Below are 72,089 nucleotides of genomic sequence, written 5' to 3'. Positions count from 1 at the left end.
ACTTTGCTACCAACCCCGGTGTCATCCTGGGGACTGTTAAGGATGGCATATTTTTGAATGTGCTTGATGCAAATCTAGCTGTGAAGGGTACAACTGGGGCACAAGTGCTGCCACTGAAGGGGTGTCTGTGTGGCCCAATTTGTGAAAAAAAAGGGAGACTCCGCTTGGAGTAACCCTTGCTTCCAGTGTTTCTAAAAATGATCCAAGATGAACAGATCTGGGATCAGAATAAACTTTGCTACCTACCCCGGTGTCATCCTGGGGACAGTTAAGCATGGCATATTTTTGAATGTGCTTGATGCAAATCTACTTGTGAAGTGTACAACTGGGGAACAAGTTCTGCCACTGAAGGGGTGTCTGTGTGGCCCAATTTTTGGAAAAAAGGGAGACTCTGCTTGGAGTAGCCCTTGCTGTGTTTTTAAAAAGGAGCCAAGATGAACAAGTCATGGTTCAGAAAAGACTTTGCTACATACCCGGTGTCATCCCGGGGGTGGTTAAGGATCGCGTATTTTTAATGTGCTTGATGCAAATCTACCTGTGAAGTGTACAACTGGGGCACAAGTGCTGCCACTGAAGGGGTGTCTGTGTGGCCCATTTTTTGGAAAAAAGGGAGACTCCGCTTGGAGTAACCCTTGCTTTCAGTGTTTCTAAAAATGATCCAAGATGAACAGATCTGAAATCAGAATAAACTTTGCTACCTACCACGGTGTCATCCTGGGGACGGTTAAAGATGGTGTATTTTTGAATGTGCTTGATGCAAATCTACCTGTGAAGTGTACAACTGGTGCACAAGTGCTGCCACTGAAGAAGTGTCTATGTGGCCCAATTTTTGGAAAAAAGGGAGACTCCGCTTGGAGTAACCCTTGCTGTGTTTTTAAAAAGGAGCCAAGATGAACAAGCTATGGTTCAGAAAAGACTTTTCTACCTACCCCGGTGTCATCCTGTGGACTGTTAAGAATGGCGTGTTTTTAAAAGTGCTTGATGCAAATCTAGCTGTGAAGTGTACAACTGGGGCACAAGTGCTGCCACTGAAGGGGTGGGTGTCTGTGTGTCCCAATTTTTGGAAAAAAAGGAGACTCCGCATGGCGTAACCCTTGCTGTGTTTTTAAAAAGGAGCCATGATGAACAAGTTATAGTTCAGCAAAGACTTTGCTACCAACCCCGGTGTCATCCTGGGGACGGTTAAGGATGGCATATTTTTGAATGTGCTTGATGCAAATCTACCTGTGAAGTGTACAACTGGGGCACAAGTGCTGCCACTGAAGGGGTGTCTGTGTGGCCCAATTTGTGAAAAAAAGGGAGACTACGCTTGGAGTAGCCCTTGCTGTGTTTTTAAAAAGGAGCCAAGATGAACAAGTCATGGTTCAGCAAAGACTTTTCTACCTACACCGGTGTCATCCTGGGGACGGTTAAGGATGGCGAATTTCTGAACGTGCTTGATGCAAATCTACCTGTGAGGTGTACAACTGGGGCACAAGTGCTGCAACTGAAGGGGTGTCTGTGTTGCCCAATTTTTGGAGAAAAGGGAGACTCCGCTTGGAGTAGCCCTTGCTGTGTTTTTAAAAAGGAGCCAAGATGAACAAGTCATGGTTCAGCAAAGACTTTTCTACCTACACCGGTGTCATCCTGGGGATGGGTAAGGATCGCGTATTTTTGAATGTGCTTGATGCAAATCTACCTGTGAAGTGTACAACTGGGGCACAAGTGCTGCCACTGAAGGGGTGTCTGTGTGGCCCAATTTTTTGAAAAAAGGGAGACTCCGCTTGGAGTAACCCTTGCTGTGTTTTTAAAAAGGAGCCAAGATGAACAAGTCATGGTTCAGCAAAGACTTTGCTACCTACACCGGTGTCATCCTGGGGACGGTTAAGGATGGCGTATTTTTGAATGTGCTTGATGCAAATCTACCTGTGAAGTGTACAACTGGGGCACAAGTGCTGCCACTGAAGGGGTGTCTGTGTGGCCCAATTTTTGGAAAAAAGGGAAACTCCGCTTGGAGTAACCCTTGCTTACAGTGTTTCTAAAAATGATCCAAGATGAACAGATCTGGGATCAGGAAAAACTTTGCTACCTACCCCAGTGTCATCCTGGGGATGGTTAAGGATGGAGTATTTTTGAATGTGCATGCTGCAAATCTACCTGTGAAGTGTACAACTGGGGCACAAGTGCTGCCACTGAAGGGGTGTCTGTGTGGCCCAATTTTTGGAAAAAAGGGAGACTCCGATTGGAGCGACCCTTGCATACAGTGTTTCTAAAAATGATCCAAAATGAACAGATCTGGAATCAGGAAAAACTTTGCTTTTTATCCCGGTTTCATCCTGGGGACGGTTAAGGATGGCGTATGTTTAAATGTGCTTGATGCAAATCTAGCTGTGAAGTGTACAACTGGGGCACAAGTGCTGCCACTGATGGGGTGTCTGTGTGTCCCAATTTTTGGAAAAAAAGGAGACTCCGCATGGCGTAACCCTTGCTGTGTTTTTAAAAAGGAGCCATGATGAACAAGTTATGGTTCAGCAAAGACTTTGCTACCAACCCCGGTGTCATCCTGGGGACGGTTAAGGATGGCGTATTTTTGAACGTGCTTGATGCAAATCTACCTGTGAAGTGTACAACTGGGGCACAAGTGCTGCCACTGAAGGGAAGTCTGTGTGGCCCAATTTGTGAAAAAAAGGGAGACTACGCTTGGAGTAACCCTTGCTTACAGTGTTTCTAAAAATGTTCCAAGATGAACAGATCTGGGTTCAGCAAAAACTTTGCTACCTACCCCGGTGTCATCCTGGGGATGGTTAAGGTTGGCGTATTTTTGAATGTGCTTGATGCAAATCTACATGTGAAGTGTACAACTGGGGAACAAGTGCTGCCATTGAAGGGGTGTCTGTGTGGCCCAATTTTTGGAAAAAAGGGAGACTCCGCTTTGAGTAACCCTTGCTGTGTTTTTAAAAAGGAGCCAAGATGAACAAGTCATGGTTCAGCAAAGACTTTGCTACCCACCTCGGTGTCATCCTGGGGACGGTTAAGGATGGTGTATTTTTGAATGTTCTTGATGCAAATCTACCTGTGAAGTGTACAACTGGGACACAAGTGCTGCCACTGAAGGGATGTATGTGTGGCCTAATTTTTGGAAAAAAGGGAGACTACGCTTGGAGTAACCCTTGCTGTGTTTTTAAAAAGGAGCCAAGATGAACAAGTCATAGCTCAGCAAAGACTTTGCTACCTACACCGGTGTCATCCTGGGGACGGTTAAGGATGGCGTACTTTTGAATGTGCTTGATGCAAATCTACCTGTGAAGTGTACAACTGGGGCACAAGTGCTGCCACTGAAGGGGTGTCTGTGTGGCCCAATTTTTGGAAAAAAGGGAGACTCCGCTTGGAGTAACCCTTGCTTCCAGTGTTTCTAAAAATGATCCAAGATGAACAGATCTGAAATCAGAATAAACTTTGCTACCTACCCCGGTGTCATCCTGGGGACGGTTAAGAATGGCGTATTTTTGAATGTGCTTGATGCAAATCTACCTGTGAAGTGTACAACTGGGGCACAAGTGCTGCCACTGAAGGGGTGTCTGTGTGTCCCAATTTTTGGAAAAAAGGGAGACTCCGCTTGGAGTAACCCTTGCAGTGTTTTTAAAAAGGAGCCAAGATGAACAAGTCATGGTTCAGCAAAGACTTTGCTACCTACCCCGGTGTCATCCTGGGGACGGTTAAGGATGGCGTATTTTTTAATGTGCTTGATGCAAATTTACTTGTGAAGTGTACAACTGGGGCACAAGTGCTGCCACTGAGAGGAATGTCTGTGTGGCCCAATTTTTGGAAAAAAGGGAGACTCCGATTGGAGTGACCCTTGCTTATAGTGTTTCTAAAAATGATCCAAGATGAACAGATCTGGAATCAGGAAAAACTTTGCTTTTTACCCCGGTTTCATCTTGGGGACGGTTAAGGATGGCGTATTTTTGAATGTGCTTGATGCAAAATCTACCTGTGAAGTGTACAACTGGGGCACAAGTGCTGCCACTGAAGGGGTATCTGTGTGTCCCAATTTTTGGAAAAAAAGGAGACTCCACATCGTGTAACCCTTGCTGTGTTTTTGAAAAGGAGCCAAGATGAACAAGTCATGGTTCAGCAAAGACTTTGCTACTTACTCCGGTGTCATCCTGAGGACTGTTAAGGATGGCGTATTTATTGAATGTGATTGATGCAAATCTACCTGTGAAGTGTACAACTGAGGCACAAGTGCTGCCACTGAAGGGGTGTCTGTGTGGCCCTATTTTTGGAAAAAAGGGAGACTCCACTTGGAGAAACCCGTTTTTTACAGTGTTTCTAAAAATGTACCAAGATAACCAGATCTGGGATCAGGAAAAACTTTGCTACCTACCCCGGTGTCATCCTGGGGACGGTTAAGGATGGCGTATTTTTGAATGTGCTTGATGCAAATCTACCTGTAAGACCCGCAACACACATCCCTTTAATTTGTACGTGTGCGGTACGTATTTGCACGTACCGGAGACATGTACACACGGAGACCATGTTAATCAACGGTAGATGGCACACACACGTAAAATCGCACGGAACGTGTGTCCATGAGGTAAGTACGTGTGTGCGCTTTTCTACACTGACAACATGTCCATTTTTGTCCGGCAGCACGTAGGCACGGACCCGCTTTAGTCTATGGGTCCGTGCCTGCATGTACCGCACACGGAGTATGTCCGTGTTTAGCTCGTTTCGTGCGTGTGCGTTTTTACACTAGCGATCTTATTTTTTTTTTTATTAAATTCAGTATACTTACCTTTTTTTCTACTGTTCTTAGTCATACTTACATTGGTCCTCGTTTTTTTTCTTCCCCCGGCTCATACCGCTCCCCGATCACCAGCGTGGCGAGGAACAGCTGTGCAGAGAATGCGTGGCAACAATTACTTTGAATATGCCGGCCTCTCATTAATCAATCTCGTATTCCCTGCTTTCTCCACCCACCGGCGCCTATGCTTGGTTGCAGTTTGACACGCCCCCCACGCTGAGTGACAGCTGTCTCACTGCACCCAATCACAGCAGCCGATGGGCGTGTCTATACTGTGCGGTAAAATAAATAAATAAATAATTAAAAAAACCGGCGTGCGGTCCCCCCACCATTTTAATACCAGCCAGATAAAGCCATACGGCTGAAGGCTGGTATTCTCAGGATGGGGAGCCCCACGTTATGGGGAGCCCTCCAGCCTAACAATATCAGTCAGCAGCCGCCCAGAATTGCCGCATACATTATATGCGACAGTTCTGGGACTGTACCCGGCTCTTCCCGATTTGCCCTGGTGCGTTGGCAAATCGGGGTAATAAGGAGTTATTGGCAGCCCATAGCTGCCAAGAACTCCTAGATTAATCATGTCAGGTGTCTCCCCGAGATTCCTTCCATGATTAATCTGTAAATTACAGTAAATAAACACACACTTCCGAAAAAATCCTTTATTAGAAATAAAAACCACAAACATATACCCTGGTTTACCACTTTAATAAGCCCGGAAAAGCCCTCCATGTTCGGCGTAGTCCACGGACCTCCAGCGTCGCATCCAGCTCTGCTGCACGGAGGTGACCGGAGCTGCAGCAGACACCGCCTCTCCTGTCACCTCCACAAAGCTAATGAAGGCAATAGCGCGATCAGCTGAGCTTTCACTGAGGCTACTCGCAGCCAACGCTGAATACAGCTGATCGCGCTATTCCCTTCATTAGCTGCGTGGAGCTGACAGGAGCGGCGGTGTCTTCTGCAGCATCGGTCACCTCCATGCAGCAGAGCTGGATGCGACGCTGGACCATCCTGGAGTACGCCGGACATGGAGGGCTTTTTCGGGCTTATTAAAGTGGTAAACCAGGGTATATGTTTGTGTTTTTTATTTATAATAAAGGATTTTTTCGGGTGTGTGTGTTTATTTACTGTAATTTACAGAATAATCATGGAAGGAATCTCGGGGAGACGCCTGACATGATTGATCTAGGACTTATTGGCAGCTATGGGCTGCCAATAACTCTTTATTACCCCGATTTGCCAACGCACCAGGGCAAATCGGGAAGAGCCGGGTACAGTCCCAGAACTGTCGCATATAATGTATGCGGCAATTCTGGGCGGCTGCTGACTGATATTGTTAGGCTGGAGGGCTCCCGATAACGTGGGGCTCCCCATCCTGAGAATACCAGCCTTCAGCCGTATGGCTTTATCTGGCTGGTATTAAAATGGGGGGGGACCGCACGCCGTTTTTTTTAAATATTTATTTATTCATTTTACTGCACAGTATAGACACGCCCACCGGCTGCTGTGATTGGGTGCAGTGAGAGCTTTTACTCAGCGTGGGGGGCGTGTCTGACTGCAACCAATCATAGGCGCCGGTGGGTGGGGAAAGCAGGGAATACGAGATTGATTAATGAGTGGCCGGCATATTCAAAGTAATTGTTGCCGCGTATTCTCTGCACAGCTGTTCCTCGCCGCGCTGGTGATCGGGGAGCGGTAAGTATGAGAGAGGGCTGCTCACTTCAGTCACTCGGGGTATTAGCGGTCACTGGTGAATCCTTCACAGGTGACCGCTAATCAGTACGCGGCACACAGACAGAGCCGCGGCATGACAATGAAGTCGGGTGAAGTTCACCCGAGTTCATTCTCATCGCGCAACTCTGTCTGCTGTCAGCCAACATGTATCAACAACATTGTGCAACACACAAATGGACATTCCACACGGACATTCCACGTACACATACACGGGCATTTTACACACAAACACGGACATTTTACACCTACACACGGCTCGCATACGTCATCACACGGATGCCATACATACCGGAGAAACGCCCCAAAAAAACGGAACACGGACCCGAAAAACGGACTGTGTCATACGGACGTTTTTTTTTGCGGAAGTGTGTTTTAGGCCTGAAGTGTACAACTGGGGCACAAGTGCTGCCACTGAAGGGGTGTCTGTGTGGCCCAATTTTTGGAAAAAAGGGAGACTCTGCTTGGAGTAACCCTTGCTGTGTTTTTAAAAAGGAGCCAAGATGAACAAGTCATGGTTCAGCAAAGACTTTACTACCTACCCGGTGTCATCCTGGGGACGGTTAAGGATGGCGTATTTTTGAATGTGCTTGATGCAAATCTACCTGTGAAGTGTACAACTGGGGCACAAGTGCTGCCACTGAAGGGGTGTCTGTGTGACCCAATTTTTGGAAAAAAGGGAGACTCCGCTTGGAGTCACCTTGCGGTCTTTTACATGATTTTCGAAGGGCATGCCATGCCTATATCTGTGTCTCGTCCTCTTTTTCTTCGTAACACTGTTTTGTTTTCACATGAGAATTTGTTCTTGTCACTTTCCCATGTGTTTGTGTTGTGTTGTGAGTTGTTTGTCACCTTTTGGACACCTTTGAGTGTGTTTTTTAGGTGTTTTTATGTGTTTGTGATTGCCTCCCATTGTTTCCTATGGGTTCGAGTGGTTCACCTAACCGGTTCGCCGAACCGAACTCGAACGAGACCTCCGTTCGGCGAACCAAGCTCGAGCCGAACCGCGACCGGTTCGCTCATCTCTAATAATGACATGTTATGTTTAAGGGCACTGTGTCGTGATGTGCTGCAGAAGAGCAGAGAAGATGGAGGTCTGCAGAGATGAGCTGTGGATGTGAAGTCATCATGGCGCCAGGACCTGTGAGGTACCGAGGTTTGAGGCTGGATAAATGCAAGTGATGGCTAAACACATTGGCTAAATGCAGGTTTTAAGTGATCGCTGATCTATATCCAGCAGATGGTCAATGGTTTAATAGCTGCTGAGCCTGTGACCGCACTTTCATGTGCACAGTACGATCTTTACCATGATCGTCCTGTGCACATAGAATAGCATTGTTCTTGGCAGCATGTGTTCACAGGACAATGTGCAGCCAAGAAAGATATTTAAAGGCGTCTGTCACCCCCCCAAATGCCAATTAAACTGTACAAACATTTTTTAGGGAACATAGCCCATATAAAAATCATGCCAGGTAGAAACAGTGTAACCTAACAATAAAAAAATCTTCTAATTTTTTTTTTTTTTTTTTGCATTGAGGGGGCATTGTGCACTTTGGAGTGGCCTATGCCATAAACAAAAGTGAATCTTTATCAAATGTTAAGTTGAGCTGTATACACCTGGTGTGATTTCTGTATGGGCTATATACACCTGGTATGATTTCTGTATGGGCTGTGTACACCTGTTGTGATTTCTGTATGGCCTGTATACACCTTGTGTCATTTCTGTATGGGCTGTATACACCTTGTGTCATTTCTGTATGGGCTGTATACACCTTGTGTCATTTCTGTATGGGCTGTATACACCTGGTGTCATTTCTGTATTGGGCTGTATACACCTGGTGTCATTTCTGTATGGGCTGTATACACCTGGTGTCATCTCTGTATGGGCTATATACACCTGGTGTCATTTCTGTATGGGCTATATACACCTGGTGTCATTTCTGTATGGGCTATAAACACCTGGTGTCATTTCTGTATGAGCTATATACACCTAGTATGATTTTTCTATGGGCGACGTTCCCTATTATGAAAATTTGTGCTGGGTGATCGGCATTTTGTGGGTGACAGATATTTTGCTCCTACATCAGGTGATTGACAGTTTGTTGAGGTAGACCAATAATCCGCAGCAGTGTAAACGCACCTTAAAGAGTGACTTAATGTTTTAGAAATTATTTTATATGTTTTAGGGTAATTAATTTTGAACAGATCTGAGGGGAACCCGGTCTCGAGTCCCCCACAATTGCTCCAAAGACCTATTAGGAAAGTGCAGGAGTGCAGACAGAGCAGCGTCAGTAGTAGAGTTGAGCGTGGTTTGCGGCTCTCCAGTTCACGGTTCGAGTGATTTTGGGGGCTGTTCTAGATCGAACTAGAACTCGAGCTTTTTGCTAAAGTTCGATAGTTCTAGATACGTTCGAGAACGGTTCTAGCAGCAAAAAGCAGGGCTTTTTACAGCTACAGTGTGCAGGAGCCATCGCTGGCAGCCTGCCAGAAGCTGGTAACCAAGATAAACATCGGGTATCCAACCAAAGCGCTTTGGTTAGTAACCCGATGTTTATCCTAGTTACGTGCAGGAAGCCCACACTTCCCCGCTCAGCTCACTCCGCCCCCTCCTGCACGCGGCATGTACGTGTACACACACACACACACACTGCACTCTGCACACATAGTCCCACTCGGCTTACCTGCGGTGATGAAGTCCCGCCATCCCGACCTCAGCGCTGTCACTGTCCTCCATGGCCGCCGCTTGTCACATCACCTTCTCTCGCTTCCGACCCGAGACTGACTAGCGGTGACGTCACGGGCCTCTCGCGATACTTGGCTGTGAAGGCGGCGGTCATTGAACTCAGTGACAGGTGCTGTCAGTGTGCAGGAGATCAGCGCAGGTAATGTACCTCGCTGACAGCAGCACTTGTCATGCCCTGCAGTGACCTGGGCTGACCCACTGATGTTAGCTCAGGTCACTGCATTGCTCTCCCAGCCAATGGGGAACATTCTGCTCTTCATTGACTGGGACAGTGTGGATCGTCATGGCAACCCCTTGGATTACACCAGACCTGGATTTGTTTTTTTTTCTAATAAATTGGTTAAAGAGGGAATGTTTTGGGGAGTGTGTTTTCAAATAAAAATGTGTTTGTCGTCTATTTTTTTTTTTTATTACTGACTGGGTTGGTGATGTTGGGTATCTGATAGACGCCTGACCTCACCAACCCAAGGGCTTGATGCCAGGTGACATTACACATCTGGTATTAACCCCATATATTACCCCATTTGCCACCGCACCAGGGCGCGGGATGAGCTGGGGGGAAGCACCAGGATTGGCGCATCTAATGGATGCGCCACTTCTGGGGCGGCTGCGGCCTGCTATTTTTAGGCTGGGGAGAGTCAAATAACCATGGACCTCCCTAGTCTGAGAATATCAGACCCCAGCTGTCTGCTTTACCTTGGCTGGTGATCCAATTTTGGGGGACCCCTACGTGTTTTTTTTTTAATTATTTATTTAATTTAAAATAACAGCGTGGGGTGCCCTCAGTTTTGGATTACCAGCCAAGGTGAGGATGCCAGCTGTGGTCTGCAGGCTGCAGCCGTCTGCTTTACCCTAGCTGGCTACAAAACTAGGGGGAAACCTACGTAATTTCTTTTTCATTTTTTTGGCTAAATACAAAGCTAAGCACCTCTTAGTGCCACATGAAAGGCACCAAAGGGTGCAAAATTACAAAATGCAGGAGAGTGGGACATTATGTGTCTTTCTGTCATTATAATCAGAAAGACTGATATGAAGTGCACAAGCACAAGAAAATCACCAGAGCGCTCTACGCTGTGAAAAGCAGTAGAAAATGGCACTGGAGTGAACATGTGACCGCCTCATGTAGGATGAAGCTATGGATCCTGGGTAAATTTATGCATTTACCCTCCTTCAGTTTTTTTGCAGTACACAAAAAAAACGGAAGGCACAAGGATGAAAAACAGATGACATACGGACCGTCTACGGAACGGAAACGGATGCCACACGGATGCACCCGTGAAAAAAAACGGACTGTTTTTTGCAGACAACAAAAATGGATCGGTCATGTTAATGTAGCCTTATTCTTGACCATTGAGGAAGGATTCTCCAGTCGTGCTGTATGTGTGTTACCCACCAATACCATCTGTAAATAATACACGAACTGCATGTGACTTGGTTTAAAATTGGCCACAGCAGCCTTTATTACCTATTATTTACATACTAACACAAGGGGGCGCCGTCCAACGGGCGACCCCAACAAATAACAATAGGTAACACAGTAACCAATACAGTAAATATACAACCCTGAGTAGGCCCAGTCCAGGAACCACTTCTCACCCCAGTATCCCTGGCCGCAACACACCGACCCAGAGATGAGGTATTAATCACCTACGGATTAACCCCCCAACTTTGCAGAACCCCGTGCCTGCAACATCCCGGAACCTGGAGCCACCATACCAAGATGGTGTCTCTCTGTCCAGTTACCATTGCCTTCAACCGCCTCTGGACCAGACCTACCCCCCGCTGCTGTGACAAAGAAACAACCCAGACCAAATTCCCCTCGGCATTAAACACAAGGGAGGGTGGGCGGGGATCGTTCCATATCCGGAAGTCAAGAGAGAGGGGGTAAGTCAAAGTCCTTTACTTACACCCCTCAACTGTCCCACCTCTTCCTCCAGGGAACTCCTCCTACCCACCAATCCCTTTACTCTGCCTTATAAACAAACCATTCCTGTTTCCATTAACCCCATCACTCCTTCCCTTCCCTCTAGTCATGTCGCCCCTCCACCCTATGGGTTCCATGGCTTTCTTGACCATTGAGGAAGGATTCTCCAGTCGTGCTGTATGTGTGTTACCCACCAATACCATCTGTAAATAATACACGAACTGCATGTGACTTGGTTTAAAATTGGCCACAGCAGCCTTTATTACCTATTATTTACATACTAACACAAGGGGGCGCCGTCCAACGGGCGACCCCAACAAATAACAATAGGTAACACAGTAACCAATACAGTAAATATACAACCCTGAGTAGGCCCAGTCCAGGAACCACTTCTCACCCCAGTATCCCTGGCCGCAACACACCGACCCAGAGATGAGGTATTAATCACCTACGGATTAACCCCCCAACTTTGCAGAACCCCGTGCCTGCAACATCCCGGAACCTGGAGCCACCATACCAAGATGGTGTCTCTCTGTCCAGTTACCATTGCCTTCAACCGCCTCTGGACCAGACCTACCCCCCGCCACAGGACAGGGCACGTGACTCCTTACGTGGCCTGGACCCGCCACACACCAAAAGCTTGTACCACACCTCCACGCAATCCCAGCGTCCACAAAACAGCACCAAGCACGTGAAGATGCACCCCCATCGCATCCCCAAAACCACCAGTTCAGCGCCACCAACTTTTGGCGCCGCCCCCCCAATAAGGCTCGATTGATACTGCCTATCGCACGAGCCACACGCCATTCCAACCTGGTCACACTATCAAAACTACCCCACGATTAAGCTCAGGTATGTCTTACACAATGCAACAACCAACTTTTTTTTTTTTTTTTTTTTTTTTAAAACATTCATAAATAACTTCTCGAGATACCAAATCGCTGCCTCCAATTTACTGGACCAGTACCATCGACCCATCCAGACCCAATTGGCAACATTCAGGCGAGCCTCAGACCGTCGAGGCCCCGAGAACCAACGAATGCCCAAATATCCAAATGAGGCACACCCTCACCACAAAAACCCAGGGGTTATAAACCCACAGATAACACCAACCTGTTACGCCAACCCATTCCACTCCCAAAAGACTCAAATGCCCCCATTGCCTTAACCCGATAACAACTGAGGCCAAACGTAACACCGAAACAAGAGGACTCCCACCTCCCAATACTTCTCACAACCCCTTTTCTGAGCCCACCGAGGGGCCTCCGTGGCAGCCCAATCCAGAAGGAATACGACCCATAGTATTCCGGGCGCCCACCCCCGCCACCTGCAATCAAGTCTGCAGCACTGCCACAAAATGGTACCTTAACAAACGCAACACAATAATGAGCCTGGGCGCCCTCACAACATAATTCCGCACCCGGGACCGCGTATAACAACACCAACCTTCACCACCCGCCTAATCTAATTCGGTGAGCGACAAAGCCGGCGCTCAACCCACTGCACCACCTCGGACACATCCTCCAACATCCAACCTCCGCTCTTGACCGTAGATGGGCTGACCAACCCCACAATCTCAAAGCCCCCCAAAAGGCTAACACAAACCGTTTTGGACAAGGGAAACAAAAACCCGCTCGTGCTCAGAGGAACATAGCCGCCACAAACCACTCACCAAACGCTGCCACAAAACAACGGAGACGGACCCTTGTATCCCGCTCCCTCACACCCTTACGACCAAACCCTTCAAGGCCTGCCGCGCCCTAAGATCCTGCGAAAACATCTCTCCACATCTAATCCTTAACAAGACAGCCACAGCCGCCACCCTCTGCTCCACTGCGGACGCCGGCCTAGCAGCCTGAAAACCGTTACTCACCACTGCCAACGCCACCATCAAATACTCCACCGGGCCTTCCTCACACATTGTCCCAAACGTTATCCGCGCCACCCATACTTCTGAATATCAGCCCCAAATAACCTCAGTCACTGGGCACCGAGCCGCTCCCCAACACAGCCACACCAGACTCCACAAGCCCTCCGGACACACCGTGCCCACCTCGTCTGCTACCCGGCCTCAACTCCCGAGACCTGCAGAACTGGAAGGAAACACAGCAGCTGCTATTCCCTTGGCGAACCCCAGTACTGGTTGCGCCACGCATAACTTTTTTTTTTTTTTTTTTTAAAAACACATCCAATTGAGAAACCAACTGTCGCAAGTACGCCACCCTTGGCCCCAGGATTAGCAAACCAACTATTAATCGAATTCTCCACCAACTGATAGCCAGAATGACAGCACACCTTCCTCTTGGAAAAAACTGCCAACCTCCACCACCCGACCACTACCACCGATTGGAAGCGCTACCCCACAATGCCCAACCAGAAAACAACTGGACCCGCTGCCTCCGAGTACCGCAGCTACGTTCCATCAGGTAGCACCTTACCCAGCCACAATCCGCGGCCACTAAATCGCCGTAAGAAAAAACCTCCTACACCATCAGATCATCATTGATCTCCCTCGTGACCACACACAAAGGATCCGATGGCTGCACCCTTGGCGCAGCCATCGCCAGCCGTCCAGCAGACACGCACCCCAGCGGCGTAACTCTGCACCCGTGGTTCGACCGCCCCTGCAAAGACTGCACCGCCTGAAACCGCACCGTCTTAGCTGACCTAACTGCCTCTATCGCAGCCCATAGGACCACACCATTACCCACGAATCCTACCCCTCTGACCATAACATCAAACTTTATCCCCACAAACCGTATCACTGGCGTTGGACCCTCAGTCTTCGCCTGCACCAACAGGCCCAAAAGAGTATCCACCACCATCTGTAATAAAACAATCAACCTCAACGAATCATCAACCCGCCAACCCGATGTAAAGAGAATCAACCTATAATGAATAAGAGGTGTAAGCTGGGACACACCACGCACAAACCACTCCACCAAGAAATAACCGCCTCCAAAGGAACATAAAATGGGACAACAACCCATTAGCACCCACCGATCAACATAATAATAACTCCCCTCCCCACCGCAGCACCAGAACTGCTAGCTAGCAGGGTGGACCAGTAACAACCTAAATGCCGCCTCCAAATTCGCCTTTGCCATCAATGCTCCCCGGCTCACCGCCTTTACCAAATCCCACCCTCTGTCAAACGACACATAATAAACCGCCGACAATTCTGGAGCCAAGCAGGCATACCCCGATGACTCCTCCAGATAAGATACGTTTTGAACAAGCCGAAATATATACATCTATATACGGCTCATTTCCGGCACTACCCCCCAACAGAGAAACCCAATCGTGACAAGGAGGGCCCCGAATGGCCCACCCATCCTGCCCAACACCACTTCCTGACCCCTCTTTCCACTGACAACCACCAGGTGTCCCCTAGCCCAGCGCAAACTTCCAATAAGGAGGCAAAGATCCACCAATATAAATAGAATGACGCAGAATTACTATGTTCCTTACCACAACCCAACACTTATGCTTAAGACAACCGTCCTCGCCAAATCTGCACCACCCATCCTTCTATTCCCCCCAAAAAACCCTCATCGTCCGTGTCGCCGGGGTTCCAAGCCCCGAACAGCCAACTACCCCCCAAAAAGGGGGGGGGGCTGACTAGGAGCCGCCATCCACTGCAGCCATAAGGATGTGCCCGTATGATCCTACCGCATACTGGCACGCAACACCTTCCCTTGCTGAAATTACTCGGCGTACTGAAGCCAGACTAAACCGCCATATGACCTAACAAGCCACCCCAAATGGATCCATATAACCGAACCATGCCGAACCAATTACCCAATTCCTTCCCCCGATACCCTTGCCAAAAAACGCAAATGCCCGCAGCCACGTTGCAAATGTACGAGGGTGAGCCTCCACCGGCGCTCCCCTCCCTCTACTTATCCTTCCTGGAATCACTTGGCTTAACCTAATCCAGGTGAAACTGTTCCCGGGGGAGCAGCGAAACTATTGCTACACGTTCCCCATTCAAATCTTATCCCTCACATCCTCCAGCAAGTGAGCCCCCCCAGCGGGCCTTTGAAGCACCCATACCTCTCACACTTGGCCACTGTCAGCCAGACGCACCACCTCATCCCCCTCTTCGTTCCTCACCACTCACTCTGTCACAGCCCTTGCCGCCTCTGCCTGAAAATGCTCCCCTGCCGCCTCATGCGCCCTCACTCTGCCTGCCGCACCTGCGCCTACTAACCACCGATCCCGTCCATGCCGCCGGCGGTGCATGCGCACTCTCCACAACCGTATACACCACTTCAGTAAACCCCATACCTGGTCAAAACACCAACCCACTCGGCGCTGCCGTGTCCGCAGCCGCCCCCCCCCAGCCCTGCCAAATCCACGGCCGTCTCACCCGACCGCGACCCGGCATATCCTGGAATAAAAATCACGCCATCCGGACGTCTGATTCATCCGTCGCTGCTTTCTCCTCCTCCTCGCTGGAGCCGACCGCCTCTGGCTCATGTAATGCAGACGCCGCCGAAGCGCTGCCACCACCACGGCCGTCCTCCTGGTACGCCGCGTGGGCACCATCCTCCAAGCTCCATCTTCTGTCCCGCGGCGACAACCCCGGAAACCGTCCCGTCCTACGGGCTGCCACCGCGGGCCTTATCTTCTGGCCTGACCCCCCCTTGCTACCTGCAAGGACAGGGGGTACCTGTGGCCCGACCCGCTGCCAGCAGACTCCCATCCAGAGCCGCCAGCCTCCTGCCCTCCTGGGCCCAGAAGGCATCCGTCCGCCGGGCCCTCCCCCCCTTGGGGGAGACCGCCGCTGCCGGGAGCTGCACGCCTGCTCTGGGTGACCAGGCGGGGACCGCAGGGCCCCCGCCGTCACCCCCACGTACCGACGCCTCCCGGGCATCTGTCGCACCATGCTCGCCTGCCCTGGTGCCGGACCCCTTGCTGGCTGCAGCCCCCCGGCCCCCCCCCCCCCCTCCACCCGCGAGGGGGGGGGGGGGTGGGTAACGCTGGCCTCCGTCCTCGCCGGGCGCTCTCCTGGCCAGGAGCCGCCGCATACAGCCCTCCTGGGCCCCATGAAAGCCTCTGTCCGCTGGGCCCTCCCCCTCCTGGGGGAGACCGCCGCAGCCGGGAGCTGCAACCTGATCTGGGTGACCAAGCAGGAACTGCAGGGCCCCTGCCGTCACCCCCACTCACCGACGCTTCCTGGGCACCCGTCGCCCCAGGCCCGCCTGCCCTGGTGCCGGACCCACCACTGGCTGCAGCTCCGCGGCCCCCCCCCGCCTTCCGCGAGGGGTAAAGCTGGCCTCTGTCACCGCCGGGCGCTCTCCCCGTCCGGGAGCCGCAGCATCCAGCAATCCAGGCCGCGGCTCGGACCGGAAGTAGGCCGCAGCCAAGCCACGCCCCCCTCCCGGCTGCCGCGGCCCGGACGGAGATTCCTCCCGCGGCCGGAGCAGCAGCTGAGTACTGCCCTGCCCACGTCCTACCGCGGAGGGTCCCCGAAGGGGCTCTCGCATCTCCTCCTCGCTCCCCCCGCACACGGCAAGTACCTGAGATATGAGGGAGGGGGGACGCCGCCCGCAGCTGACAGGGGAGCGAGGGGAAAGTGCCAACGGGTTAACCCCCAGCAGCCAAGACGTGGGACCGCGCTGCCAGGGGCCCGTGCACTGCCATGATGAATCCGCTGCTCCCGGGTAGCAGCCATCCTGTCGCACGTCCGGATCGTTCCATATCCGGAAGTCTGGTGATGTGAGGGGCTGGGGAACCTCCATCATGACGTCCTTGTACAGATCTTTGTGTCCTTCTAAATACTCCCACTCCTCCATGGAGAAATAGAAGGTGACGTCCTGACACCTTATAGGAACCTCTCCAGTCAGATCGTTCCATATCCGGAAGTCAAGAGAGAGGGGGTAAGTCAAAGTCCTTTACTTACACCCCTCAACTGTCCCACCTCTTCCTCCAGGGAACTCCTCCTACCCACCAATCCCTTTACTCTGCCTTATAAACAAACCATTCCTGTTTCCATTAACCCCATCACTCCTTCCCTTCCCTCTAGTCATGTCGCCCCTCCACCCTATGGGTTCCATGGCTTTCTGATCTGCCATTTATAAACAGCAAGCAGAAATAAGTGAATAGCGCCCCCCAGCATCAGAAAATCTCCGAGGTTTCAGGGCTAGCTGAGACCCTGGAGATCATGATTCAGGACGTTTTTTCTGGTCCCCGCTCACGTGATCACAGGTATACACCGTACACCGATGATCACGTTACAGTAAATGACAGCGCCGGTAAAAAATTATTTATCTCCCATCTGGCATGAACAAACATGATAAATCTCCTCCCCGGTCCCCTCCGGTCCCCCGGTGTCGTCAAAGTGCCCCACCCGACCCCTCCCAGAAATCCAAGATGGCCGTGTGCACACCAGCGCGCCGGCCGCATTCACCTTACTCCTCTGATTTCTGTCGCATGTGCCATGACACATGCGACAGAAAACTCCTCCCCAGGCCCTGCCAGGTCACCCCCTATAACCCCACCGGTGTTCCCCGGTGTCCCACGGTACCTGTGCAGCGTTGATCCCCCGCGGCCCTCTCCTTCACAATAGACGCTGCCGCATGCACAGAGCGGCTGTCAGCTCAGCTTCCTGTGTTCAGACACAGTGAGTGGTGGTTATGCATCTGTAAGCTAAATGGGCGGCATGGTGGCTCAGTGGTTAGCACTACAGTCTTGCAGCGCTGAGGTCCTGGGTTCAATTCTCACCAAGGACACCATCTGCAAGGAGTTTGTATGTTCTCCCCGTGTTTGCGTGGGTTTCCTCCGGGTACTCCAGTTTTCTCCCACACTCCAAAGACATACAGCGCTATGGAATTAATAACGCTATATAAATAAATAAATTATTATTATTACTGCAATGCCCTGCTCATGAGGTAAGGAACATAATTGATCAGGAGAGCTATACTACATTTCCAAATGGAGGGATTTGCTTTTATAGTTGCCCTGCTGAATGACTACCAAACATGAGAGTCCGTTATACGCCACAAGAAAACACATCTAAATAGCGAGCTCTGTTGTTAAGTATTCATTCAGCTGGATAACTGGACTTAAAGGGGTATTCCATCTCCAAGATCCTATCCCCAATATATAGTAGGTGGAATAGCAATAATATCAGCAAATACCAATATTTGGAAATGTAGAATAGTTCTCCTGATTAGGCATGCCCTTACCTCATGAGCAGGGCATTGCAGCTTTGGTAGCAACCATTACGACATGGACTCTGCTGCTGTGGACCCGGGGAGAGTGAGTGCAGATTCATTGCACCCACACTCCTCACATGAAGGGTCCGCACTCCTAGAAAATGGGGGATACGTTCCCTGAGTGTCTCCCCCCCCATATTCTAGACGGTCCAGAGTCGTCGTGGGACCCCTTTATTTTTTTCTTACAATAAATTGGTGAAAGAGGGAATGTTTTGGGGACTGTTTTTTCAAATAAATTTCTTTTGTCGATTTTTTTTTTTTTGTTAGTACTGACAATTTATGATGTTGGGTATCTAATAGACGCCATGACATCACAAACTGCTGGGCTTGATGTCAGGTGACCTTACAGCTAGTATCAACCCGATTTATTACCCCGTTTGCCACTGCACCAGGGCACGGGATGAGCTGGGGTGAAGCGCCAGGATTGGCGCATCTAGTGGATGTGCCATGTCTGGGGTGCCTGCGGCCTGCTATTTTTAGGCTGTGAAGGCCCAATAACTATGGACCTTCCCACCCTGAGAATACCAGACCACAGCTGTCCGCTTTACCTTGGCTGGTGATCCAATTTGGGGGGGACCCTATTTTTTTTGTGTAATTATTAATATTTATAAAATAATTATAAAAAAAGAGCCTGAGGGGACCTCCACATTGGATCCCCAAGCACGGTAAAGCTGCCAGCTGTGGTTTTCAGGCTACAGCCGTCTGCTTTACCCTAGCTGGCTATCAAAAATGGGGGGACCCAACGTCATTTTTTTTTTAACTATTTTTTAAATAGAAAAAATTAATGGGCTTTGATTGCCAACCAAGGTAACGGCAGGCAGATGGGGGTGGCAACCCATAGCTGTCTGCTTTATCTGCGCTGAGAATCAAAAATACCGCGGAGCACTACGTCATTTTTTTTAAAGATTTATTTTTACAGCACTGTGATGTCCAGCAATCAAAATACAGGGAAGCCCATTTTGTTTTTAGTTATTTAAATAAATAATTAAAAAAAATATATATGGGCTCCCGCTGCATTTTTTTGTATTGCTAGCTAAGGGTAATCCAAGCAGCTACTGGCTGCTAACCCCCACTGCTTGGTTTTACCTTCACTGGCAATGGAAAATCCAGGGAAGCATTTTTTATTTTTTTTGCCAGAAAACTACAAAAAAAGGACGTGAGCTTCGCCATATTTTTGTATGCTAGCCAGGTATAGCAGGCAGGTGCTGGAAGAGTTGGATACAGCGCCAGAAGATGGCGCTTCTATGAAAGTGCCATTATCTGAGGCGGCTGCAGACTGCAATTCGCAGCAGTGGGGCCCAGAAAGCTCAGGCCAACCTGTGCTGCGGATTCCAATCCCCAGCTGCCTAGCTGTACCTGGCTGGACACAAAAATGGGGCGAAGCCTACGTCATTTGTTTTATAATTATTTCATGAAATTCATGAAATAATAAGAAAAGGGCTTCCCTTTATTTTTGGTTCCCAGCCGGGTACAAATAGGCAACTGGGGGTTGGGGGCAGCCGTACCTGCCTGATGTACCTGGCTAGCATACAAATATATGGCGAAGCCCACATAATTTTTTCAGGGGGCAAAAAACTTCTGCATACAGTCCTGGATGGAGTATGCTGAGCCTTGTAGTTCTGCAGCTGCTGTCTGTCTGTATGGAGAAGAGCAGACAGCAGCTGCAGAACTACAAGGCTCAGCATACTCCATCCAGGACTGTATGTAGAAGTTTTTTGCCCACCAAAAAAATGACGTGGGCTTCGCCATATTTTTGTATGCTAGCCAGGTACAGCAGGCAGCCACGGGCTGCCTCCAACCCCCAGTTGCCTATTTGTACCCGGCTGGGAACCAAAAATATAGGGAAGCCCGTTTTTTTTAATTATTTCACTTATATCATGAAATAATTTAAAAAAAAAGACGTGAGCTTTGCTCCATTTTTGTGTCCAGCCGGGTACAACTAGGCAGCTGGGGATTGGAATCCACAACACAGGTTAGCCCGAGGTTTCTGGACGCCTCTGCTGTGAATTGCAGTCCTCATCCGCCCCAGAAAATGGCGCTCTCATAGAAGCGCCATCATCTGGCGCTGTATCCAACTCCTCCAACAGCCCTGGTGACGGTGGCTTTGCTGGGTAATAATGAGTTAATACTGGCTTTGTTTTACTAGCTAGTATTAAGCCAGAGATTTTTAATGTCAGGCACGTTTGACCCGGCCATTAAGAATCTCCAATAAAGGGTTAAAAAAAAGACACCACACAGAGAAAAAAAACTTTAATAGAAATAAATACACAGACTCATTAGAGACTCCATGTTTATTACTCACTGTCAGCCCTTCATGATCTATGGTCTTCTGTCTTTCTCCTTCAACAAATGCAGCTCTGCTCCATCACTGCTGCATGGGGGAAGACGCTGCTTCCCGTGCAGCCGTCACTCCGTGAGTGATTAGTGCTGCTGGCTGTTAGCGGTAACAGCGGAAACGCTGACAGACGCGTTACCATAGCAACGGTGCTCCGATCATGTGATTCCCGGAGCCGCGGTTAGCGGTGACATCACCGCTAACTGCGTTGCTATGGCAACGATGATCTCTGTTAATGACCGGCTGTGTCAGCCGGTCCCTAACGGAACGGGGAGTCGACCGTGTGCTACAGCATGTCGCTGGTACACGGCGATACACAAATGTGCACCGTGTATCGGAGAGATGAACTCGCAGGTCCTACATGACGCGTCATAGTCATGTGACCAGTCTGTAGCCAATGAGATAATAGCCACGTGACTGGTCACATGGCTATTTTGATGTCACGATAGGTCCTGCATCACTGCTGGAAGTGCCGGTCACCGGGATGATTCAGTGATCATCGGATGGAATAGCGGCAGGAGACAGAATGCAGGCGCGATCGCGGGGACCGGTAAGTGTTATGGCAATGTTTATTAACTGTATGTGTACATTTATAATGCGTTTTTATGTGTTTGTGATTGCCTCCCATTATAGCCTATTGGTTCGAGTTCGGTTCGTCGAACGTTCGATGAACCGAACTCGAACGAGACCTCCGTTCGGCGAACCGAACTTGAGCCGAACCACGGCCAGTTCGCTCATCTCTAGTCAGTAGAAAATCAGAGTCCTGTCTCCTGAGCCGTGCACTTCATCTATGGGGGTCTCAGGACACATTACTGCACCAGTCTAAGAATTAATGGACCTTTTTGATGACCCTTCTTTTGAGAATCCTAGAGCATGGTGCATGCTGGGATACTCGAAAGAAGCGTTATCATGGTGCGGAGGCTGCAGTCACTGCCACAGCCTCTGCCCTTCCTGAAATGAAGCATCATCAAGGGACAGGATAGGATATTATTAATGCAAGTATATTAAAAAAAATATATATTTTGGCACTAAATAGATAGGGATTTAGAATGAAAATTACTTTGCCTTCGGACCAAACCTTTAAGTTACTCTTTAAATGTTTACTAGTGCAACTAATAGCAAGTAATCAGTACTGTGGTACCTAGTTTTATGATAGTTTTTAACAACAATTTCAATCATCTCCTTACCATTGTTAAGGTATACAAGTTTATATGATAGGGGCTAACCTGACATTGAAAGTGATCGCTGTATAACGCTGGTGATGTGTCATGTATTGACGGTTGTTCTCAGGTTGTATTTCTGACAATTGTTCTGGTGATGCAGTTGTCGCGGGCGGCGAGGCACTGCGCTCACCACGCTCGGGTCCGGCGCTGCTGCTGCTCGGTGACTCGACCGGTGGGCCGGATCCGGGGACTCGAGCGGCGCTCCTCGCCCGTGAGTGAAAGGGGGTAGTTCAGTTTGGGGATTTGGTCCGTGACGCCACCCACGGATTGTGGTGAGGTTGGGCACCACCGCTGCTATTGACGGGGATCCCGGGAGCGATGGTAGGGAGCAGCTGGGATGTTTCTCTCCCCTCCGTGGGTAGGGGGTTGGTGGTCCCGGGGCCCGGTGAGGTGACGGGGAGGCAGGGTTGGCAAGGTGCAAGGTCGCTTGGACTGCGAAGAGCGGCGCCGGATGGCACGGCAGCACTCACCCAGCCACAAATGGATGCAAAGTCTCTGGTAAAACAAACGGCTGGATGGACGGGTCCCGCAGGCGGCTGCTATGGTTTCTCCCGGACGGTTGGTGGTGGCTGCCTTCCCCTACACCTTTTGTGTATGTTTGGTCCCGATGGCTTCCCACCGGTAACCCGCTCCCCAGCGTGTATATGTGCCGGAGGAGCCCTTTTGCCCGCAGGCTCTGGCCCTGGGAACTCTAACCGTGGCGGTAGCTGTATTTCCCTTTTGCTGGTTGGACGGTTGCCTTCAATCGGGTCTTGGCTGTTAGGAAACCCCTGGGGTTCCGGTCACTAACGGATTTGACCTGTTTAACGGCGACTCCAAGCCTGGTCGGGGTCCGCAGGCCCTGCCGGTTTGTGCTGGCTTCACTTCGCTCCCCGGTTCGGTACCAGCGGGCCTGTCCCTGGTACTACGGTTCCGCGTTGATCTGCCTCTCCTGCAGACGGCCACCACCATCTGCCAACCTTGCTCTCGGTGCCCGGGCCACGTACCCGGACACAGTCAGTTTGCTCCTCTACTACCACTTCCCTAACTGCACTCGAGCTCTGCCCGAGCTGAACTAACTTCCTTACCCCCGCCTCCAGAACTGTGAACTCCTCAGTGGGTGGGGCCAACCGCCTGGCTCCACCCCACCTGGTGTGGACATCAGCCCCTGGAGGGGGGCAACAAGGATTTGTGTCTGACTGATGTGCCTATCTCGGGGTGGGGGTGTCGTGTTGTAGTCCCTGTGACGACCTGGCTAGTCCAGGGCGCCACATTAACCCTTGATTAAATGCAGACCGTCCGCGGGCTGCCTGTCCATCACCGGTTTTATTTTTTTCAACTGTAAAAGGTAGAAAACATATGAAAACATTCAACAAAAGCATATTTATGAATCTTCCCTTAGCGGGAGGCACGGTATTTTAACATTACAAACACATTTTTATTAATAACGGTCGGCTTCCGCTCTCCCACCCAAACAACCTGGCCCTGATGCTGCCCCTAAGAAGTGGGCAGCACCCCTTGACCCCAGTCCAGATCCAGGCTGCCCGAGCGGGAATGGGTACGGTGTCTCGCACCAGACTGTCACTTCAGGGGACCCCACGTCCATGGGGGACCCCTGACCCCCGGAGGATTGCCACCGGTTGCGGTAGTGGCGGGCCTGGGCCAACACTTTCCTCCAGGCCCATCCTCCAAATCAGCCTCTCCGGAGGCGGCAACGGAACATGCCCAACATATTTACATTTCCACTAGTTTGTGGGTGCCCTTCTAGTTCTCAGTCATGTCCATAAGCAGTTTCTTATGCAATGGTACAAAGGGTCCCTACGGGGACTACTTGCCGGCAACGGCCGGATCAATCACAGTCGACAATCAGGTAAAACTTCGGTTGATTACTTTTCATTTGTTCTCTTATTTACACACTCAACGCATAATGCCCCTAAATGGTAGTTTCCCTGGGGTCGACCTAGGTTGGGGCGTGTGGACCTTCGGGGCCCAATGTCAGTGGTGACAGGCAGTGGGGCAGAGGAAACAACTGGTTCCTCTTCCCGTCTATCGTGTGGGGCAGGCGGAGACACAGGGAAGCTGGGTACAGGCGCATCCCTGGGCACTGGTTCATTGGCGGCTACTTCCATCTCTTTTTCCTCCACGGGTTGTGGGAACAGTATCACTGGAAGAATAACTGCGCCATTCTGCGTAGGTCAATCTGCCGGGAAATCGCCCATCATGGTGTGGATTACCTCTTTTTCTTTCTCCCCAGCCCTTAACGGTGGTGGGCACCTCTTCAGGTGATCCCTGGAAACCATGGCTAAAGTCTTCCCCTGGTCACAACTGATCTGATACGCCTTCCCATTCTCCCATTCAGTGGGTTGTATAACATACGGGGTCTTCTCCCATTGGTCGTCCAGCTTATGGGTTCTTCTCTTTCGCTTCAGCACTACATCCCCAGGCTGAAAGGGACCTGCAGGAGCCTTCCTCTTGAAGCACTGCTCCTGCTGTCCCCGACTCCGACACAAGTTCTTTTCTACGTATTCTTGGACCTGTCGGTACTGCGCCCTTCACCGAGTGTCCCATCCAGCAGTCGAAGGGAGGGCTTCTGGGTCTTCCAAACCCATTTCTAGGTCTACTGGCAGCCGACCGGGCCGAGCTCTCATCAGGTACGCCGGTGTACATTTGGTAGATATGGAAGGGATGTTATTGTACATATCGATCAGGTCAGGTAGCTTTTCTGGCCACAGGTTCCGCTCTTCTAGCGGTAGTGTCTTGAGGAGACCCAGGACCAGATGGTTCATCTTCTCACACATGCCATTGGTCTGGGATGGTAAGGCGTGGTCCGAATTTTCTTGCAGCCATACAACTGGCAGAATTCTTGAAACACCTCTGCTTCGAAAGCCGGGCCCCGGTCGGTAAGCACCCTCTCCGGGTACCCGTGCGGTCGTCAGAAATAGGCCTGGAATGCTCTAGCGGCGGTACGGCCGGTCAGGTCCTTGACTGGGACAACCACCATGAATCTTGAGTAGTGGTCCACAATGGTCAGAGTGTAGGTGTACCTACTTCGGCTAGGGGTGAGCTTCACGTGGTCGAGGGCGACCAGTTCCAGCGACTGATGCGTAATGATTGGGCGCAAAGGGACCTTCTGGCTGGCCTCGTCCCTTCTTCTCAATGCACAGGGACCACATTCTCGGCACCAGGCCTCCACAGACTCCCGCATCCCACTCCAATAGAATTGCTCCCTCAACAGCATCTCCAGCTTCTTCCACCCAAAGTGCCCGGCACCGTCATGGTATGCCTGCAGGACAGTGGGCACGTTAGTCTGGGGAATCACCAGCTGGCGAACCTTCTCATGGGTCTTCGGGTTGATCAATTCCCGATACAGCTTCCCCTGGTGCAGGTACAGCCGGGCTCGTTCCTTCCACAGTCGTTGGGCCTCGCCGGGAGCGACAGAGTCTATTCCGGCAGAGCCTTGTCCCACCAGGGTCTTGACCAAGCGGACAGCAGGTGCCTGATCCTGGGCTTCTTGCCACCCCTGGCTTGGAAGCGGATCTAAGTTCACTTGTTTAGATGAACTGAAGAAAGGAATGAAGGACCGCACTCCGTCCACTGTGCAGGAATAGGATTTATTTAAACGTGCAGGGTAAAAAGCCGGGGACGCACTGTGAGCTGGCTCCCAAGCAACGGACGACGGCCGTTTCGCCTAATCAGGCTTCCACGGGTCCATGTGTGGAGCTACACCACCGTCCCTTATAAAGGAGAGCTCACAGGTGCGTTGCTAGCCACATAAAAACAATCATGGAGAATGTGATGCAATTTAAATGCATGGAACATACCATGCAACAATATAACATGATAAACATCAACAGTACAAAGTATTTTTGTCCAAAACAAAAAATACATACACATATGAAAATAAAAATAAAACTGAAAGATACAGAGGTATAAATAAAAAGGAGATCTACAAAAACACTGACATATCAACGCGATCATTTAACCCCATAGGACCTTGCGCTCCATAATCAATAATAAACCTAGCCTCTACCTGTAACAAAAGTTGCTGAAGGTTGCCCCCCTTAGGAGGGAGAACAACCCTTTTCAGGCCGGCGAAGCGCAAGACATCAGGGTTACCATCATAGTGTTCGCGGATATGGCTAATCAACCTGGGAGAGCCTTTTCCTGACGTAACAGAGTTATAATGCTCCCTAAATCTGATATATAGACACCTAATCGTCTTGCCTATGTAAAACCTGCCACACGGGCAGAGAATCACATAGACAACGAATTTTGTCTTGCAAGAGATAAACTGGCGCACAGAATGGAAATGAGGGCCAACCTGCAAGGATAGGCTGAACGGAGCCCACAGCGGAGCCATGGGCAAAGTGACTCATGACTGACTTTGAAGGGCAACGAGGGGTTAACACTGGTTGCAGGGAAAGAAAGCGCGGGCTGTGGGGGGTCAGAAGTTTAAGGGGCTGGGTTAAGTGCTAGATATAGAATCAGTAGAAGGGGTGGGTACTATCAGAACAGCATGTGAAGCCAGCAGAAAAGGTGCTGAGCCCCCTTCACCTCGTCTTCTGCTGTGACTGTAATCATGGTGATTTAAAACTTCTGGAGCAGCTGCAGGGTGCTCCCAGCAGCGTGGATGGAGCTACATCAGAGCACAGGTGCTGGAGATATTGAGAGGTTCGGCTGTGGGGGTTGCTGCAGAAGATCCACTTCCCCAGTGGGCACGCAGGGCAAGGGTGCCTGACAGTCTGCCACCAGGAGCAGCTCCTGAGGTCTCAGTGGTGTCGCAAGAGCCCCCTCCCCGGGGACCCTCCCTGTCCATCTCTCCATCCTGTGCTTTTAGATGGAACAGGGGAGGAATCTTACAAGGCAGCCGGGACCTGCGGAGGTGGGCGGGGCCTCGGTGTATCATGTGACCGAGGCTGTGCCTCAAGCCTCTAGTGATCAGGGCTTCAACAAGATGGCGGCGGTCCTTCCCAGTGATATACCTGTGGGGGGATTGCTTGTGGTGGCAGCAACTGGACATCCGGAGAAACACTCAGAGACAGAGGTCAGCGCAGAGGGCGGTTTCAGGCTTGAGGTCAGAAAAGCAAAGGTCGTCATCGGGGGCAGAGGTCAGCACGGAGGTCGTCATCGGGGACAGAGGTCAGCGCGGAGGTCGTCATCGGGGACAGAGGTCAGCGCGGAGGTCGTCATCGGGGACAGAGGTCAGCGCGGAGGTCGTCATCGGGGACAGAGGTCAGCACGGAGGTCGTCATCGGGGACAGGGGTCAGCGCGGAGGTCGTCATCGGGGACAGAGGTCAGCGCGGAGGCCGTCATCGGGGACAGGGGTCAGCGCGGAGGTCATCATCGGGGACAGAGGTCAGCGCGGAGGTCGTCATCGGGGACAGAGGTCAGCGCGGAGGTCGTCATCGGGGACAGGGGTCAGCGCGGAGGTCGTCATCGGGGACAGGGGTCAGCGCGGAGGTCGTCATCGGGGACAGAGGTCAGCGCGGAGGTCGTCATCGGGGACAGAGGTCAGCGTGGAGGTCGTCATCGGGGACAGAGGTCAGCGCAGAGGTCGTCATCGGGGACAGAGGTCAGCGCGGAGGTCATCATCTGGCGGCGGTCAGCATGGAGGTTGTTTTCAGTGAGGTGGTCAGCGCGGAGGTCATCATCTGGCTGGCGGTCAGCATGGAGGTTGTTTTCAGTGAGGTGGTCAGCGCGGAGGTCATCATATGGCTGGAGGTCAGCATGGAGGTTGTCTTCAGTGAGGGGGTCAGCGCGGAGGTCATCATCTGGCTGGAGGTCAGCGTGGAGGTCGTTTTCAGTGTGGTGGTCAGTGCGGAGGTCATCATCCGGCTGGAGGTCAATGTGGAGGTCATTTTCAGCTCGGTAATGGTTATCGGTAAGGAGGTCGGCGCAGGGATCGGCATCTGGAAGGAGGTCAGCATTGAGGAGGACGCTGTCGTCATCACAGTGGAGGTCGCCTTTATGTTGGAGGTCAGCAGCACGGAGGGGCTCGTCTTCGTGGTCCGTGTCGAGGAAGAGGTCGTTATCTAGGAGGGGATGATCCATGTCCTGGGAGGTCGTTCAACAGGTAGTCTGCTCCCTGGTGGTCCCGCTAGGTTTGAGCGCGGCGGCTTGCTGGGGTCTCCCTAAGCAAGCTGCTTAAGCGGCTTGAGTGCCTCAACATCCTGAGGAGAGTCATCGGCTGGAATCGGGTGTTCCGGCTGGTGGGTCCCATGTCCCCACGCAGCCTGGTGAGTTTAATTATATGTTCTGTGTGTGTTCATCTAGTGCGATTTTCCTGGGTAGGTGTTTTATTAGGCCCAGGGGGAATGGCGGCGGTCTTAGTTTTAGCATGTTGGGGGGCCTCTGTGGGGTCAGTTAGTAGGGTCTGCAGCATGTTAGGGTTTGGGAAGGAGTTGCCGGAATGTGTGGAGCAGGCAAAGATCGAGTCAATGGGGCCCCCCGTTTCCGTTTTGGATGTCGGGCGTTGAGGCAGGTCGCCGGTTGGTCATCAAGTTAGGCCGCATCTTGTGGTGGGGATCGCGGTGTCAGGGCAGATAGAGAAGGGTGAGTGGTTAAACTTTCGATTTTGTTAACTGGCTTCAGGTGTTTGCCACTCTGCAAGCATCCAGGCACACACACACACACACACACACACACACACAAAAAAAAGGGGGGGGGGCCTGAGCATTGTTCAGGGGTGTTCTGCTACAAGGAAGGTTCATTGGTTTTGTGGCGATCACACCCGGTGTTGAAATGATGGGCAGTTCAGGCAGTGGAAGGATGGGTGACACTGCATAAAGCCTTGGGGGTCTTGTCGCGCGCGGGGATGGATCTGCGGCGGATCGGTGGTCGCGGTGAAGTTGCGGACAATCAGTGCCAGGTTTGTGGCTGTGTACAGATAGAGCGGTGTGTCCGGGGTTTCGCTGCGGCCGCGGATCTGTCCTTGTGTGTGACGGGGCCTTACGGCTCGTTGAGATACCAGGGTTCAGGCTGCGGTGGGTTCTAGAATCATAATAATAATAGTAAATGTATATAAAATATAATAATAATTTTGGTGCGAGGTATCGTGCAGGTATTGGGCGGTTCAGTTTTATCTCTGCCATTTCTGGTTCTGGTGGTTTTTCTTCGTTAGGGGTAGTGCAAAAGAAGGAGCCGAATAAATTCCGGGTCACTTGTGAGTTATCGTTTCTGACATGCCGTTCGTTGCCAGGGCGTCCTGACAGCATGCATTTGTTAGGTTGTTTTGGGGATGGTTCATATTTTGTGGTCTGGTGTTTACTTATGGTTTGCCCTATTTTCTTGTGCCTATTGGAAGGGTTTGGTTCCTTTCTAGAATGGGGGGTTGCAGTATGGCTGGGTTGCTGATGATGAGTCTTACCTCAAAAAAAAAAAAAAGACAACAACTTTCTGTACATGAGGCGGTCAGCTCCCCATTTATTTATTTATTTTTTTTGCCATCTTTGCTAAGGGCTAGGGCATGGATAGTTCAGCAATTTGCCAGGAGAAAAAGAAGTGCCCTGGCAATTGTCTGAACATCTTGGGAATCTCCATTGATTCTAAGAGGATGGAGAGCAGGGGGGGATTGAGTACAGGTTACGGGACAAGGAAGTGTGTCTTTCCTCACTGAAGTGCGCAAAGCGGGTTATATGTTTAAAAAAAAAAATAAGAAAAATCAAATGCAGTGGCAGACCTTTGGTTGTTGCTGGGCATGCTTTAATTTGCTTGTGCATATGCCCATAGCCGGAATTTTTTCGGGTAGTGAGAAGGTGGCTATGGCGGGGGCAAGGCCCCCACGCTTTGTATACGGTTGCCGGAGGAATTCTTCAACGACCTGGCAGTGGGGGCCAGGATATATTTTCCTGGGTAGTTATAATGGATGGTCGTTAGGGTTTTGGAGCTTGTGGTCTATTTTGATTGTGAACTTTTACTGTAGCGGCAGGTTGGGTTAGTTGTCAGAGCTTTCAGCAGGGCAAATGGGGGAGGGACATAGAGCCACAGTCTTGGGTGGAGGCAGTATTTTACCAGGAATCGGATTTTGTTCGAGTTTTTCTTGGTAGTGGCCAGTTCCATGTGGGGGGACTACTTCAGCAATAAAAACATCAGTTTTCGTTGCGTCAACAGGTGTTTTTGGCAACTAATTTTTGGTGTTTCTCCTCCGTTAACAGGGCTATGGAGGCATTTTGGGTTACGGCGCCTTTTTGCTTTAGTACAAAGATAGTGGCAGCGCAGGCACCAGGTGTTTGGAAATTAGCGTTAATGCTCTTTTTCAATGGTAGTGGGATCGCTTTTGGTGCCTGGCACTAGAGGCAGAGTCCACCAGCTGCAAGTGGCCGGAGGAGCTTTGTGAGGTGGTATTTGGGCACTAGGCTTATTATGCATTACAGTATCCTTTGCTGGGGGTACTAGGTTTGCATATGAGGCGGATTGATGAGGCAACGGGGGATCAGAGTCAGGAATTTGGCACGGGGGAGTCTGAGGAGGATTTGGTAGGGGCACTGCTGTGTTGGTTACGTAGGGTGTCGGCTGAAGGAAGGTCTGAGGTTAATAATTTATGGCTCAGGACCACTACTGGTTGTAAGTTTCAATGTCTGGTTGATGTCATTAAACTGTTTAGTGCAATTTTTGAGGGATTTGCGGGATGAGTCCTTTAACGGGACTGGTTAATTGCTTGGAACAGTGGGCACTGCCAAGACCAGTGAGTAATTCCCCCATTTGAGGTGAAGTGGTTTTCGGCTAGTTGTTATTAGTTGCTCTTTGGGGAATTAGGGGAATTGGTTGCTCCATCGTCAAGTGGAGGTGGCATGTTGAGTCAGGTTGTTGTGGGGTTAACCTACCCCATGGAATGTTTGGTTGGAATGGTCAAACTGAATACATCTTAAATAAATATTAAAAAATGGGGGGGTCAGGTTGTGAGCAGTAAAGAGGTTGATAAGGCGGTCGTTAGAGTGTTGCAGGGGGTATTTATTTTTGTTGGGGGGGTGATCGCTCAGGCCCATTGGTGGTCTTGGGCCTCAACCAAGGTGGAAAAGTGGGGGACTTCCTGCAAAAGTCTAATTTAAAAAAAAAAATAAAAAATGTTCCAGCTGGGTTGGTTGAGAGATCACATTCTAGTGCTTTGGATCTGGTTCCAGGTATGAGTGGTCTAAGGTAACACCATTTTCACCATTTTAAGGTTGGATCGTGCCCCCGATGTGCTGGTGTTGCACACGGGTGAAAATGATGTGGGGATATCCCCCTATGGGGGATTAAATTGGAGTTATTTGCCAAGGTTTACTGCAGCTATGCTCCGCCTCCCCGGGAGGTGAAAATGGTGCGGTCGGATATTGTGCCTACAAAACCTTACTGGTGGTTCAGTCGATAGAGGGGATTGACAGGACTGAAATTAAGGGGGATAGGGCAGTGGGGAGTTTCTTGGCTCGGAACGGACAGGTTGGCACGGTGGATACACCTGTGGTTAGCAGGTGTTCAGGAAGGTGGAGCGAGCGCTTTGTTGGTGGGGTGACTCGCATTATGAGGTCTCAGGTAATGCTCGTGGTGGCGGTAGTGAGGTGGGGTTCTTGGAGTTGGTGGTAAAATGGTGGTGGGGGGTTGTACATCAGGTGGATGGTAACCCCCCTTCTTTTATTTGGAATGGTAATTACCTGGCAGACTTTGGGGGTCTCCAGGGTGGGGTCCCCTGGGAGTCGGTGTTAGGGAAATGGTTTTCCGGTCATGGTGTCCCCGAGCTTGTGGTAGTTTGCGGCTGGGGACAACTCCGGATGGTTTATCAATTTTATGGGAACGTCCGCCAGGTTTTGGAGCTCCAAGAACCCTCCTCGCTTTAAAGAAAGATATTTATTTAATGTCATGTTTGTAAAATAAAGGCCGATTTGGCCAAATTATCCAAGTGGGTGTCATGTCTTCATTCAAAGGGGAATCTGTGGGATGAAGGGATTAGTGCATAGCAAGAAGGAAGCATCTACAATAGTACAGTCATGGCCAGTGAGATGCAAGTTACAGAACCTGCAACTACCACACCTGTAATTTCCCGGGGGGCTACATCTATCAAGCCACATCCCGGGGCTAGTCAGTCTATTCTTTACCAGTTTATCCCGCAGATTGCTACATCGCCTGATAGTTACCAAAGGATTAGCTTTGGTGATTTCACACAAGGTAGGATCCCTCTCCAGGATATGCCAATGCCTACATAAAGTTCTCCGTATGATATGTTCCAATGGTCCAAAACGAAAACTGAAGACAAACCTGTTCAAATCACTAACCCTCTTCACAGAGGGACTTAGGTGTCTATATATCTGATTTAGGGAGCATTATAACTCTGAAGAAAAAACAAAAAGCCAGCACTAAATGTGCACTTCAGCACTAAACATTCCAAACTGTATTTATTATAACATTTTGAGATTTTTGGCAAAAAATTGCAATTTCTTGAGCTGCCTCGCCACGTCACGGCAAATCTCATTTGAGGCAGTCCTAGACTAAAATATTTTTATAAAATGTGCCATACGGCCTCACATATGAATAGTAGAACTGCTCTTAGCAGCACTCACCTGGTCTATTTCAATCCCGTACCCATGAGTCATGGCTGTGGGCGGGGCAGGTCCAAGCAAATGCTGCATGAAGTAAATAGCCTGTGGACAAAGCCTGATGACTTAATGTGAACAGTCACCAACCGCCAAAATCTAGACAGATGGAATACATCCCAAATTGGGGTGCATAGCAAGGTGGAGCATTATAACTCTGTTACGTCAGGAAAAGGCTCTCCCAGGTTGATTAGCCATATCCGCGAACACCATGATGGTAACCCTGATGTCTTGCGCTTCGCCGGCCTGAAAAGGGTTGTTCTCCCTCCTAAGGGGGGCAACCTTCAGCAACTTTTGTTACAGGTAGAGGCTAGGTTTATTATTGATTATGGAGCGCAAGGTCCTATGGGGTTAAATGATCGCGTTGATATGTCAGTGTTTTTGTAGATCTCCTTTTTATTTATACCTCTGTATCTTTCAGTTTTATTTTTATTTTCATATGTGTATGTATTTTTTGTTTTGGACAAAAATACTTTGTACTGTTGATGTTTATCATGTTATATTGTTGCATGGTATGTTCCATGCATTTAAATTGCATCACATTCTCCATGATTGTTTTTATGTGGCTAGCGACGCACCTGTGAGCTCTCCTTTATAAGGGACGGTGGTGTAGCTCCACACATGGACCCGTAGAAGCCTGATTAGGCGAAACGGCCGTCGTCCATTGCTTGGGAGCCAGCTCACAGTGCGTCCCCGGCTTTTTACCCTGCACGTTTAAATAAATCCTATTCCTGCACAGTGGACGGAGTGCGGTCCTTCATTCCTTTCTTCAGTTCATCTATACTTGGACTTTGTTTCTCTGGACGAGCACCCCCACCTAGGACACGGTAATTCACAGCCCTCCATGAGCACACGTGCGTTACTGCAAGGTGATATGCGGTGGTGCTGGATCACATCTATTTTGTTGCTAAGTTCACTTGTTGTTGATGGACATGCAACTTCTCGGCTGGCGGCCGGTGGAACGCAGGCAACTCGACTTCTTTGAGGTCATTATCATCCGGCCCTTCTCCCGACAAGTGGGGCATCCGGGAGAGTGCGTCTGCATTAGCATTTTTATGGCTGGCTCGGTACTTGATAGTGAAGTTATAATTAGCCAACCTGGCCACCCACCGCTGCTCTAATGCTCCCAGCTTAGCTGTATCCAGATGGGTTAGCGGGTTATTGTCTGTATAAGCGGTGAACTTGGCTGCCGCTAGGTAATGGCGGAATCGCTCGGTGATGGCCCACACTAGTGCTAAGAGCTCAAGCTTGAAAGAGCTGTAGTTCTCAGGATTCCTTTCCGTAGGTCGGAGTTTCCGGCTAGCATAAGCGATCACCTTCTCTCTTCCATCCTGGATCTGGGACAAGACTGCTCCCAAGCCTACATTACTGGCATCGGTATAGAGGATGAATGGGAGACTGTAGTCGGGGTACGCCAGGATTTCTTCCCCGGTCAAGGCCGTCTTCAGCCGGCGGAAGGACTCTTCATGCTTTTCTTCCCACGCCAATGGAGTTCCAGAGGACCTCCCACCCTTGGTCTGTCCCACAAAGGAGGTCTTACAGGGGGGCGGCCATCTTCGTGTAGCCCTTAATGAAGCGGCGGTAATAGACCACCAGACCCAGGAGCTGTCTCACCTCTCACCGTGGTCGGCCTCGGCCAGTCCTGAATGGCAGTGATCTTGTCGGGATCTGGGGCGACGCCTTCCGCGCCCACCACATGTCCAAGGTACTGCACCCTGGGCTTCAGTAGATGGCACTTGGAGGGCTTCAATTTCATCCCGTACTTGGCAAGGGACGCAAACACCTCAGCTAGGTGCTCCAGATGGGCTTCATACGTTTGTGAGTACACAATTACGTCGTCCAGGTACAGCAAGACGGTCTCAAAATTCAGATGTCCCAGACAGAATTCCATCAGCCGTTGGAAGGTTCCAGGGGCGTTGCACAGCCCGAATGGCATGCTGTTGAACTCACAGAGTCCCATGGGTGTAGCGAAGGTGGTCTTCTCATGGTCTTCAGGCGCCACGGCTACCTGCCAGTACCCACTGGTGAGATCAAGGGTAGAGAAGTAGTTAGCGGTTCTCAGCGCGGCCAGGGACTCTTCAATATGGGGCAGAGGGTAGGCATCTTTATGCGTTATCTGGTTAATCTTCCGGTAATCTACACACATCCTCATGGTGCCATCCTTCTTCTTCACCAGCACCAGCGGGGCGGCCCAGGGACTGCAGCTATCCCGAATAACCCCCGCCTCCTTCATGTTCCTCAACATGTCTTTGGCGCATTGGTAGTGTGCAGGGGGATAGGTCTGTATCTCTCTTTAATGGGGGGGATGCTCACCGGTGGGGATATGGTGTTGGACCCCTTTAACCCGCCCGAAATCTAGCGAATGTTTGCTGAAAACCTGCTCGTACTCCTGTACCACCCTGTATACCCCTTTTTTGTGATGTATGGGGGTATCATCAGTGCCTACGTGTAACTCTTGACACCACTCATCTAACCGCCCCGGGGATGGGTGATGACTGGCAGGAGTCGGTGAGGTCAGGGGAACGGCCTCCTGGATGGTGTGGAGGGCTAGAGTAAGCAGCTTGGTGAGGGTAGCATACCGGGGAAGCCTAACCTCCTCCTCCCCGCAGTTTAACACCCTTACCGGCACTCTACCTTTTTTGACGTCTACCACCCCTCGGGCGGCCATTACTGTGGACCAGTGTTCGGAGGGCATGGGTTCTACCATGGCTGGGTAATCCCGTCCCTGGGGACCTACTGCTGCCCTGCACCAAATCATCATCTCACTCCTGGGAAGCACAATCAAAGGGGCCGCATCCACCACTCTCACTCCCCCAATCTCCCCTCTTGTGGAGTTCACTTGCTGCCAATACATCAAGGCCCGGATCTCATGCTGCACAGCCCTCTGTCGGCCTCCCGCTGCTGTGGCGGCCAGCTGCTGCAGTAGGGTCAACACCTCACTCATGCAGTGCTCCATCACATTAGTCCCTAGCACTACCTTCGTGTTATGATCGGTGGGTTCATTCATTATCACAATCATTCCCTGGTGCTGCAGTTCAGCCCGTCCTACAGTCATTGCCACTTGTTTGTACCCCACTTGGGTCAAGGGGAGTCCATCGGCTGCGACCAGTGTCCTGCTACCGTCTGGAGGAGCAAGTTCATCATTTCCCCAATACCGCTGATACAGTGTGTAGGGTATCGTGGTTACCTGGGATCCAGTGTCCAGGAGTGCCATCAGCGGGATGCCGTCCACTGCCAGAGGGATGATGGGCCGGGCTCCAATGTACCGGTCCCGCCAGTCGGGGGGGGCCACTGGTTTCTACTCCTGAGTATTGGCCCTTGGCCCCAGGGGTTGTTCGTTTAACGGACACTGTCGGGAGTAGTGGCCGTGCTTGCTGCACCTGTAACAAATTGGAGGTCCATACCGTGAGTCATTGGCCCTTCTCCGCTGCATCCAGGGGACATCCTCCGGGCTGTCGGTGAGCTGCATCCTCCCCGGGGGCTTGGGTCTCGTCGGAGGCTGGAGGGCGGCGAGGATCTTGGCGACGTCTCCATCCATGCGACGGACCTGGGCAGCCAGCTCCTCCATCATTCCGCCAGGGGCTGCAGGTGCCGAGGGAGCTGGGAGAGAAGAGGCTACCACGATGGGAGCCGTCTCAGCTGGCCATGGGGCCGCTTCCGGGATGTCGGACGCCGAGAGTTGCAGAGCTTTGATGGCCCGTTCTTTCAGCACGGCAAAGTCCACGTTAGGGTGTTCTAGGGCCCACAGCCGGAGCTGCTTGCGGTCCTCTGGGGATCCCATCCCCTGCACGAACTGCTCAACTAACATTTTATTGCTGTCCGCATCATTAATGGCTTCCACCTGCTTCAGTATGCGGAGGGAACTTTGCAGGCGCAAGGCATAGTCTCTAATACTATCTGCAGGCCGCTGTCGGCATTGGTAAAACTGCATCCGCAGCTCGGCTTCGGTGCGGGTCTCAAAGGCAATCTGTAGCTTTTCAAAGATGGTTGCCATGGAGGACCGGTCCCCCTCAGTCCAGGTCTCCGTCTCCTTCTCAGCCGCGCCGGTTAGCTGCCCTAGCACTACCGCGGCACGTTGCTTATCGGTCAGGAGGTACAGTTCTAGGACCGGGTTAAGCTTCTTCCGGAAGACCTGTAAAGCGTCAGGTTTCCCGTCGTACTGCGGCAGCCAGGTAGCTCCGGGCACATAGGGCAAGGAGAACGGCATCACCTGAGCAATGGCGGGGGCCGCGGCCTCCCCTGCTCGTGCGGCCGGAGCACGGCCTGGCCCATTCTCATTCGCGGGCGCCGCTGCAGCTGCGACCACCGCTCCTCCAGCGGCCTCGTCGGGCGCAGACATCTTGTTTCCGCCCCCTTGGTATTTTCTCAGCACCTCCTCTTCAGGGGCGGGGCTTCGGCTTTCGCGCCTCCACTGCTCGAGAAGACGCTCGAGCGGGAAAATCTTTGCGCCCAAGATGGCGGATTCTGAAATTTTTCGTCCGGACACCGCCGGCGGGACACAAGGCGCACCTCTACCAGCCGGTAGAACGGTAAGATCCTGTTCGTGACGCCAAGTTTGTTGCGGACGGCAAGGCACTACGCTCACCACGCTTGGGTCTGGCGCTGCTGCTGCTGCTCCTCGGTGGCTCGAGCCATGGGTCGGATCCGGGGACTCGAGCGGCGCTCCTCGCCCGTGAGTGAAAGGGGGTAGTTCGGTTTGGGGATTTGGTCTGTCGCGGGCGGGGAGGAGGGTGTCAGCACACTACGCTCACCCCCTTCTGCTCGGGTCCGGCGGCCGCTGCTCAGTGGTGGCTCGAGCTGTAGGCCGGATCCCGGGGGTTCTCGAGCGGCACTCCTCGCCCGTGAGTGAAAGGGGTTTGTTGGGTGGGGGATTGTTTATTGTCCGTGACGCCACCCACGGTTGTGGTGATTTCACCACCGCTGCTCAATATGGGGATCCCGGGGATGGTGATGCGGAGCAGCCAGGTGTTGTGTTGCCCCTCCGTGGGTAGGGGTTGGTGATCCCGGGGCCCGGTGATGAGATGGGAGATGCAGGGCCTGGTGGGCGCAGGGACGCGGAGGCAGCGCTGTGCCTTGCGGCACGGTGGTACTCACTCAGCCTGAGACGTTGACACAGTTTTACGGTAAACCACACGGCTGGAAAGACGGTTCCCACGGACGGCTGCACTTGCTCTCCCAGTAGGTGACGGTGATGTCCCTTTTCCTTGCACCTTTGTTTCTATGTTGGTAGCGATGGGTCCCCACCGGTAACCCGCTCCCCGGCTTCAAGCTGGAGCGGAGGAGCTCTACTCTTTGCCCGCAGGCGCTGGCCCTGAGAAACTGGTGCCCTGGCGGTGGCGGTGTTTCTCCTACAATGGTTGGACTGTTGCCTTCAATCGGGACTTGGTTGTTGGGGGATCTACGTCCCCTTCACTGACGGATTCGGCAAATTATGGTGACTCCTAGCCTTGCCGGGGTCCGAGAGGCCCCTGCCCTGGTGCTGACTGTCCTTTGGTACACTGCTCCAGACCTCCGGGCCACTACCCGTCCGCGGTCCTTCCAGGAACTTCCAAACAGTCCCCCCTCCAGACAGTCACCGCCGTTGCTGACCTTGCTGACTCTGTCCTGCACACAGCTGGACTCACTTCAGACTTCCTTTCTGACACCTTTCACCTTCCTTCAGTTTCTCCTACTCCTCCTTTACCACTTCCACTTCCACTTCCTTAGCTCATCTTAGCAGTTTAATCCTTCACTCCCCTAGCTTATCTGCCTGGTTTCTCCCGCCTCCAGAGCTGTGTCCTCCTCGGTGGGCGGAGCCAACCGCCTGGCCCACCCCCTGGTGTGAACATCAGCCTCTGGAGGAAGGCAACAAGGATTTTTGGTTAGCTTTGGTGTGCCTAACTGGGGTGTAGGGTGTGGTGGTGTAATGACCTGTGACCCCTGGCTTGCCCAGGGTGTCACAGGTCCGTGACGCCACCCACGGGTTGTGGTGAGGTTGGGCACCTTCGCTGCTATTGACGGGGATCCCAGGAGCGATGGTAGGGAGCAGCTGGGCTGTTTCTCTCCCCTTCGTGGGTAGGGGGTTGGTGGTCCTGGGGTCCGGTGAGGTGATGGGGAGGCAGGGTTGGCAAGGTGCAGGGTTGCTTGGACTGTGCAGCGCAGCGCTGGATGGCACGGCAGCACTCACCCAGCCACAAATGGATGCAAAGTCTCTGGTAAAACAAACGGGTGGATGGACGGGTCCCGCAGCCGGCTGCTGTGGTTTCTCCTGGACGGTTGGTGGTGGCTGCCTTTCCCTACACCTTTTGTGTATGTTCGGTCCCGATGGCTTCCCACCGGTAACCCGCTCCCCAGCGTGTATATGTGCCGGAGGAGCCCTTTTGCCCGCAGGCTCTGGCCCTGGGAACTCTAGCCGTGGCGGTAGCTGTATTTCCCTTTTGCTGGTTGGACGGTTGCCTTCAATCGGGTCTTGGCTGTTAGGAAACCCCTGGGGTTCCGGTCACTAACGGATTTGACCTGTTTAACGGCGACTCCAAGCCTGGTCAGGGTCTGCAGGCCCTGCCGGTTTGTGCTGGCTTCACTTCGCTCCCCGGTTCGGTACCGGCGGGCCACCGCCCGTCCCTGGTCCTACAGTTCCGCGTTGATCTGCCTCTCCTGCAGATGGCCACCACGGGCTGCCAACCTTGCTCTCGGTGCCCGGGCCACGTACCCGGACACAGTGAGTTTGCTCCTCTACTACCACTTCCCTAACTGCACTCGAGCTCTGCCCGAGCTGAACTAACTTCCTTTCCCACCTCCAGGACTGTGAACTCCTCAGTGGGTGGGGCCAACCACCTGGCTCCACCCCACCTGGTGTGGACATCAGCCCCTGGAGGGGGGCAACAAGGATTTGTGTCTGACTGATGTGCCTATCTCGGGGTGGGGGTGTCGTGTTGTAGTCCCTGTGACGACCTGGCTAGTCCAGGGCGCCACACAGTCATGTACTGACAGTGGTTCTGGGGCTATACCCAGCTGTTATAAAATGGTAGGGGATAGGTAATAACATGCGTCCGCATCTGATATCGGATTTATGTTTGTTTATGCGGTCTCGGATATGCTGGGTAGTTTCCCCAACATATCCGAGACCGCAGCTTTGCACTCCAAAGCGAACTCACCCACTTCTGCATTCCACTGACAGGACACACACGTTCTGACACCGCCTTCCCCTTGGTGAACAGAGCGCATGCGCAGCGTCCGCTCCATGCGTCTTTCCCTTACTTTCAAGTGTCAAACACCGGAAGTGACGTTCTTCATCCCAGCGCTTTTAAACGCTGATTCCAACACAGCATGTCACCTCACCAGACGCACGGCACACACGCGGTTCACCTTCTCCATCGGTAAGTGGCTCCCCTGCATACCCAGGACTTCCCTTATCTCCTCCACAGCATGCTTCATTATGTCATTTGTCCCTATTTTTTCTTAGCTTGCCTACACAAAGGCATTGGTATCCCCAGCAACCGCTATACCTCTCAGGCTATCCACATAGCCCTTATCTCCTGACATTGAGGTAATGCATCTAAAAATGTTTACATGGAGGCACTATAAGTAACTGACCACAGAAATGTACATTCCATCTTACCTGTATATTTATCATAAGCATTCTTATTTATATAGAGCCCCGGACTATATGAAACTAATTGATTTAGACTACTTATACCACACTGCATAGTCCTATGCATACAATTTAAGGTAAGAGGTCATCCACTACCTCTGTCTATATGCACAAACAATTTCGCTTTGTCCAGCTCACCTGCTATTTGCCGGAGACCGCTTATCCAGGACCGTGCACGGAATGGAAGGTAGCAGAACTCATTTCATGTATAAGAAAAAATTCCAGCAACAAGTCCATGGAAAAATCTTCATTAAAAATTCATGTTTATTTTTCAAACTTGTAAAAACAGTCCATGTTAACAATTGCCCCAACAGAGGACCTCTGTTGGGGCAATTGTTAACATGGACTGTTTTTACAAGTTTGAAAAATAAACATGAATTTTTAATGAAGATTTTTCCATGGACTTGTTGCTGGAATTTTTTCTCTGTCTATATGATATTACATATTGCGGTGATTTAATCACACTGTGCAGCTTATTTTTCCTTTCCCACTGGAGGAGTGCTGATTTATGTGCTACCCACACCAACTAAATCCACCTTTCCACTAGCTATAGAGCATCCTGGCAGATGATATCTTGCCATCTTTACATCTACATACAGGTACAATACTATATTGATATACTGTAATATATTTATTTCATATAGATATACCAAACAAGAAACATATGATATAACACTAATTAAAATTATAATATAACACTAATTTTACTAGATTGGCATCCTGGCTCGTCATTGAGTCGTGCACAATGTGAATATCCCACATAAACAGAGACTGCAGCCTTTTCCCTACATACAGGTATACCCATCCTTCCTATTTTTTATCAGCTACATTCTTATTTTACTATACTAAGACTAAATATAGAAAATACATAGACACATAGATACATATACACACATATTTCCCCCCCCCCAGAACCACATACAACTCAGACAGGTTTTTATTACCAATCTACGATTGGAAATATCCACATCTATCACTAGGTATGTCGCACATTACCTTATTATCAATCCATTTTTACATGCCTTAGTCCATATAACTAATTTCCTCCTTTTCATACATATCTAGATAAGATATTTCACATATCCAGACAAGTGACTGTCCATACCAGCACTGTTTTTTTCCGCCCATATCGGGACTCCTGCATATCTAGGTGAGCCCCGTATCCTTTGCTCCTCCTCACCAACCCCTTGCTAACATCTACCTCGATACTCACCAACCTACTTCTCACTTCACTTTATTAGAGCCTGTGGAGCACAAGGGTTTATCTATTGACCCACGAAATAACTACTACGTTCTCCTCCCCCATATACTTTTTTCGTATATAATTGGTATCCACTGTTATTGTATGCAAATGTACATCTATGTTTGTACTGATCTATTTTTTCTTATGATATTTCTTTTCTTTCTTTGTTCTTATGTCTATTTTGTCAATATATTTAGTCAATCTGTCCAACCAGATGAAGGCTGAGATTAAGGCTGAAACGTCGTTAATAGGCAGACTTTCTGCAATTGTACAGCACTCCCTATTTTTCTTTCAATAAAAAGATCAAGACTTTTTCATTACTTTCATTATTTTTGACTTCCAATTGGGAAATATAACAGTGTGCCGGAGTTATCTCCTTTTTCTCGTGACATTTATTGCTCCTGAGCACCTGTGATTGGTGACGCTAAGTCCTTTTCCGTTTTTCATATTATATTCAAGGCAATGAGCCATATTATAGTCATGTGCATGAAGCCTAAATCAATTTTTTTTTATTAGTGAAAACAACAGTGGAATTAAAAAAAAAACAAGGGTTTAGTTCATTTTTTTTCTACAATCATGTAAAACAATCTCTTTTTCTTTGTACTCGTGACCTAATGATGATTCTCTGGTGGTTCTCCAAGTCTTTGTCATGTTGTGACTGCAGGACCCACGGTGAGTAACACAACACACAGGGTACACCAGGAAAACAATACAATAGTTGGCCCTCGCGCTAGGGAGAGGGAAGCAGGGTCACCTCCTAACACTCACCTGAGGCTGAACACTGTACTCCCTGACATTACTAGTTGGGTTCTTCCCCCATTTGCCAATCAAGTACATAGGCCATCAATGACCTAATCTCACCCTGGCTAGTGAGGGCCAGCGAGACTCTAGTCTTGCTACTACAATAAGACAACATGAGGTAAGGAATGACTAAAGCTGAGGTTAAAACTACCTGTTAGATCACTGTAGGATAGAAATGAACCTTGACCCTTTCAGTACTGAATGGAATTAGATATGCCACAACTAAGGGTGAACAGGCACTAAAGTGGATCTGTGAGCCCCAATATGTTGTGACCTTTTGATCGTAGATCGGCCCAAGATCACAACAGGCCACGCCTCACTTGTTACAGTACCCCCCTTCTAATTGGGGCCTCTGGACCCTCAGGACCAGTCTTGTCCACATGAGACAGATGGAAGGAACACCAACATTCTCGCATTAACGTTTGATGCTGGTACCCACATTCTGTCCTCTGTACCCTTGCAGTGTACCAAATATTGGAGAGCGTGATGAATAAAACGAGAATCCACAATTCCATAATTCTTGCCACCTGAAACTCTAAATTACCATCAACAATAAACTATAACTATAAGCAGAGATAAGGGATACGGCTCCAAAGACGCAACATATTTCTTGAGCAATGACCTATGAAACACATTATGGATTTTGAGTGCTTGTGGTAGCTCAACACAATAGGCCCCCAAATTAATAACTCCTATCACTTTGTATGGAAAAATGAACCTGGGACCTAAATTCCATGAAAATTCCTGCTGGACAGCCATACACAATCATTCACACACAGGTCCAAACCTGAAGAACATCTTTTATTAGCTATGCATTTGTATCTATCCCAAAGAACCTCTAGGTTGTTTTGCACTCATTACCATACAGAGTGAAAAAGAAAACGAAAACTATTCCTTCTTAGGAACCCCTGAAGATGCATCTCTACTGAAAGCACGGAACTGAGGGTGAAAGCTGTATACACCAAAAAATAGTGATGTACCAGTAGACTCATTGCGATGATTGTTTAGCACAAACTTAGCCAAGGGTAAGTAAGATGACCAATTTTCCTGATTATGAGACACAAAACAGCTAAGGTACATTTTCTTTAATTCAGATGTTCTTTCTGAATATTTGATTGCCAATGAAATGCCAAAGAAAAGGAAAGATGTACGCCTAAACGAGTATAAAACACTTTCCATACTCAGCATAAGTATTAACTATAGCTGGCATAGGGAGGAGTGAAAGTGCATATTTATAGCAGAAGGAAATGGCTAAAGCTGAGGTTACAACTATCTGTTCGATCACTACAGGATAGAAATGAACCCTAAACCCTTCAATACCAGATGGAAATAAATCTTCCCCAAGTCAGGTTAAATAGAGAGCAAGCACTAAGGCCTCTTTCACACGTTCGTGGAAAACCACGCACGTTTTTCACGGACAGAGGTGCGTTTTGCCCTCCGTGAGCTGTGTTTATGGGCTACGTGTGTTCTCCGTGTGTTATCCAAGATAACACACGGAGAACGGGAACTTTCTACTCACCTGTTTCTGGCGTCGCTGTCCGTGGTGCTGATCTTCAGTCTCCAGTCCTGCCGACTCCCCGCTGCTGCTGCTTCTGGCCGCAGCGAATTGAATATTCAATGAGCATAATGAGCGGCAGTCGGAAGCAAGTGACAGCAGCAACAGAGACAGGAGGGCTGGAGAAGGTGAGTAAAGTTTTGTTCTTTTTTTTCTCACAGACACATGTCTTTTCTCCGGTGCGTGTCACAGGGAACACATCCGTGTGGTCCGTTTGCATTACGTGGGACATGTTTGCGTTCCGTGTGACACCCGTGATGCCGGAGAGAAAATGGACATGTTGCCGTGAGAAACACACGGACACACGCAAGTACGGAACGAACACACCTTCCGTGCGAAAATACGTGTGTCCAAAACCATAGGAATCCAAAGGTCTACGTGTGTACGTGTCTCCGGTACGTGAGAAAACTGCCAAACACGTACCAGAGGCACGTACGTGTGAAAGAGGCCCAAAGCGGATCTGCGATCCACAATGTGTGGTGACCTTCTGATCCCAGATCACCCCCAGATCACATCAGGCCCATGCCACACTCATGACTATCTTCCTTTCCAAGGTGCAAGTCTATGATCACTCAACATCAAGTAGCATTGTGTTACAGAGCTGAATGATGATGACAGTACAGTCTTGCTAGTAGTTGGGTGCAATGGTCACATAATGTTCATGTGTAAAATAAAAAAAAGCAAGATCCATGGGGGACAAAAGGAGTGAGTGAGGCAGGAGGACGAAGCAGTGCGTGGTGCTCTAGCCAGAACTTGTGCAGTATGTATACATTTAAGCCAGGACCGTGGTAGGGTTCATCAGTATTCTGAGAAGTTACGAACGAGAAAACCGACTTCAACACCTCAGTAGATATACTTACGTTACATAAATAACAGAAATTGAAGGAAAGACTTAAAGTACTTTACAACACTTAGCTGGGAATCTGAGTCTCTTGTGCAGCACAGCTGAGCATTCTAGCAGTAGAGGTGTTTCTAGGGGGGGGTGGCGGGGCATCTGCCCTGCGTGCAGCTGTCAGGGTGCGCTGTCGGGCTGCTCGACGCTACGCTGTGAAAGTCTCCCCAGGGGCTGCGTTTGCCGTCCTGTAGTGGGAGCCGCTATTCTCTGAGCGCAGCTGTCATGCTAACACCCGCACTCATAGAAACTGCAGCGCGCGGCTCCCACTGCTCAATTATCCTTACCTGTCAGACGCGAGGACAATTGGACCAGTGACGCTGGCGCTGACTTCCGGGTCAGAGAAATGTTTGTAATGTGATCAGGTCAGCTGATCACACTGCTGACCCGGAAGTCAGGGCCGCAGCGTAGAGGCGTCAGAAAGCGCTGATAAGTGCTCCACTGTGGAGCTGAAGACAAGGAAGAGGAACATTATGGGGTGAGGGGGAGGTATCTATGCACACGGAATGGGGGGACAGATGGTGAGAAGAGGGAACTATTAGTGGACACAGTATGAGGGTAAAGAGGGAGGGGAGAAAGAGGGAGTATCTAAAAACACAGTATGGAGGAGAGATGATGGAAAGGGAGCAGTATCTATAGAAACAATAGGGGTGAGAGGGAACTATCTTTGGACACAGTATGGTTGGAAGAGAGGATGGGGGACGGAAACATCTTTGGACACAGTATGGGGAGAGAAATGATGAAGGGTGATGTATGGGGAGAGACAGGATGCGGAATGATGTATGGGGAGAGGGAGGGTGAGGGGTGATGTATGGGGAGGGTGAGGGTGGTGTATGGGGAGAGGGAGGATTCAGGGTGATGTATGGGGAGAGGGAAAATGCGGGGTGATGTATGGGGAGAGGGAGGATGCGGGGTGATGTATAGGGAGAGGGAGGATGAGGGGTGATGTATGGGGAGAGGGAGGATGCAGGGTGATGTATGGGGAGAGGGAGGATGCGGGTGATGTATGGGGAGAGAGAGGATGCGGGGTGATGCATGGGGAGAAGGAGGATGAGGGGTGATGCATGGGGAGAGGGAGGATGAGCGGTGATGCACGGGGAAATGGAGGATGAGGGGTGATGTATGGGGAGAGGGTGGGTGAGGGGTGATGTATGGGGAGAGGGAGGGAGGTCCCGTTCGAGTTCGGTTCGGCGAACCACTCGAACCAATAGGAAACAATGGGAGGCAATCACAAACACATAAAAACGCATTATAAATGTACACATACAGTTAATAAACATTGCCATAACACTTACCGGTGCCCGCGATGCGTCCTGCACTCTGTCTCCTGTCACTATTCCTTCCGATGATTGCTGCGTCCTCCCGATAACCAGCACTGACAGAACCTTCCGTGACGTCGTCAAAATAGCCATGTGACCAGTAACGTGGCTATTATCTCATTGGCTACAGACTGGTCACATGGCTTTGACATCATGTCCTGTCCTAGGTCCTGTCATTGCACTCTCTGGTACACGGTGCATGTTTGTGTATCGCCGTGTACCGGCGACATGCTCTAGCACACGGTCGACTCCCTGTTCTGATTCCCCATTCCATTAGGGACTGGCTGACACAGCCGGTCATTAACGGAGATCACCGTTGCCATAGCAACGCAGTTAGCGGTGACGTACCCGCTAACCGCGGCTCCGGGAATCACATGATCGGAGCACCGTTGCTATGGTAACGCGTCTGTCAGCGTTTCCGCTGTTACCGCTAACAGCCAGCAGCATTAATCACTCACGGAGTGAAGGCTGCACAGGAAGCAGCGTCTTCCCCCATGCAGCAGTGATGGAGCAGAGCTGCATTTGTTGAACGAGAAAGACAGAAGACCATAGATCGTGAAGGGCTGACAGTGAGTAATAAACATGGAGTCTCTAATGTGTCTGTGTATTTATTTCTATTAAAGTTTTTTTTCTCTGTGTGGTGTCTTTTTTTTAACCCTTTATTGGAGATTCTTAATGGCCGGGTCAAACGTGCCTGACATTAAAAATCTCTGGCTTAATACTAGCTAGTAAAACAAAGCCAGTATTAACTCATTATTACCCAGCAAAGCCACCGTCACCAGGGCTGTTGGAGGAGTTGGATACAGCGCCAGATGATGGCGCTTCTATGAAAGCGCCATTTTCTGGTGCGGCTGCGGACTGCAAGTCGCAGCAGAGGCGCCCAGAAACCTCGGGCTAACCTGTGCTGCGGATTCCAATCCCCAGCTGCCTAGTTGTAACTGGCTGGACACAAAAATGGGGCAAAGCATTTGTTTTTTAATTATTTCATGAAATAAGTGAAATAATTAAAAAAAACGGGCTTCCCTATATTTTTGGTTCCCAGCCGGGTACAAATAGGCAGCTGGGGGTTGGGGGCAGCCGTACCTGCCTGCTGTACCTGGCTAGCATACAAAAATATGGCAAAGCTAACGTCATTTTTTTTGTAGTTTTTTGGCAAAAAAAATAAAAAATGCTTCCCTGGATTTTCCATTGCCAGTGAAGGTAACACCAAGCAGTGGGGGTTACCAGCCAGTAGCTGCTTGGATTACCCTTAGCTAGCAATACAAAAAATGCAGCGGGAGCCCATATATATTTTTTTTAATTCCTTATTTAAATAACTAAAAACAAAATGGGCTTCCCTGTATTTTGATTGCTGGACATCACAGTGCTGTAAAAATAAATCTTTAATAAAAATGACGTAGCGCTCCGCGGTATTTTTGATTCTCAGTGCAGATAAAGCAGATAGCTACGGGTTTCCACCCCCATCTGCCTGCCGTTACTTTGGCTAGCAATCAAAATACAGGGAAGCCCATTAATTTTTTCTATTTAAAAAATAGTTATAAAAAAATGACGTTGGGTCCCCCCATTTTTGATAGCCATCTAGGGTAAAGCAGACGGCTGTAGCCTGAAAACCACAGCTGGCAGCTTTACCGTGGTTGGGGATCCAATGTGGAGGTCACCCCAGGCTCTTTTTGTATAATTATTTTATAAATATTAAGAATTACAAAAAAAAGTAGGGTCCCCCCCAAATTGGATCACCAGCCAAGGTAAAGCGGAAAGCTGTGGTCTGGTATTCTCATGGTGGGAAGGTCCATAGTTATTGGGCCTTCACACCCTAAAAATAGCAGGCCGCAGGCACACCAGACGTGGCGCATCCACTAGATGCGACAATCCTGGCGCTTCACCCCAGCTCATCACGTGCCCTGGTGCAGTGGCAAATTGGGTAATAAATTGGGTTGATACTAGCTGTAAAGTCACCTGACATCAAGCCCAGCAGTTTGTGATGTCATGGCGTCTATTAGACTGGTAAGTGGGAGGGAGAGGGATGCACAGCACAAAATTGAAAATAATTGAGTGCAGCAAAAAACATTGTATGATTCTGATGTGCGCCCTCATTATGTGTACTTTTTCCTCCCTCCTGTTTGAATGGCGTCTATTAGATACTCAACATCATAAACTGTCAGTACATTATACATTTCCAAATATTGGTATTTGCTGATATTATTGCTATTCCATCTACTATATATTGGGGATAGGATCTTGGAGATGGAATACCCCTTTAAGTCCAGTTATCCAGCTGAATGAATACTTAACAACAGAGCTCGCTATTTAGATGTGTTTTCTTGTGGCGTATAACGGACTCTCATGTTTGGTAGTCGTTCAGCAGGGCAACAGAAATAGCAAATCCCTCCATTTGGAAATGTAGTATATAGCTCTCCTGATCAACGATGTTCCTTACCTCATGAGCAGGGCATTGCAGTAATAATAATAATTTATTCATTTATATAACGTTATTAATTCCATAGCGCTTTGCTTACATTGGGAACACTGTCCCCATTGGGGCTCACCATCTAAATTCCCTATCTGTATGTCTTTGGAGTGTGGGAGGAAACTGGAGTACCCGGAGGAAACCCAAGCAAACACAGGTTGAACATACAAACTCCTTGCAGATGGTGTCCTTGGTGGGAATTGAACCCAAGACCTCAGCGCTGCAAGACTGCAGTACTAACCACTGAGCCACCGTGCCGCCCATTTAGCTTACACATGCATAACCACCACTCACTGTGTCTGAACACAGGAAGCTGAGCTGACAGCCGCTCTGTGCATGCGGCAGCAACTATTGTGAAGGAGAGGGCCGTGGGGGATCAACGCTGCACAGGTACCGTGGGACACCGGGGAACACCGGTGGGGTTATAGGGGGTGACCTGGCAGGGCCTGGGGAGGAGTTTTCTGTCGCATCTGTCATGGTACATGCGACAGAAATCAGAGGAGTAGGGTGAATGCGGCCGGCGCGCTGCTGTGCGCACGGCCATCTTGGATTTCTGGGAGGGGTCGGGTGGGGCACTTTGACGACATCGGGGGACCGGAGGGGACCGGGGAGGAGATTTATCATGTTTGTTCATGCCAGATAGGAGATGAATAATTTTTTACCGACGCTGTCATTTACTATAACGTGATCATCGGTATCGGTGTATACCTGTGATCACGTGAGCAGGAACCGGAAAAACTGGCCTAAATCATGATCTCCAGGGTCTCAGCTATCCCTGAAACCCCGGAGATCTTCTGACGCTGGGGGGCGCTATTCACTTATTTCTGCCTGCTGTTTATAAATGGCAGATTAGAATAAGGCTACATTCACACGACCGATCCGTTTTTGCGGTCTGCAAAAAACAGTCCGTTTTTTCACGGGTGCATCCGTGTGGCATCCGTTTCCATTCCATAGACGGTCCGTATGTCATCTGTTTGTTATCCATGTGCCTTCCATTTTTTTTGCGTACTGCAAAGTAACTGAAGGAGGGAAAATACATAAATTTACCCAGGATCCATAGCTTCAACCTACATGAGGCGCTCACATGTTCACTCCAGTGCCATTTTCAACTGCTTTTCACAATGTAGAGCTCTCTGGTGATTTTCTTGTGCTTGTACACTTCATATCAGTCTTTTCTGTCATTATAATGGCAGAAAGACACATAATGTCCCACTCTCCTGCATTTTGTAATTTTGCACCCTTTGGTGCCTTTCATGTGGCACTAAGGGGTGCTTAGCTTTGTATTTAGCCAAAAAAATGTAAAAAAAAATTACGTGGGGTTCCCCCTATTTTTGTAGCCAGCTAGGGTAAAGCAGACGGCTGCAGCCTGAAGACCACAGCTGGCAGCTTCACCTTGGCTGGTAATCCAAAACTGAGGGCACCCCATGCTGTTATTTTAAATTAAATAAATAATTTAAAAAAATAAACACGTGGGGGTCCCCCCAAAATTGGATCACCAGCCAAGGTAAAGCAGACAGCTGGGGTCTGATATTCTCAGACTAGGGAGGTCCATGGTTATTGGACTCTCCCCAGCCTAAAAATAGCAGGTCGCAGTTGCCCCAGAAGTGGCGCATCCATTAGATGTGCCAATCCTGGTGCTTCGCCCTAGCTCATCCCTTGCCCTGGTGCGGTCGCAAACGGGGTAATATATGGGGTTAATACCAGATGTGTAATGTCACCTGGTATCAAGCCCTGGGGTTGGTGAGGTCAGGCATCTATCAGATATCCGACATCACCAACCCAGTCAGTAATAAAAAAAAATAGACGACAAACACATTTTTATTTGAAAAAACACTGCCCAATACATTCCCTCTTTAACCAATTTATTAGAAAGAAAAACAAATTCTGGTCTGCTGTAGTCCAAGGGGTTCCCATGACGATCCACACCATAGTCCCTGTCCCAGTCAATGAAGAGCAGGATGTTCCCCATTGGCTAGGAGAGCAGTGCAGTGACCTGAGCTAACATCAGAAGGTCAGCCCTGGTCACTACAGGGCATGACAAATGCTGCTGTCAGGAGCATAGCGAGGTACATTACCTGCGCTGATCTCCTGCACTGCTGACAGCACCTGTCACTGAATTCAATGACCGCCGCCTTCACAGCCAAGTATCGCGAGCGGCCTGTGACGTCACCGCTAGTCATGCTGAGAAGAGATAAGCTGCGCTCTACTACTGAAGGAATCGGTGCTCGGGAGAAAAAAGTTGTCCAATAATATAGAAAACCCCGGCACACAGATGGAGAAAAAGAGAATATCCAGTCAAGGTTGCTTTTAATATGCTGGTGTTTTATTCGTGAAAAATTCCATAACAGTCAGTGTGTGGCAATAAAGGCAAAGTAAGGTCCGACGTTTCGGCTCATATGGGAGCCTTCACCAGGGACATGAAATTCCGTATAATATAAAGGAAGAGTCCTGCACACACAATGTATGAAAAGAGATAATGTAGGTTATAGGAGGAGCACAAGGCTATTAAGAATCCGTGGTTCAGGATGGAGTCAGGATAGAGGAATGTACGGACAGTATTATGGACGTGTTATGTAACATGTGGGGGCTCACATCTAGAGGATGCAATAAAGGCTAATGCAATAGATTATGAGGATGAGTCACATCAGGAGAGGGAAGCCTAAGGATTGTATTTCGTGGCCATGTAATAGGGGAATTGCCCCATGTGTATGACAAGGCTAATCAGAAATGGTACACAGACCAAGGGTAATCTGGAATGCCTATTGCAGCATGTAGTCAGAGTGAGGGAGCCCCTCTATCAGATAGGCATCTATCAGATATCCGACATCACCAACCCAGTCAGTAATAAAAAAAAAATAAACGACAAACACATTTTTATTTGAAAAAACACTGCCCAATACATTCCCTCTTTAACCAATTTATTAGAAAGAAAAACAAATCCAGGTCTGCTGTAATCCAAGGGGTTCCCATGACGATCCACACCATAGTCCCTGTCCCAGTCAATGAAGAGCAGGATGTTCCCCATTGGCTAGGAGAGCAGTGCAGTGACCTGAGCTAACATCAGAAGGTCAGCCCAGGTCACTACAGGGCATGACAAGTGCTGCTGTCAGGAGCATAGCGAGGTACATTACCTGCGCTGATCTCCTGCACTCCTGACAGCACCTGTCACTGAATTCAATGACTGCCGCCTTCACAGCCAAGTATCGAGAGCGGCCCGTGACATCACCGCTAGTCAGTCTCGGGTCGGAAGCAAGAGAAGGTGATGTGACAAGCGGCGGCCATGGAGGACAGTGACAGCGCTGAGGTCGGGAGGGCGGGACTTCATCACCGCAGGTAAGCCGAGCGGGACCATGTGTGCAGAGTGCCAGGTGGGTGGAGCCTAGCGGGGTAATGTGTGCAGAGTGCCAGGTGGGTGGAGCCTAGCGGGACCATGTGTGCAGAGTGCCAGGTGGGCGGAGCCTAGCGGGACCATGTGTGCAGAGTGCCAGGTGGGCGGAGCCTAGCGGGGTAATGTGTGCAGAGTGCCAGGTGGGTGGAGCCTAGCGGGGTAATGTGTGCAGAGTGCCAGGTGGACAGAGCCTAGCGGGGTAATGTGTGCAGAGTGTAAGGTGGGTGGAGCCTAGCGGGACCATATGTGCAGAGTGCCAGGTGGGCAGAGCCTAGCAGGTTAATGTGTGCAGAGTGCCAGGTGGGCGGAGCCTAGTGGGACCATGTGTGCAGAGTGTCAGGTGGGCGGAGCCTAGCGGGGTAATGTGTGCAGTGTGTCAGGTGGGTGGAGCCTAGCAGGGCCATGTGTGCAGAGTGCCAGGTGGGCGGAGCCTAGCGGGGTAATGTGTGCAGAGTGCCAGGTGGGCGAAGCCTAGCGGGACCATGTGTGCAAAGTGTCAGGTGGGCGGAGCCTAGCGAGACCATGTGTGCAGAGTGCCAGGTGGGCGGAGCCTAGTGGGACCATGTGTGCTGGCGGTGGAGTGCGAAGTGGGTGGATCCTAGCGGGGCCATGTGGCACTGAGGACGTCAGTGTCGAGGACTGCATGGCTGGGGACAGGTTTTTGTGAGTGTGTGTGAGTGTGTGTGTGTGTGTACATGCCGCGTGCAGGAGGGGGTGGAGCCGAGCGGGGAAGTGTCGGCTTCCTGCACACGTAACTAGGATAAATAACGGGTTACTAACCAAAGCGCATTGCTTGGTTACCCGATGTTTATCTTGGTTACCAGCTTTTGGCAGGCTGCCAGTGATGGCTCCCTGCACACTGTAGCTGTAAAAAGCCCTGCTTTTTGCTGCTAGAACCGTTCTCGAACGTAACTAGAACTATCGAACTTTAGCAAAAAGCTCAAGTTCTAGTTCGATCTAGAACAGCCCCCAAAATCACTCAAACCGCGAACTGGAGAACCGCGAACTGCGAACCGCGCTCAACTCTAGTGCTGAAACTAAGTGGCATCCAAAAAGGGGCCGCTATACTCCATTGTTGTCCTACTGGTGCCAAGCAATTTCCAGCACCTCTGCATTCAACCCTCATGCACATTTTGCTACGCTATTTTTATAGCAAACAGTGCTGAAACTTAGTGGTATTCAAAAAGTGGCTGCCATGCTCCATTGTTGTCCTACTGGTGCCAAGCAATTTCCAGCACCTCTGCATTCAACCCTCATGCACATTTTGCTGCGCTATTTTTATAGCAAACAGTGCTGAAAATTAGTGGCATCCATAAAGTGGCTGCTATACTCCATTGTTGTCCTACTGGTGCCAAGCAATTTCCAGCACCTCTGCATTCAACCCTCATGCACATTTTTCTACGCTATTTTTATAGCAAACAGTGCTGAAAATTAGTGGCATTTACAAAGTGTCTGGTACTCTAATTTTGTGTCCCACTGGTGCCAAGCAAGTCCCAGCACCTCAACATTCAACCCTCATGCACATTTTTCTACGCTATTTTTATAGCAAACAGTGCTGAAACTTAGTGGCATCCAAAAAGTGGCTGCTACACTAATTTTGTGTCCCACTGGTACCAAGCAATTTCCAGCACCTCTGCATTCAACCCTCGTGCACATTTTGCTACGCTATTCTTATAGCAAACAGTGCTGTCAGTTTTAAAGCCATAGTTGCATTGTCAGGGATATTCAGTGTTGGTTCTTCAGCTGTCAATAAAGCTAGACCACCTCTGCAATCTACACCACTTCTCAATTTTTGCTACCACATTTTAAATGGCTAATCTTGTCGCTAAGAAAATGAGTGACAAAAGGACAGATGCTGGTGGAAAGGGGAACAGGCATGTTGGAAAAGGAAAAAAAAGTTTGTGTCCGTGGGGAAGGTGGCAAAGAACATTAACATCTGCTGAAGATAAGCCATCTTCCAGCGAAAGTAAGATGTCTACTACTTTTCGTGGGCAATCCGATGTGCTCCCTTTTTTACGGACCCGAACAACTGTAAGAAAGCTAGATGATGCACAAAAAAAGAACATGCTTGAATGGATCACAAGTGCTCCAACAAGTGCCCTCTCCTAAACCTCACCTACCACATAAAAAAAACCAGTCCTCTGAGTTGTCATCTAATCACACTTGCTTTCTCTCAGCTCTCAAGTCTCCACCCGCCCTGCACAGTATGGTGTAACAGAGATGGCTGAGTCTGCAGAGCTGTTCAGTCACCCTATAGCCTGGGAATCAGAGGTCTGCTCCCAAGCTACAGTGAGTACAGACCAGGAAATGGTCTGCAGTGATGCCCAGAAGCTTTGTGACTCAGAATCAGGCCCTGATGAACATGTTTATGAGCATAATGTAGACCCTTATTCCCAAGCTGTAACACCTGTTGGTGGAGACAATGACGAACATACTGATGACGATGAGACGCAAATACCAGATTGGGATGACAACTTAAATATTCGGTCAGGGCAGGAAGAGCCTAGGTCTGAGGGCGAGGGGAGTGCAAACACAACGCTTGATGATGAAGTTCTAGATCCCACTTACTGTCAACCCACAGTCAGGCACTTGAGGAGGTCAACAGAGGCGGTGGAGGAGGGTGCAACTGACGACGAAGTTACCTTGCGCCTTCCTGGACAGAGTCGGTGTACTGGTGGCACGTCTACAACTGCATCCTCAGCCACCACTTTGCCTCTGAGCACAAGTCGGGGTCACTCTGCAGGTCACATGTCCTCTAAGCCTTGCCTAGCATGGTCCTTTTTTGACCTTGCAAAGGATCTCCCAAATCATGTGGTCTGTAAAATTTGTCAGGAATCTATAAGTAGAGGTAAAAAGCTCACCAGTTGGACCACTTCTTCCATGAATCGTCACATGAATACCAAGCATAATTCCCAGTGGGAAGCTCACTGTGTTGCAATGCGGCCTAGCGTAGCAGGCCAACCACCGCCTGCCCCTTCCAGTACGTACGCGCGCTTTTCATCTTCTATGACTGTGGGGACAGCTGTCACACCTGGTTTTCCACGCACACCTTCCACCACTGTAACCGCAACAGGCAGTTTGTTTGGTAGGTCGCCAGTTGGTTCGGAAGGGGAAATAAGTGCGGGTGTACAGCTCTCTCAGACATCGATAGCACCAACGTTGGATGAAGGCAACATCATGTCTACACCTGCACTTTCCTCTCAAACCTGCATTTTTCCAGGGACACCCTACTCACCACTAGAGATGAGCGAACCAGCCGTGGTTCGGCTCGAGTTCGGTTCGTCGAACGGAGGTCTCGTTCGAGTTCAGTTCGTCGAACGTTCGACGAACCGAACTCGAACCAATAGGATATAATGGGAGGCAATCACAAACACATAAAAACGCATTATAAATGTACACATACAGTTAATAAACATTGCCATAACACTTAGCGGTCCCCGCGATCCCTCCTGCACTCTGTCTCCTGCCGCTATTCCATCCGATGATCGCTGAATCCTCCCAGTGACCAGCACTGCCAGCAGTGATGCAGGACCTATCGTGACGTCAAAATAGCTATGTGACCAGTCACGTGGCTATTATTTCATTGGCTACAGACTGGTCACATGACTATGACGCGTCATGTAGGACCTGTCATGGCACTCTCCGGTACACGGTGCACATTTGTGTATCGCCGTTTACCGGCGACATGCTCTAGCACACGGTCGACTCCCCGTTTCGTTAGGGACCGGCTGACACAGCCGGTCATTAACGGAGATCACCGTTGCCATAGCAACGCAGTTAGCGGTGACGTCACCGCTAACCGCGGCTCCGGGAATCACATGATCGGAGCCCTGTTGCTATGGTAACGCGTCTGTCACCGCCAGCAGCCAGCAGCACTGATCTCTCTGATCGCCTCAGAAAATGGCACTTTCATAGAAGTGCCATCTTCTGGTGCTGTATCCAACTCTTCCAGCACCTGCCTGCTATACCTGGCTAGCATACAAAAATATGTATATGTATATATAGCTCTCCTGATCAACGATGTTCCTTACCTCATGAGCAGGGCATTGCAGTAATAATAATAATTTATTCATTTATATAACGTTATTAATTCCATAGCGCTTTGCTTACATTGGGAACACTGTCCCCATTGGGGCTCACAATCTAAATTCCCTATCTGTATGTCTTTGGAGTGTGGGAGGAAACTGGAGTACCCGGAGGAAACCCAAGCAAACACGGGTTGAACATACAAACTCCTTGCAGATGGTGTCCTTGGTGGGAATTGAACCCAAGACCTCAGCGCTGCAAGACTGCAGTACTAACCACTGAGCCACCATGCCACCCATATAGCTTACACATGCATAACCACCACTCACTGTGTCTGAACACAGGAAGCTGAGCTGACAGCCGCTCTGTGCATGCGGCAGCAACTATTGTGAAGGAGAGGGCCGTGGGGGATCAACGCTGCACAGGTACCGTGGGACACCGGGGAACACCGGTGGGGTTATAGGGGGTGACCTGGCAGGGCCTGGGGAGGAGTTTTCTGTCGCATCTGTCATGGTACATGCGACAGAAATCAGAGGAGTAGGGTGAATGCGGCCGGCGCGCTGCTGTGCGCACGGCCATCTTGGATTTCTGGGAGGGGTCGGGTGGGGCACTTTGACGACATCGGGGGACCGGAGGGGACCGGGGAGGAGATTTATCATGTTTGTTCATGCCAGATAGGAGATGAATAATTTTTTACCGACGCTGTCATTTACTATAACGTGATCATCGGTATCGGTGTATACCTGTGATCACGTGAGCAGGAACCGGAAAAACTGGCCTAAATCATGATCTCCAGGGTCTCAGCTATCCCTGAAACCCCGGAGATCTTCTGACGCTGGGGGGCGCTATTCACTTATTTCTGCCTGCTGTTTATAAATGGCAGATTAGAATAAGGCTACATTCACACGACCGATCCGTTTTTGCGGTCTGCAAAAAACAGTCCGTTTTTTCACGGGTGCATCCGTGTGGCATCCGTTTCCATTCCATAGACGGTCCGTATGTCATCTGTTTGTTATCCATGTGCCTTCCATTTTTTTTGCGTACTGCAAAGTAACTGAAGGAGGGAAAATACATAAATTTACCCAGGATCCATAGCTTCAACCTACATGAGGCGCTCACATGTTCACTCCAGTGCCATTTTCAACTGCTTTTCACAATGTAGAGCTCTCTGGTGATTTTCTTGTGCTTGTGCACTTCATATCAGTCTTTTCTGTCATTATAATGGCAGAAAGACACATAATGTCCCACTCTCCTGCATTTTGTAATTTTGCACCGTTTGGTGCCTTTCATGTGGCACTAAGGGGTGCTTAGCTTTGTATTTAGCCAAAAAAATTTAAAAAAAAATTACGTGGGGTTCCCCCTATTTTTGTAGCCAGCTAGGGTAAAGCAGACGGCTTCAGCCTGAAGACCACAGCTGGCAGCTTCACCTTGGCTGGTAATCCAAAACTGAGGGCACCCCATGCTGTTATTTTAAATTAAATAAATAATTTAAAAAAATAAACACGTGGGGGTCCCCCCAAAATTGGATCACCAGCCAAGGTAAAGCAGACAGCTGGGGTCTGATATTCTCAGACTAGGGAGGTCCATGGTTATTGGACTCTCCCCAGCCTAAAAATAGCAGGTCGCAGCTGCCCCAGAAGTGGCGCATCCATTAGATGTGCCAATCCTGGTGCTTCGCCCCAGCTCATCCCTTGCCCTGGTGCGGTCGCAAACGTTAATACCAGATGTGTAATGTCACCTGGTATCAAGCCCTGGGGTTGGTGAGGTCAGGCATCTATCAGATATCCGACATCACCAACCCAGTCAGTAATAAAAAAAAATAGACGACAAACACATTTTTATTTGAAAAAACACTGCCCAATACATTCCCTCTTTAACCAATTTATTAGAAAGAAAAACAAATCCTGGTCTGCTGTAGTCCAAGGGGTTCCCATGACGATCCACACCATAGTCCCTGTCCCAGTCAATGAAGAGCAGGATGTTCCCCATTGGCTAGGAGAGCAGTGCAGTGACCTGAGCTAACATCAGAAGGTCAGCCCTGGTCACTACAGGGCATGACAAGTGCTGCTGTCAGGAGCATAGCGAGGTACATTACCTGCGCTGATCTCCTGCACTGCTGACAGCACCTGTCACTGAATTCAATGACCGCCGCCTTCACAGCCAAGTATCGAGAGCGGCCAGTGACGTCACCGCTAGTCATGCTGAGAAGAGATAAGCTGCGCTCTACTACTGAAGGAATCGGTGCTCGGGAGAAAAAAGTTGTCCAATAATATAGAAAACCCCGGCACACAGATGGAGAAAAAGAGAATATCCAGTCAAGGTTGCTTTTAATATGCTGGTGTTTTATTCGTGAAAAATTCCATAACAGTCAGTGTGTGGCAATAAAGGCAAAGTAAGGTCCGACGTTTCGGCTCATACGGGAGCCTTCACCAGGGACATGAAATGCCGTATAATATAAAGGAAGAGTCCTGCACACACAATGTATGAAAAGAGATAATGTAGGTTATAGGAGGAGCACAAGGCTATTAAGAATCCGTGGTTCAGGATGGAGTCAGGATAGAGGAATGTACGGACAGTATTATGGACGTGTTATGTAACATGTGGGGGCTCACATCTAGAGGATGCAATAAAGGCTAATGCAATAGATTATGAGGATGAGTCACATCAGGAGAGGGAAGCCTAAGGATTGTATTTCGTGGCCATGTAATAGGGGAATTGCCCCATGTGTATGACAAGGCTAATCAGAAATGGTACACAGACCAAGGGTAATCTGGAATGCCTATTGCAGCATGTAGTCAGAGTGAGGGAGCCCCTCTATCAGATAGGCATCTATCAGATATCCGACATCACCAACCCAGTCAGTAATAAAAAAAAAATAGACGACAAACACATTTTTATTTGAAAAAACACTGCCCAATACATTCCCTCTTTAACCAATTTATTAGAAAGAAAAACAAATCCAGGTCTGCTGTAATCCAAGGGGTTCCCATGACGATCCACACCATAGTCCCTGTCCCAGTCAATGAAGAGCAGGATGTTCCCCATTGGCTAGGAGAGCAGTGCAGTGACCTGAGCTAACATCAGAAGGTCAGCCCAGGTCACTACAGGGCATGACAAGTGCTGCTGTCAGGAGCATAGCGAGGTACATTACCTGCGCTGATCTCCTGCACTGCTGACAGCACCTGTCACTGAATTCAATGACCGCCGCCTTCACAGCCAAGTATCGAGAGCGGCCCGTGACATCACCGCTAGTCAGTCTCGGGTCGGAAGCAAGAGAAGGTGATGTGACAAGCGGCGGCCATGGAGGACAGTGACAGCGCTGAGGTCGGGAGGGCGGGACTTCATCACCGCAGGTAAGCCGAGCGGGACCATGTGTGCAGAGTGCCAGGTGGGTGGAGCCTAGCGGGGTAATGTGTGCAGAGTGCCAGGTGGGCAGAGCCTAGCGGGACCATGTGTGCAGAGTGCCAGGTGGGCGGAGCCTAGCGGACCATGTGTGCAGAGTGCCAGGTGGGCGGAGCCTAGCGGGGTAATGTGTGCAGAGTGCCAGGTGGGTGGAGCCTAGCGGGGTAATGTGTGCAGAGTGCCAGGTGGACAGAGCCTAGCGGGGTAATGTGTGCAGAGTGTAAGGTGGGTGGAGCCTAGCGGGACCATATGTGCAGAGTGCCAGGTGGGCAGAGCCTAGCAGGGTAATGTGTTACATCTTGTGGCTCTCCTGAGGCAAGGACTGAGGCAGTCTCCCATTCCTTGCCTGCCACGAGCGCTCCTGTTCAGCAGCGCCAAAGGTCTGCCAGACTGCGCAGGAGATACCTTCTCAGAGAGGCAGCAGAAGGGTGACACCTAGTGGTTCTCCTGTTACAAGGAGTGAAGCGGTCTCCCATTCCTGGCCTGCCACATACCCTCCTGCTCAGCGGCCCCGAAGGTCTGCGAGGCTGCGCAATGTGCAGAGGTTTACTGCTCAGGGAAGCAGTGAGACTCCCGTTATCTCTGCACATTGTGAGACCGAGGATCCCGCCTCTATTTCCCAGAGGCAGGAGGGTGAGCATGTGCAATGCGTGGTGGGTCCTGATTCGCTCACTGACGTCACACGGCTTGATGACAAGGCTGGTGACGTGGTGAATCCTGACTGGCCAGGCTGGGACGTCGTGGACCCTGATTGGGTCAAGTCCGTCATCTCCGCCTCGCGCCCGCCCTCGGGTGGAGCTGCACCTCCTTAAAAGCTCCCCCTGCCATCATGGCGGCGCGTGACCGTCCTTCTATGTTTGGATGTCTGGCAGCGTGCTGCCACGCCACTGCTCAGGCATTACTGTCTCTTGTGGGCTTGGCCCTTGCTGCTTAGGCAGTACCTCGTTTGCAGGCCGTGTTCCTGCCTTGCTGCTCTGGCAGTATCCCCTTCAACAGGCCGTGTTCCTGTCCCAGGTGAGCTCCTCAAGCCTCCACCGGACTCACCTGGTTATTGAAAGCACACGTGCGTGGGCACCTCTGTGCTACCCTCGTGCCATATTCTCGTGACTTCCACTGGCACACGTGCGTGGGCACCTCTGTGCTTCCCCGTGCAACAGGTACACATGAGCCGTGAGATCCCTGCCATACAACCCTCACGGGTTAGGGCAGATCGGTGTACATAGATCATCTGTGACATTCCAGACGATCGCTAGCAGCAACCCGCTCACTCTTCACCCACCATAGCGGCGGTCCCTTACACCGCACAGTGGACCTTGACCGGCGGAAGCTGTCCATTTCCCATCTTGGCACGCTTCCCCGGGTCCCCCTCGTAACATTATGGTCGCGCCAAAGGTCTGGCTATGGCTGAAGAGCAGCAGCAGTTGCTGCGTTATGTGCAGCAGTTGGAGTCACGATTGGCAGCAATGGAGCAGTCTTCCTCCGATAAGACTACTCTGACGACAGTCGCCACCCAGGCGGCTACCCAGGCTGTACTATTGGGCGGAAGGTCTCCTCGCCTTGCGCTTCCAGAGCGCTTTAGCGGCAACAGCTCTGAGTGCCGTGGTTTTATAAACCAGGTTACCACCTACTTGGAGCTGTCCGCGACTCTTTACGCTACCGAAAAGGCGAGGGTAGCCTTCGTCCAGTCCCTGCTCACAGGGAGAGCACTGAAGTGGTCCACGCCGTTGTGGGAGCGCGGAGATCGTGTGGTGAATAACTTACCAGCTTATCTTGGGGCCATGAGAATGGTGTTCCTCGGGCCTCAAGTCACCCACGATTCCGCGCTGCGCCTCCTACGACTTCGGCAAGGGTCCGCTTCAGTCGGGGACTTTGCGGTACACTTTAGGACACTTGCCGCAGAGCTGGACTGGCCGGATAAGGTCCTTGTCCCTGTGTTTTGGGAGGGCCTGGCAGGGTTTGTCAAAGACGCACTGGCCACACGTGAGGTGCCTGCCACTTTAGAGTCCTTGATTCAGGTTGCCTCTCGCATAGACATCCGCCAGGCGGAGCGAAGGCTCGAGGCCTCTTCAGCACCCACGTCTTCTCGGCCTAAAAAGCGTCTGGCTCCCGTCTTCCATCAGACAGGTCTCCCAGCCAGCCCTGTAGGCGACTCTGTGGAGTCAATGGAGGTGTCCAAGGTGGTCTCCTCTGCCCCAGGATCTCGGTCTTGTGTCATCTGCTTTTCCTGTGGGCAGAGGGGACACATAGCTACCCGATGTCCCAAACCGTCGGGAAAAAGACAGCGTCTAGTTTCTATCAGAGGGGGGACTCTAGACGCTACCTCTCCCTCTAGGTTGACTATCAGCGCCCAGTTGCAGTTCGGCACTACTCTCTTCTCTGCCCTGGCTTGCTTGGACTCAGGCGCTGAAGGCAATTTCATCTCGACCTCCCTGGCAACCCGATACTCAGTTCCCCTGGTTCTGTTGCCCAAGCCACTCAGGGTCCGGGTAGTCGACGGGTCCATACTACTCGAACCTATCACCCAGATCACTATCCCTCTCAGGATGGATGTACCACCGGGACACCGTGAGCAGGTGTCCTTCCTGGTGCTTCCAGGGGGGACGGATGAGATCCTACTGGGCCTTCCCTGGTTGAGACAGCATGCTCCTATACTCAACTGGGCAACAGGGGAGATCTCATCCTGGGCAGGATCCTGTAGAGAGCACCTCGTGACTACCGAACCACCCGCTACCATTAGGTCGGTTGGGTCCTCAGAGAATACAGGGGGGCCGGGTTTACCGACACCTTATGAGGCCTACAGGGATGTCTTTTCCAAAAGGGCCGCAGATACTCTTCCTCCCCACCGGCCATATGATTGCCGAATAGACCTGAAGCCAGGCTCCGAGCCCCCTAGGGGCAGAGTGTATCCACTCTCTGCTCCAGAGACGGAGGCTATGTCCAAATATATTCAGGACAGCCTGGCGAAGGGGTTCATTCGCAAGTCTATTTCTCCGGCTGGTGCAGGGTTCTTTTTTGTGCAGAAGAAGGAAGGGGATCTGCGCCCCTGTATCGATTACAGGGGATTAAATGCAATCACGATCAAGAACAAATACCCTTTGCCCCTCATTACTGAGCTATTTGATCGATTCCGCGGGGCAAAGGTCTTCACAAAGCTGGATCTACGCGGGGCATATAATCTAGTGCGAGTCCGAAAGGGCGATGAGTGGAAGACCGCCTTTAACACCAGGGACGGTCACTACGAGTATCTAGTAATGCCCTTCGGACTCTGCAATGCCCCCGCCGTATTCCAAGACTTTGTGAATGACATTTTCCGGGATTTGTATCTTTCCGTGGTTGCATATCTGGATGATATCCTTATCTTCTCCCCCGATCTTACCACCCATCGGAGGGATGTCATCCGAGTACTTAAGAGGCTCCGCACCCATTTGCTATATGCTAAGCTGGAAAAGTGCGTTTTTGAACGGGAATCCTTGCCGTTCCTGGGGTACATCGTGTCCAGTCAGGGGTTAGCAATGGATCCGGGGAAGTTGGAGACAGTGATGAACTGGCCTGAGCCCCGCTCGCTGAAGGCGATCCAGCGATTCTTGGGGTTTATCAATTATTATTGCCAGTTCATTCCCAACTTCTCGACGGTGGCAGCACCCATCATTGCCCTTACCCGCAAGGGCGCTAATCCCAAAGCATGGACACGAGAAACGGTAGAGGCATTTCACACTCTCAAAACTCACTTCTCCAGAGCTCCCATCCTTCATCGTCCAGACATCTCCAAACCCTTCCTACTGGAGGTAGACGCCTCTTCGGTCGGTGCAGGTGCAGTCCTGTACCAGAAAAACGAACGAGGAAGGAAGCATCCTTGTTTCTTTTTCTCCAAAACCTTTTCTCCGGCTGAGAGGAACTACTCCATAGGGGATAGGGAGTTACTGGCGATGAAACTAGCATTCCAGGAATGGCAGCATCTCCTGGAGGGTGCGAAGCATCCATTTGAGGTATTTTCTGACCACAAAAACCTCACATACCTCCAGACAGCACAACGCCTGAACCCAAGGCAGGCCCGTTGGTCTTTATTCTTCTCCCGGTTCCGCTTTATTATCCGCCACCTGGCCGGTGAGAAGAACGTACGGGCCGATGCCTTGTCACGTTGTATGGTTGTGTTGGAGGAGGACGAGGAGGAGCCTCGTCTTATACTACCCCCGGACAGCTTGAGGATGGTCACTCCCACTTCTTTGGACCAGGTGCCACCTGGCAAGACCCTCGTTCCCCCTGAACTACGGAACGAGGTGCTATCGTGGGCCCATGCCTCCAAGGTTGGGGGTCACTTCGGGGTCAAAAGGACCAGAGACCTGGTGACCAGGCATTATTGGTGGCCGAGACTACCCCAGGACATACAGGAGTATGTGGGAGCCTGTATGTCGTGTGCTCGGAATAAGCCGTCCCGGCAGAGACGGGCAGGTCTTCTTCACCCACTGCCAGTGCCGGATCGTCCCTGGGAAGTGGTAGGGATGGACTTCCTGGGAGATCTGCCCAAGTCAGCAGGGCACAGGGTCGTATGGGTCATCACGGACCACTTCTCTAAAATGGTCCACTTGGTGCCTCTCCCATGACTCCCGACGTCACGTGCTCTCGCCACCTTGTTTATTCGGCATGTATTTAGGTTGCATGGCATGCCTGACAAGGTGGTGAGCGACCGGGGTCCCCAGTTCGCGTCTCGCTTCTGGAGAGAGCTCTGTAAGCTCCTGCAGATAGAGCTGAACATCTCCTCCGCATACCATCCCGAGACCAATGGACTAGTGGAGAGGACTAATCAGACCTTGGTAACTTACCTCCGCCATTTTATCTCTGCGCACCACGACAACTGGGCTAACCTCCTTCCTTGGGCCGAATTTGCCATTAACAATTCGGTCCATGAATCCTCTGGCCAGACTCCGTTCCTACTCAATAACGGACAACATCCCAGAATCCCGGTTCCGATGCCCATTACGTCACCCGATACTAGAGTGGAGGATTGGGTGACCAAGGCCCGGGAGATCTGGGATGACACCCAAGAGGCTCTTAAAAGGGCTAAAGAACGGATGGTGACATCGGCTGATGTTCGCCGCCGCCCTGCACCATCCTTCGCCCCTGGTGACCTAGTATGGCTGTCCTCTAAGAATGTTAACCTACGGGTACAGGCAGCCAAATTCGTCCCTAGGTATCTGGGTCCGTTTAAAGTACTACAGCAGGTAAACCCAGTGGCATATCGACTCCAGCTCCCTCCACGCTGGGCTATAGCCAACACCTTTCACGTGTCCCTCCTGAAACCCGTACGACTTAATAAATTCTCGGGGTCCCTGCCGGCTCAAACCGACTCCCCGTCCGATGACCCTGAGGTGGCAAAACTTGTGGAGACAAAAGTCATACAGGGCAAGAGGTACTACCTCGTGGAGTGGGCCAGCCGTGGTCCGGAGCATAGATCCTGGGAGTTGGAGGATCATATCCGCGCCCCGGGTTTGATAGCGGCCTTCGAGCACGGACAAGGGGGGGGGCCTAGACGGGGGGGTAATGTTACATCTCATGGCTCTCCTGAGGCAAGGACTGAGGCAGTCTCCCATTCCTTGCCTGCCACGAGCGCTCCTGTTCAGCAGCGCCGAAGGTCTGCCAGACTGCGCAGTGTGCAGGAGATACCTTCTCAGAGAGGCAGCAGAAGGGTGACACCTAGTGGTTCTCCTGTTACAAGGAGTGAAGCGGTCTCCCATTCCTGGCCTGCCACAGACCCTCCTGCTCAGCAGCCCCGAAGGTCTGCGAGGCTGCGCAATGTGCAGAGGTTTACTGCTCAGGGAAGCAGTGAGACTCCCGTTATCTCTGCACATTGTGAGACCGAGGATCCCGCCTCTATTTCCCAGAGGCAGGAGGGTGAGCATGTGCAATGCGTGGTGGGTCCTGATTCGCTCACTGACGTCACACGGCTTGATGACAAGGCTGGTGACGTGGTGAATCCTGACTGGCCAGGCTGGGACGTCGTGGACCCTGATTGGGTCAAGTCCGTCATCTCCGCCTCGCGCCCGCCCTCGGGTGGAGCTGCACCTCCTTAAAAGCTCCCCCTGCCATCATGGCGGCGCGCGACCGTCCTTCTATGTTTGGATGTCTGGCAGCGTGCTGCCACGCCACTGCTCAGGCATTACTGTCTCTTGTGGGCTTGGCCCTTGCTGCTTAGGCAGTACCTCGTTTGCAGGCCGTGTTCCTGCCTTGCTGCTCCGGCAGTATCCCCTTCAACAGGCCGTGTTCCTGTCCCAGGTGAGCTCCTCAAGCCTCCACCGGACTCACCTGGTTATTGAAAGCACACGTGCGTGGGCACCTCTGTGCTACCCTCGTGCCATATTCTCGTGACTTCCACTGGCACACGTGCGTGGGCACCTCTGTGCTTCCCCGTGCAACAGGTACACCGAGCCGTGAGATCCCTGCCATACAACCCTCACGGGTTAGGGCAGATCGGTGTACATAGATCGTCTGTGACATTCCAGACGATCGCTAGCAGCAACCCGCTCACTCTTCAGCCACCATAGCAGCGGTCCCTTACACCGCACAGTGGACCTTGACCGGCGGAAGCTGTCCATTTCCCATCTTGACACACTTCCCCGGGTCCCCCTCGTAACAGTAATGTGTGCAGAGTGCCAGGTGGGCGGAGCCTAGTGGGACCATGTGTGCAGAGTGTCAGGTGGGTGGAGCCTAGCGGGGTAATGTGTGCAGTGTGTCAGGTGGGCGGAGCCTAGCAGGGCCATGTGTGCAGAGTGCCAGGTGGGCGGAGCCTAGCGGGGTAATGTGTGCAGAGTGCCAGGTGGGCGGAGCCTAGCGGGACCATGTGTGCAAAGTGTCAGGTGGGCGGAGCCTAGCGAGACCATGTGTGCAGAGTGCCAGGTGGGCGGAGCCTAGTGGGACCATGTGTGCTGGCGGTGGAGTGCGAAGTGGGTGGATCCTAGCGGGCCATGTGGCACTGAGGACGTCAGTGTCGAGGACTGCATGGCTGGGGACAGGTTTTTGTGAGTGTGTGTGTGTGTACATGCCGCGTGCAGGAGGGGGTGGAGCCGAGCGCGGAAGTGTCGGCTTCCTGCACACGTAACTAGGATAAATAACGGGTTACTAACCAAAGCGCATTGCTTGGATACCCGATGTTTATCTTGGTTACCAGCTTTTGGCAGGCTGCCAGTGATGGCTCCCTGCACACTGTAGCTGTAAAAAGCCCTGCTTTTTGCTGCTAGAACCGTTCTCGAACGTAACTAGAACTATCGAACTTTAGCAAAAAGCTCAAGTTCTAGTTCGATCTAGAACAGCCCCCAAAATCACTCAAACCGCGAACTGGAGAACCGCGAACTGCGAACCGCGCTCAACTCTAGTGCTGAAACTAAGTGGCATCCAAAAAGTGGCCGCTATACTCCATTGTTGTCCTACTGGTGCCAAGCAATTTCCAGCACCTCTGCATTCAACCCTCATGCACATTTTGCTACGCTATTTTTATAGCAAACAGTGCTGAAACTTAGTGGTATTCAAAAAGTGGCTGCCATGCTCCATTGTTGTCCTACTGGTGCCAAGCAATTTCCAGCACCTCTGCATTCAACCCTCATGCACATTTTGCTGCGCTATTTTTATAGCAAACAGTGCTGAAAATTAGTGGCATCCATAAAGTGGCTGCTATACTCCATTGTTGTCCTACTGGTGCCAAGCAATTTCCAGCACCTCTGCATTCAACCCTCATGCACATTTTTCTACGCTATTTTTATAGCAAACAGTGCTGAAAATTAGTGGCATTTACAAAGTGTCTGGTACTCTAATTTTGTGTCCCACTGGTGCCAAGCAAGTCCCAGCACCTCTGCATTCAACCCTCATGCACATTTTTCTACGCTATTTTTATAGCAAACAGTGCTGAAACTTAGTGGCATCCAAAAAGTGGCTGCTACACTAATTTTGTGTCCCACTGGTACCAAGCAATTTCCAGCACCTCTGCATTCAACCCTCGTGCACATTTTGCTACGCTATTCTTATAGCAAACAGTGCTGTCAGTTTTAAAGCCATAGTTGCATTGTCAGGGATATTCAGTGTTGGTTCTTCAGCTGTCAATAAAGCTAGACCACCTCTGCAATCTACACCACTTCTCAATTTTTGCTACCACATTTTAAATGGCTAATCTTGTCGCTAAGAAAATGAGTGACAAAAGGACAGATGCTGGTGGAAAGGGGAACAGGCATGTTGGAAAAGGAAAAAAAAGTTTGTGTCCGTGGGGAAGGTGGCAAAGAACATTAACATCTGCTGAAGATAAGCCATCTTCCAGCGAAAGTAAGATGTCTACTACTTTCCGTGGGCAATCCGATGTGCTCCCTTTTTTACGGACCCGAACAACTGTAAGAAAGCTAGATGATGCACAAAAAAAGAACATGCTTGAATGGATCACAAGTGCTCCAACAAGTGCCCTCTCCTAAACCTCACCTACCACATAAAAAAAACCAGTCCTCTGAGTTGTCATCTAATCACACTTGCTTTCTCTCAGCTCTCAAGTCTCCACCCGCCCTGCACAGTATGGTGTAACAGAGATGGCTGAGTCTGCAGAGCTGTTCAGTCACCCTATAGCCTGGGAATCAGAGGTCTGCTCCCAAGCTACAGTGAGTACAGACCAGGAAATGGTCTGCAGTGATGCCCAGAAGCTTTATGACTCAGAATCAGGCCCTGATGAACATGTTTATGAGCATAATGTAGACCCTTATTCCCAAGCTGTAACACCTGTTGGTGGAGACAATGACGAACATACTGATGACGATGAGACGCAAATACCAGATTGGGATGACAACTTAAATATTCGGTCAGGGCAGGAAGAGCCTAGGTCTGAGGGCGAGGGGAGTGCAAACACAACGCTTGATGATGAAGTTCTAGATCCCACTTACTGTCAACCCACAGTCAGGCACTTGAGGAGGTCAACAGAGGCGGTGGAGGAGGGTGCAACTGACGACGAAGTTACCTTGCGCCTTCCTGGACAGAGTCGGTGTACTGGTGGCACGTCTACAACTGCATCCTCAGCCACCACTTTGCCTCTGAGCACAAGTCGGGGTCACTCTGCAGGTCGCATGTCCTCTAAGCCTTGCCTAGCATGGTCCTTTTTTGACCTTGCAAAGGATCTCCCAAATCATGTGGTCTGTAAAATTTGTCAGGAATCTATAAGTAGAGGTAAAAAGCTCACCAGTTGGACCACTTCTTCCATGAATCGTCACATGAATACCAAGCATAATTCCCAGTGGGAAGCTCACTGTGTTGCAATGCGGCCTAGCGTAGCAGGCCAACCACCGCCTGCCCCTTCCAGTACGTACGCGCGCTTTTCATCTTCTATGACTGTGGGGACAGCTGTCACACCTGGTTTTCCACGCACACCTTCCACCACTGTAACCGCAACAGGCAGTTTGCTTGGTAGGTCGCCAGTTGGTTCGGAAGGGGAAATAAGTGCGGGTGTACAGCTCTCTCAGACATCGATAGCACCAACGTTGGATGAAGGCAACATCATGTCTACACCTGCACTTTCCTCTCAAACCTGCATTTTTCCAGGGACACCCTACTCACCACTAGAGATGAGCGAACCAGCCGTGGTTCGGCTCGAGTTCGGTTCGTCGAACGGAGGTCTCGTTCGAGTTCAGTTCGTCGAACGTTCGACGAACCGAACTCGAACCAATAGGATATAATGGGAGGCAATCACAAACACATAAAAACGCATTATAAATGTACACATACAGTTAATAAACATTGCCATAACACTTAGCGGTCCCCGCGATCCCTCCTGCACTCTGTCTCCTGCCGCTATTCCATCCGATGATCGCTGAATCCTCCCAGTGACCAGCACTGCCAGCAGTGATGCAGGACCTATCGTGACGTCAAAATAGCTATGTGACCAGTCACGTGGCTATTATTTCATTGGCTACAGACTGGTCACATGACTATGACGCGTCATGTAGGACCTGTCATGGCACTCTCCGGTACACGGTGCACATTTGTGTATCGCCGTTTACCGGCGACATGCTCTAGCACACGGTCGACTCCCCGTTTCGTTAGGGACCGGCTGACACAGCCGGTCATTAACGGAGATCACCGTTGCCATAGCAACGCAGTTAGCGGTGACGTCACCGCTAACCGCGGCTCCGGGAATCACATGATCGGAGCCCTGTTGCTATGGTAACGCGTCTGTCACCGCCAGCAGCCAGCAGCACTGATCTCTCACGGAATGAAGGCTGCACGCTGCTTCCCGTGCAGCCTTCACGGAGTGAAGGCTGCACGGGAAGCAGCGTCTTCCCTCATGCAGCAGTGATGAGCAGAGCTGCATTTGTTGAACGAGAAAGACAGAAGATCATGGATCGTGGAGGGCTGACAGGGGGTAATAAAGGTGGAGTCTCTAATGGGTCTGTGTATTTATTTCTATTAAAGTTTTTTTTCTCTTTGTGGTGTCTTTTTTTAACCCTTTATTGGAGATTCTTAATGGCCAGGTCAAACGTGCCTGATATTAAGAATCTCTGGCTTAATACTAGCTAGTAAAACAAAGCTAGTATTAACTCATTATTACCCAACAAGCCACCCGGCTTCAGGGCTGTTGGAAGAGTTGGATACAGCGCCAGATGATGGCGCTTCTATGAAAGCGCCATTTTCTGGGGCAGCTGCGGACTGCAATTCGCAGCAGAGGCACTTAGAAACCTCGGGCTAACCTGTGCTGCAGATTCCAATCTCCAGCTGCCTAGTTGTACCCGGCTGGACACAAAAATGGGGCGAAGCCCACGTCATTTGTTTTTTAATTATTTCATGAAATAAGTGAAATAATTAAAAAAACGGGCTTCCCTATATTTTTGGTTCCCAGCCGGGTACAAATATGCAACTGGGGGTTGGAGGAAGCCCGTGGCTGCCTGCTGTACCTGGCTAGCATACAAAAATATGGCGAAGCCCATGTCATTTTTTTGGTGGGCAAAAAACTTCTGCATACAGTCCTGGATGGAGTATGCTGAGCCTTGTAGTTCTGCAACTGCTGTCTGCTCTTCTCCATACAGACAGACAGCAGCTGCAGAACTACAAGGCTCAGCATACTCCATCCAGGACTGTATGCAGAAGTTTTTTGCCCCCTGAAAAAATTATGTGGGCTTCGCCATATTTTTGTATGCTAGCCAGGTACAGCAGGCAGGTACGGCTGCCCACAACCCCCAGTTGCCTATTTGTACCTGGCTGGGAACCAAAAATAAAGGAAAGCCCTTTTTTTATTATTTCATGAATTTCATGAAATAATTAGAAAACAAATGACGTAGGCTTCGCCCCATTTTTGTGTCCAGCCAGGTACAACTAGGCAGCTGGGGATTGGAATCCGCTGCACAAGTTGGCCTGAGCTTTCTGGGCCCCACTGCTGCGATTTGCAGTCTGCAGCCGCCTCAGAAAATGGCACTTTCATAGAAGTGCCATCTTCTGGTGCTGTATCCAACTCTTCCAGCACCTGCCTGCTATACCTGGCTAGCATACAAAAATATGGCGAAGCTCACGTCCTTTTTTTGTAGTTTTTTGGCAAAAAAAAAAAAAAATGCTTCCCTGGATTTTCCATTGCCAGTGAAGGTAACACCAAGCAGTGGGGGTTACCAGCCAGTAGCTGCTTGGATTACCCTTAGCTAGCAATACAAAAAATGCAGCGGGAGCCCATATATATTTTTTTTAATTCCTTATTTAAATAACTAAAAACAAAATGGGCTTCCCTGTATTTTGATTGCTGGACATCACAGTGTTGTAAAAATAAATCTTTAAAAAAATTACGTAGCGCTCCGCGGTATTTTTGATTCTCAGTGCAGATAAAGCAGACAGCTATGGGTTGCCACCCCCATCTGCCTGCCGTTACCTTGGTTGGCAATCAAAATACAGGGAAGCCCATTAATTTTTTCTATTTAAAAAATAGTTAAAAAAAAATTACGTTGGGTCCCCCCATTTTTGATAGCCAGCTAGGGTAAAGCAGACGGTTGTAGCCTGAAAACCACAGCTGGCAGCTTTACCGTGGTTGGGGATCCAATGTGGAGGTCCCCCCAGGCTCTTTTTTTATAATTATTTTATAAATATTAATAATTACACAAAAAAAGTAGGGTCCCCCCCAAATTGGATCACCAGCCAAGGTAAAGCGGACAGCTGTGGTCTGGTATTCTCAGGGTGGGAAGGTCCATAGTTATTGGGCCTTCACAGCCTAAAAATAGCAGGCCGCAGGCACCCCAGACGTTGGGCATCCACTAGATGCGCCAATCCTGGCGCTTCACCCCAGCTCATCCCGTGCCCTGGTGCAGTGGCAAACGGGGTAATAAATCGGGTTTATACTAGCTGTAAGGTCAGCAGCAGTTTGTGATGTCATGGCGTCTATTAGATACCCAACATCATAAACTATCAGTACTAACAAAAAAAAAATCGACAAAAGAAATTTGTTTGAAAAAACAGTCCCCAAAACATTTCCTCTTTCACCAATTTATTGTAAGAAAAAAAATAAAGGGGTCCCACGACGACTCTGGACCATCTAGAATATGGGGGGGGGGGGACACTCAGGGAAAGTATCCCCCATTTTTTAGGAGTGCAGACCCTTCATGTGAGGAGTGTGGGTGCAATGAATCTGCACTCACTCTCCCCGGGTCCACAGCAGCAGAGTCCATGTCGTAATGGTTGCTACCAAAGCTGCAATGCCCTGCTCATGAGGTAAGGGCATGCCTAATCAGGAGAACTATTCTACATTTCCAAATATTGGTATTTGCTGATATTATTGCTATTCCACCTACTATATATTAGGGATAAGATCTTGGAGATGGAATACCCCTTTAAGTCCAGTTATCCAGCTGAATGAAAACTTAACAACAGA

The sequence above is a fragment of the Anomaloglossus baeobatrachus genome, chromosome 7 (assembly GCF_048569485.1).
Source record: "Anomaloglossus baeobatrachus isolate aAnoBae1 chromosome 7, aAnoBae1.hap1, whole genome shotgun sequence".
NCBI lineage: Eukaryota > Metazoa > Chordata > Amphibia > Anura > Aromobatidae > Anomaloglossus > Anomaloglossus baeobatrachus.
The sequence above is the reverse complement of the archived record's forward strand: the minus strand, read 5'-3'. Positions refer to the sequence as shown.